The sequence below is a fragment of the Nycticebus coucang genome, chromosome 6, assembly GCF_027406575.1.
Source record: "Nycticebus coucang isolate mNycCou1 chromosome 6, mNycCou1.pri, whole genome shotgun sequence".
In the NCBI taxonomy this organism is placed as follows: domain Eukaryota; kingdom Metazoa; phylum Chordata; class Mammalia; order Primates; family Lorisidae; genus Nycticebus; species Nycticebus coucang.
The window spans coordinates 24,035,207-24,107,295 of record NC_069785.1 but is presented as its reverse complement, the minus strand read 5'-3'; the positions used below and the strand labels follow the sequence as shown (position 1 = coordinate 24,107,295).

The 72,089-nt window shown below is 36.6% G+C and overlaps 1 protein-coding gene across 2 annotated transcripts; it reads left to right on the top strand.

The window, feature by feature from the left end:
• The first annotated feature begins 15,634 nt into the window (after positions 1 to 15,634).
• Positions 15,635 to 71,648, top strand: G2E3 (G2/M-phase specific E3 ubiquitin protein ligase). Of its 2 annotated transcripts, none has more exons than XM_053594592.1 (15): positions 15,635 to 15,720; positions 29,106 to 29,146; positions 35,491 to 35,588; positions 38,368 to 38,469; positions 41,456 to 41,580; positions 42,773 to 42,890; positions 49,885 to 49,991; positions 50,778 to 50,894; positions 52,099 to 52,223; positions 52,324 to 52,453; positions 54,509 to 54,816; positions 57,781 to 57,962; positions 61,468 to 61,640; positions 70,426 to 70,616; positions 71,276 to 71,648. In XM_053594592.1, the coding sequence occupies exons 2-15, from the start codon at positions 29,110 to 29,112 to the stop codon at positions 71,530 to 71,532; spliced, it is 2,070 nt and encodes a 689-aa protein (XP_053450567.1). In that variant the 5' UTR covers positions 15,635 to 15,720; positions 29,106 to 29,109; the 3' UTR covers positions 71,533 to 71,648. The 2 variants fall into 2 exon arrangements, with proteins under 2 accessions (XP_053450567.1, XP_053450565.1); XM_053594590.1 differs by having other exon boundaries at positions 42,725 to 42,890.
• Positions 71,649 to 72,089: the final 441 nt, after the last annotated feature.

Below are 72,089 nucleotides of genomic sequence, written 5' to 3'. Positions count from 1 at the left end.
GACCGGCGCCCTACTCCTTGAGCCACAGGCACCGCCCCTGCACCATTTTTACATTCCCACCAGTGATTCATGCGGGTTCTGATTTCTTTTTTTCTTTTTTTCTTTTTTTTATTAAATCATAGCTGTGTACATCAATATGATCATGGGGCACCATACACTTGGTTCATAGAATATTTGACACATTTTCATGTCATTAGTTGACATAGCCCTCCTGGCATTCCCTACTGCCTAATTTTGAACTTTCTGAACATTTGTGTATACATTTTTGGAGAAATGTCCATTCAAATCCTTTGTCCACTTCTTGAATTAGGTTATTATTGCTATGAAGAAATATTTGAGTCTGGGTAACTTAAAAAGAAAAGAGGTTTATTTGGCTCATGATTCTACAGACTGTACAAGAAACATGTTGCGAGCATCTGCTTCTGGCGAAGACTTTAAACGGCTTCCAATTATAGCAGAAATACCTGGGGTGAAAGGGAGCAAGAGAGAGGAGCAGGCACGAGTGTCTTTTTAAGAATCCATTTTCACATAAACTGATAAAGTGAGAACTCACTCATTACCACGGAAAAAGCACCAAGCCATTTTTGAGGGTTCTGCTCCCATGACCTAAACACTTTCCACTAAGCCCTCCTCCAATAGTGGAGACTAAATCACTAGTCTTCTGACCTCTACATGTCCAAAGATATATCTGCTGTTAATCTTCTTGATAATTGCTTGAATGTGATAAATCACTTCTCTCTTGTAGCTTTCAGAATTTTCTTTAACATTTTGATTACAGTGTATCTTGGTATGGGTGTCTAAGTGCATCATAACCTGCACGGATGCAAAATTGCTTTAAAGTGTGGACTAGGTCCTCACATCAGTGCATAGCTTACCAAGGGGAGTACTTCAAAGGTGACTGTAGTGATACTTTGCAATGAGGAAGGTACCACTTTTCCTAGGATGAGTTTGTCAACTTAAATTGTCAGACCTTGTATTTTTCTGTTTCTTTGTATGCATGTGGTGTTTTGTTGTTGTAGCTATTATTGAAAACTATACATTTAAATCCAAAAATGTGGCAATTTGGAAATCACAGTCTCTCCCTCCCCCAAGGTTTGCTGATTTTTGTTTGTCTAGGGTTCTGTTTTTGTTTATTATTATTGTTGGCTATCTCTCTGTGCTAAGGATCAGCCTGAAATATAAACTTAAGGTTTTCTCAGCTCTTTGCTGAGCTTATATCTTCACCTGGATATTTGTGGAGACTTTCTAATTTCCCCCATATGTGCAATTGCTTTTTTCTTTTTTTTTTTAGACAGAGTCTCACTCTGTCACCCTCAGTAGAGTGTTGTGGCATCATAGCTCACAGAAATCTCAAACTCTTGGGCTCAAGTGATTCTCTTGCCTCAGACTCTGGAATAGCTGGGAGTACAGGCACCTACTACAGAGCCCAACTATTTGTAGAGAGCTTAAGCAATCCATGCTCCTCAGCCTGCCAGAGTGCTAGGAGTACAGGTACGAGCTGCTGCGCCAGGCTCTGCAATTGCTTTGGGATGTCCTAGTCTTCAATGTCTGGCTCCCAAAAAAAGGAAAAAGAGAAAAACAAAGGAAAAGAAAAGGCACCAGCTTTTTAAATCCCCTGGACATCACGTTAGCCATAGAGAGAGGGATTTGCAACAATGGTGTTCCGTGTACCCATATTGGCCACTACCTCACTATCTGTACCTCTGTGATCAGATGCAACAATCAATGATCAGAATACAGACCCCCCCAGTATTTGGAAGATATGGTCCTTTTAGCTCCCTCCTGGTTCCCACAAACTGGATGCAAGCTGCTCCAGGAGCACGTGTGTAGCTGCCCATCACTGGGCTGAGGGGTAGAGGATGGGTAGCTGTTCCTGTGCTAAAAGCTAACAAAATCGAAATTCACTGCACTATATTATCTAAGCCTTCCCCTGGAAAAAGCTGTCAACAGACTCTTGAGTTCCAAAATAATTCTATCAGATTCTGGCAGTGCAATTGCTGCCCAGGTGGAGAGACAGATTCCTGGTGCTTCCTACTCTGCCATCTTCTCAGAACCCTCTTCTCTAATGACAGTCGTTCTAGTAGGTAAGTAGGACCTCGTTTTCATTTGCAGTTTCCTCGTGACTAACGATTTTTACATGTGCTTATTTGCCATTTATGTCTCTTCTTTGGTGAACTGTTTTTTCAAATTGTTTGCTCATTTATTAATAGGGTTATTTTCCTACTACAGCTTTTTGAATTTTCTGTATATATTCTGTATGCAAGTCCTTGATTTGCAAAAAAATTTTTCCTGTCTATCTTTTCATCCACTTAACAGTGTCATTTGAAGAGCACATGCTTTAATTTTTATGAAGCCTAATTCATTAAGTGTTTCTATTATGGTTTATGCTTTTGGTACTGTGACAAAGAAATCTTTACTTGATCCCAGGTTACAAAGATTTCTCTCTCATGTTTTCATCTGGAAGTTTTATCATTTTATGTTTTGCATTAGGTTTGATCCATTTGAAGTCATGGATACAGTGCAGGGAATTCCAGTCATGTTAGCTCTTATCATAAATTTTGTATCTGGTGCAAAGTATGAGTTGAAGTTCATTTTCTTATAGATATTCAATTATTCCAGTACCATTTCCAGTACCATTTGCTGAAAATACTACTGAATTTTTCTCTACTGAATTGTCTTTCACCTTTGTCAAAAATCACTGTCCACACATAGGTAAGTCTAATCTAGATTTTTTTATTCTGTTTAATTGATCTATTTTTCTATTGCCAGTACCACACTCTTGATAATCGTTGCTTTGTGATAAATCTTGAATCATGTAGACTTGGTCCTCCATCTTGCACTTCTTTTTCACAGTAGTTTCAACTATTCTAGGTTCTTTGCATTTCCATATGAATTTTAGGACCACCTTGGCAACATCTATCAAAAACCTGCTGGGATTGTAATTGGGATCTTATTGAACCTATGGATTAAATTGGGGCGTGCTGACATCTTAACATTATTAAGTCTTCCAGCTATGAACATAATACATCCTTGTGTTCATTTAGCTCTTCTTCCATTTCTCTCAGCAATATTTTATAATTTTCAGTGTACAGTTATGGCATGATTTTGTCACACTTATCCCTAAGAATTTATATTTTTGTTGCAATTATAAATAGTATTTCATAAATTGCAATTTCTGGTTCATTGCTGGCACATAGAAATACAATTTATTTTGGGGTACTGATCTTATATCTAGAAACCTTGTTAAATTTATGTGTTAATTCTAGTTTCTTGTTTGTAATTGCTTCAAAATCTCTTTTTTTTTTTTCGTTTTATTTTGTTCTGTTTTGAGACAGAGTCTTACTCTGTTACACTGGCTAGAGTACAGTGGCGTTATCCTAGCTCACTGCAACCTCAAACTTCTGGGCTCAGGCGTCCTTCTGCCTCAGCCTCCCAAATAGCTGGGACTACAGGCACATTCCACCATGCCTGGTTAATTTTTCCAGTTTTTGTAGAGTTGGGGTCCCATTCTTGCTCAGACTGGTCTGGAACTCCTGAACTCAAGCAATCCTCTCACCTTGGCTTCTCAGAGTGCTGGGATCACAGGTCTGAGCCATAGTGCCTGGCAGTGATTCTTTGAGAATTTTTACATCAATAATCATGCTGTTCACAAATAGAATTTTATTTCCTCCTCTTCTATCTAAACATTTTTTATTTCTTTTTCTTCAAATCCCTTATCCTTAATTTTGGTTTTTGTACTTTTGATCATTTCTTGATATGAATTCAATACCTAACTGTGACTTACTGATGAATTAGCTAAAGTACACAACCTGACTCTTGTGTTTGCATTCATTTTCTTTTGAGAGACACCCACCTTTCCTTCTCACCAGTTTCCTGTAATGAATCCATTGGTTTCCCGGGTAATTGGATGCAATCTTTAGATGAATATATGGTAAACAACACAGCAGGACAGACAGCCGTAAATCTAATTACCCTATATTATAGTATCCTGTGATAGGAATGGAGTTTCTTGTTTTTGCTGAGACAACACTTCATTGAAGCTAGCTTTTATAACCAAATATTTATAGAAATAGAACTTGGAAGAGTTCTAGGGAGCATGGAGTGTGTATTTAGAGGCCATCTCACTACCACACATGCTACAGATAAGATACACTTCTTTTTTCCTTTAGATTTACTTAAGCCTCTCAGTACTACAAATGACATTACCAGTTGCCAGATCATGAATGAGGCCAAAATGCTCCCGCACCATTTGACAATTTGCAAGCGTTTCTTTTTAGCAGAAAACACATCATTGGGTTGCCCTGTTCCCCCCCCGCCATAACTGGTATGGGATTTATAGTACAAAAGCGGACTAGCTACTGAGTACAACCTGAACAAAGACTTGTTACTTAAGTAAAATGTCAGACTTCACCTGGGATTCATTTTAGAACATCACATGTTCCCTCCTGGAAAAAGAAATCTGTAGATAACTTAGTGAGCAGAAAAATTGGGAGCGTGACTTGCGATCTAAACCTTAGCTCATCAAGGACAATTCTGGACTGCTTTCTTTTATCCTCAATTCCCATTAATATATACTGTACGAAAGGCCCAGAAAGTTTGGGAGGATTTTACATGTTATGGTTCAGAGGATAACACAAGTGCTTGACAATGTCATTTGGGCTATTGAACTCATCTGAGAGGTCCCTAAAATTGGACAGGTAGTGTTTCAGGACAGAACCACATAGATACTGGCCCCGAGTAGAACCACATACACTTAATACTGGCCTTGCAAAAGAAAGCATAGCACAAGTAGAAAAAGCAAATAGTATTATTATAAAAATGGCTTGATTTCATGAGCCACTTTTTGAGAATCACTGATATTACTCAACCTTGAGGCTAGTAGAGGAGTCTTCCCTGTGTTAATATTAACCAAACCTCTACATGAAACTGAGATTCTTTAACAAATTAACATCCTACAATTCCAAAAGATGAGTAAACAGATTTCCCATAGAACCCAAATTTTACTTTTTGCTGCTTATCCTAGATTAATGGTAAGTTTCTTACAGCTGTTCATATCTCTCACAAGGTGTGAAAACTGAAAAGCTGTAATGAAAAAAAGGCAGGCTTTGTATCTAAACAAGCTGGAGATCAACACCACTTCTGCTTGCTGTGGCCTGGGGCAAATCATTTGATTGCATTAATCCCTGGTTTCATCGCCTATTTTATTTGTTAGGATTAAGTGAACTAACTTTTAAATATTTTTCACACAGTGTTTGGAATGCAGAAAGTATTGAATGAATGCTAGTTCCCTTTATATTTTCTAGTCTTGTGTTTTTCGTTAGTTAACCTCATCTACAGGAAACCTGATTGCTCCAGTTAATGACCACTGTCCAAATACTGAAGTTTAATTATCTGTTACTGTACAAATACTAAAAACATAACTCACCTCTGAGATACCAGAATTGCAAACCCAAACCATTAAAAAGAGGTGAAGGGGGTTGATAGAATCAGGGGTACCTGCCCAAATAAACTTGCCTTGCCCTGGAAGGGTCAGCTCATGTCCTTCCCAGGAAATAGGAATGCCACCAATCCTGGCTGCCCTAACCCTTTAAATCCCTGTCCACCGTAGCCCACATGTGGACTTCTCCCTAGTCAGGAATCTCACCCCACCTGCACTCCAGGTGGAATAAAAGCCACTTTAATTGCATGAATTGGATCTCCATTTTCCTTTCTTCTCGCAGCTCAGAACGATTTTATCCTTAGGTCCAGAACCTTTCAGGGGTTAGATAGGAAACAGTGCATTTCATAGCACCTAAATTCTCATTGTTCATTTCAGCTACAGATATAGCCTATTAGAGCTAATCCTTTCACTGTTTATGTTAACACAGATTAATTTTTCAGATTAGCTGCCAAGGTGGAGAGTAGAGAGCAGATCACCAAGTAATTTATTATATCATATGTTCCAAAGGGAAGAGAAAAGGAGCATGAGACTAAGATCTGCCCATGAGGACAGTCCCCATGTGACTCTCTGTGGACCACCGGGCCTAAGGATACTGGGCACAAAATGCCCCGAGCCACGAAAGGAGAAGGAAGGGAATGCTAACTTTGTGTTTCACCCATTTGCCTAATCATAATTACCATTATAATGTCCTTTCATTTAAAGTTCACATGAAACCTATGAGGTGGTTATTATTATTTACATCTTATGAATGAGTGATGAAGATCAAACGGTTGAGTGCTGCATATTTTGCTTATAAATAACAGAGCTGGTATTTAAATCTCAGTCTGGTTGGTTTCAAAATCCTTAACATTGTGCTTTTTTTTTTTTTTTTTTTTGCAGTTTTTGGCCAGGGCTGGGTTGGAACCCACCATCTCCGGTACATGGGGCCGGTGCCCTACTCCTTTGAGCCACAGGTGCCGCCCTTAACATTGTACTCTTGGAGAATGTTTCCCCACAGCCAAAAAAAGCCTGTGCCCTGGACCTATGTGAGAATTTGAAGGTTTCTTTTTCCCACATCAAAACACGCAGGTGAAAATCGGGCTTGTCATAACTTAGTCAATTTGTCAACTCAGTTTGAGAAGTCGTTTTTCTGGAGTATTCTGGAAGGGATTAAAAAATCAAAGTACACAAAGTAAAGTGAAAACTGTTTTGATTGCCAGCGATTGTATCCAAGAACATTTAAGACTCAGTTCAAGCATGTTGTTCATTACTTCCTGCGTTCTGGGTGGCATTAATGGAGAGTATGCTCCAGGATTTGCAGTTACTCCTTAACTGTAAAGCAGCTCTGATTTCTGTGTAAACACCCCAGGCCAAAGACAATGATTTTAAAAAGCAATTCTAACAAACATTTGCTTCAGACACCAACTTGGAGAGGAGTGATGTTACCATAAACATACCACATCTTTGACCCATATTAGAACACCATGTTTCACGTTGGCTGCAAGCAAACTCGGAGTCTTTCTTGCTAACACCACAGTTACCCAGCAGGAATGGTATCATTCCAAATTACCGCTGTTACCTTCTACCTACTTATTATCCAGACAGCCCTGGAACAAGACACCTGAAATTGGTTGGTTGGGGTGGTATTTCCTGCTGTCAGAAGGTGGTGTATTTGACATAAAAGATGCTGAACAAGTTAAAATTTTAGATCAACACTTTCACGTGAATGAGATAAGGAAAAAAGACTTCTGTTTGGTAGCAAACAATCTACTTTTCCTAAAATGTATTTTAAGTTCAAAAATTGCTATGAAAGACTGGCAACTAACATTTAGTAAATATCTAAATGAGAAACATTTTAGTAAATATCTAAAGTTTATTAGCACTGTTGAGAGCATAGTAAAAGCTTGACAAATACTTATCAGAGAGTCAGACACTAATAATGGTCATATACTTATTTGTGTGATATGCTCATTACGAGGTGTACACAAGAGGACATCAATGATATGGGATCTTTTTGGTTTTTTGGAACCATGGGATGAAAACTCTGTCACATCAATGTCATAATTAGGGATATTAAGTATATTGCAAAGTATTTCAATCACTGAGAATCATGGAAGAAGGACTACATAACAGACAAGGATAGTGAGCACAAAGAAGATTAAAAAAGAAAAAGACGGTTAAAGGAGGAAGTTAAAAAAAAAAGAAAAAAATATCCTTGAGGTAAATATGGAAGGAGTTACAAGATCATGAATAGAGTAGGAGAAGTTAAGAAATAAAGTTAATTGGGGAAAAGATAATTACCTCTGTCTCATGCGTTCAAATGTTGGTTAGAGATTAGTCAACTAAAGTTTTGGTAATAAGTTCCCACTGTAGCTGATATTCTGAGGAGGAACTAATTGTGATCTATTTTAAATCTGTGCTGACCAATATGGTAACCACTAGGCACATGTAGCTAATGAACATTTGAAATGTGGCTCGCACAAATTGAGATGTGCTATAAGTATAAAATAGGTGCTGATTTTAAAAACTTAATACCAAAAAATGAATGTAAAATGTCTCAATAATTAATTCTGTTGATTACACATAAAAATGATAATATTTTAGATATATTGTGTTAAATAAAATATTAAAGTTAATTAAAATTAATTTTACCTGTTTATATTCTTTTTTTTTTTTTTTTTTTTTTGGCCAGGGCTGGGTTTGAACTCGCCACCTCCGGCATATGGGACCGGCGCCCTACTCCTTGAAAATTGAAAGCTATACATGTGGCTAACATTTGTATCAATGTTGCTCTAAAGACTTGCTGAGGAAAGATTAAATGGGACCTACTCCAGAGTTCACAGAGGAGAAGCAGACAACTTACCTACCTGGTGGGTTTTCCCATCTTTTAGATGGAGCAGAGGGGAAGTAGCACTGAGAGCAGGGAGGGTTGGTCCCACCCCAGCATCATTTCCAAAAGCAATATATTGATGTTGAAATTTATAATAACATAGTAAAAGATGTTGAAGAAGGAAGTGCAAGGATGAGAAAGACAAAGTGAGTCTTTTTTATGTTTTTGCTCACTTCCCCATCAACCATAGCCCAGTGTCCTCCGCCAGTTCCCTCCCCACTACCTCAACACATGCCTATGCTGTTTCTAGGCCATATATCCCGTACAAGAACCTGACTAGGCCTCTGATTAGACTTTTTGTGCAATCCTTTCCAGATGAACACTTTTTTTTTTTTTTTCGTAGAGACAGAGTCTCACTTTATGGCTCTTGGTAGAGTGCCATGGTGTCACACAGCTCACAGCAACCTCTGACTCCTGGGCCTAGGCGATTCTCTTGCCTCAGCCTCCCGAGTAGCTGGGACTACAGGTGCCCACCACAACGCCCGGCTATTGGCCGGGCTGGTTTTGAACCCGCCACCCTCAGTATATGGGGCTGGCGCCCCACCCACTGAGCCACAGGCGCTGCCCCGAACACTTCTTATGGTATAACTCTACTAGGCTCTGAGTAGCAAAAATCTTAACATAATAAAAAAGTTTCATTCCCAGATCTCAGGGATGGTCTCCTAATCAGGGGAACAGATAAGTCAGGTGATATCAGATTCCGGGCAGAATACTGATAGGGATTGTGGGGAAGAGAGCCTGGGCAGAAAGATAGAAATTCATCCTCAAAATGGACGGATCCCCCCCCCAAAAAAAAAACGATGGATAGTAAATACATATATAGACTTTCAGAGACCTATCTGAATGTAAGAAATGGGGACCAGGATCTGACATAAGTACAGGTCAAATATTTGCTTCAAGTGAGGTAGAGGTCAAGAAAATCTGACCCAGTCTGGCAGGGAGGCTCACGCCTGTAATCTTAGCACTCTGGAAAGCGGAGGCAGGTGAATGAGCTCACAGGTTTGAGACCAGCCTAAGAAAGAGTGAGACCCCATCTCTAAAAATGGCCCAATGTTGTGGCAGGTGCCTATAGTCCCAGCCACTTGGGAGGCTGAGGCAAGAGAATCACTTGAGGCCAAGAGTTTGAGGCTGCTGTGAGCTACGATGTGAAGGCACTCCACAGAGGGCAACAAAGTGAGACTCTGTCGAAAGAAAGGAAGGAAGGAAGGAAAGGGAAGAAAGGAAAGGAAGAAAGAAAGAAAGAAAGGAAGGAAGGAAGGAAGGGAGGGAGGGAGGGAGGGAGGGAGGGAGGGAGGAAAAAAGGAAGGAAGGAGGAAAAGAAAGAGAGAGAGAGAAAGAAAGGAAGAAAGAGAGATAGAAAGAAAGGAAGGAAGGGAGGGAGGAAAGAAGGAAGGGAAGGAGGAAGGAAAGGGAAAAAAGGAAAGGAAGAAAAAGAGAGAGAGAAATAAAGGAAGGAAGGAAGGAAAGTAGGAAGGAAGGAAGGAGGGAAAGAAAAGAAGGAAGGAAGAAAGAATCTGACCCATTTGAAAGGCATAAATTCAAGGTGGCTAACCCAGGGGAAGGATGAGTTCCTGTAGAGGACAATTTTTTTTTTTTTTTTTTAGAGACAGAGTTTCACTTTGTCACCCTCCGTAGAGTGCTGGGGTGTCACAGCTCTTAGCAACCTCCAACTCCTGGGCTTAGGTGATTCTCTTGCTTCAGCCTCCCGAGTAGCCGCAACTACAGGCGCCTGCCACAATGCCTATCTTTTTGTTTTTTGTTGTAGCTTGGCCAGGGCCAGGTTCGAACCCACCACTCTCGGTATATGGGACCAGCGCCCTACCCACTGAGCCACAGGCGCTGCCCCGAACACTTCTTATGGTATAACTCTACTAGGCTCTGAGTAGCAAAAATCTTAACATAATAAAAAAGTTTCATTCCCAGATCTCAGGGATGGTCTCCTAATCAGGGGAACAGATAAGTCAGGTGATATCAGATTCCGGGCAGAATACTGATAGGGATTGTGGGGAAGAGAGCCTGGGCAGAAAGATAGAAATTCATCCTCAAAATGGACGGATCCCCCCCCAAAAAAAAAAAAACGATGGATAGTAAATACATATATAGACTTTCAGAGACCTATCTGAATGTAAGAAATGGGGACCAGGATCTGACATAAGTACAGGTCAAATATTTGCTTCAAGTGAGGTAGAGGTCAAGAAAATCTGACCCAGTCTGGCAGGGAGGCTCACGCCTGTAATCTTAGCACTCTGGAAAGCGGAGGCAGGTGAATGAGCTCACAGGTTTGAGACCAGCCTAAGAAAGAGTGAGACCTCATCTCTAAAAATGGCCCAATGTTGTGGCAGGTGCCTATAGTCCCAGCCACTTGGGAGGCTGAGGCAAGAGAATCACTTGAGGCCAAGAGTTTGAGGCTGCTGTGAGCTATGATGTGAAGGCACTCCACAGAGGGCAACAAAGTGAGACTCTGTCGAAAGAAAGGAAGGAAGGAAGGAAAGGGAAGAAAGGAAAGGAAGAAAGAAAGAAAGGAAGGAAGGAAGGAAGGAAGGGAGGGAGGGAGGGAGGGAGGGGGGAAAAAAGGAAGGAAGGAGGAAAAGAAAGAGAGAGAGAGAAAGAAAGGAAGAAAGAGAGATAGAAAGAAAGGAAGGGAGGGAGGGAGGAAAGAAGGAAGGGAAGGAGGAAGGAAAGGGAAAAAAAGGAAAGGAAGAAAAAGAGAGAGAGAAATAAAGGAAGGAAGGAAGGAAAGTAGGAAGGAAGGAAGGAGGGAAAGAAAAGAAGGAAGGAAGAAAGAATCTGACCCATTTGAAAGGCATAAATTCAAGGTGGCTAACCCAGGGGAAGGATGAGTTCCTGTAGAGGACAATTTTTTTTTTTTTTTTTTAGAGACAGAGTTTCACTTTGTCACCCTCCGTAGAGTGCTGGGGTGTCACAGCTCTTAGCAACCTCCAACTCCTGGGCTTAGGTGATTCTCTTGCTTCAGCCTCCCGAGTAGCTGCAACTACAGGCGCCTGCCACAATGCCTATCTTTTTGTTTTTTGTTGTAGCTTGGCCAGGGCCAGGTTCGAACCCACCACTCTTGGTATATGGGACCAGCGCCCTACCCACTGAGCCACAGGCACCACCCTAAAGGACAATTTAATCCAATAATGTGTATTGATTCTAGATGACTCTAATTTAAGACTGAGTGCCAAGTTAATCAGTATTCCTGGATAGCAGGGCATTTTTGCTTTTCTAACTAAAGAATACCATATTTCATTTTCATTTGTGTGTCTTTAAGGGTTTGATAGCCCTAACTTCAGAGGCAGCAGTTTAGGGGACAAAGCAACGCAGCTTTGAATAGCCTCCTAATAGTATGAACATACCCTAACTCATTCAATCATCTCCCTCTTGAGAGTCAAGTTCATTTAGGAGCCACATAAGAAATGCTTCAAAAAAATAATGACATGTTTTTTCTATAGGAGAAGAGAATCCCAAAGTTGAGAAAAATTGGACTGAGTAATTTTCCAAAAGAGATAGAGCAATGTATGTTCCCATGGCAAGAAGCGCACATCTACCACCACAGCCTCCCCATATTAGATGTTATGAATTGTCCTTGTTGCTAATCCAACAAAGGAAAATTGGGTTTTGGTTTTTTGATTTATATTCCCAAAAGTGAGGTGGTGAGGTTGACTACTTTTTTTTTGTGAGTCTTTTTCTTTACAATGAATTACTTTTCCATTTCTTCTGCCCATTTTTGTCCCTTTTTGAAAAAACAAAATTATAAAATGTTTTTGCATTAGAATTTTTAACCTAGTGTCTTGTTTGATATATTTTTTTCCACAATCTCTCATTCATCTTTTGATATGTTATGGTGACTTTTGCTGTACAAATATTTTAAATGTTTACATAATCATATGTATTCATCTTTTATTTTGTGGCTTGTAAGATTCCTGCCTGTTTAAGAAGTCTCTTCTAACCTAGAGTCACAGCTTTGTCTTTTTCTAATTTTTCTCCCAAATGTATTTTTGGGTTTTTAAAAAACATTCCAATCTTTAAACCTTCTAGAATTTAATTTGATATAGGGCAAAACGTAGAGACCTACCTTTGTATCTTCCATATAAATAGCTAGTTCTTGTTAATTTGTGACTTTAACCATCCTTTTCCCAAAACTGAAATGCCACTTTTATGACATTTTAATATACCCTATATAGTTGAATTTTTCTGGATTCTTTCTATATTTGTTTTTATAAGACTACTGTACCTCCCTCTTTCTCTCTTGCTTTTTCTTTCTTTCTTTTTGGGTTACTTTTCTTTGTAGTAACTTGGTGGTAAGTTTTACTATCCAGTAAGACAAATTGTCTACTCCCAATCACTCTTAATTTTCTTTTTCTAAAATGTCTCAACTACTCTTCTATATTAATCTTCCCATATGAACAAGTCTTGGTCCTGGGAGTGTTTTTGTCTTGTTTCTGCCACATATGGAGTAAATAGGAAGAGGAAGGCAAGGAAGAGAGGTGGTTACATTAGCCATGATTCACATTTTCTTATGAATTCAGTTCTCAGTTCAGATTACTGAGGGGTTTTCAGAAACTAAATAAAATTCTTTGCCTTTTTCTTGTTTAGTTTTTGCAGCTCTTATTAAGTAGAATACTTCCTACATTTCACTCAGTTAAAAATTTTTTACTAGTTGTCAGAATGCCCTGTCTGATGGTCAGATTTGTTACATTTAAATAGGTCCCAGAATATTTTCTTATAAAGTTCTTAAGTATTTTATTTACTCAGCCTTTTTAATTGTTGTTTAGTCAGTATTTATTGAAGATCTTTTCTACTTGTGAAATGCTATAGTATTACTTGAATATTGATTGTATTCAAAATCACCCATATTCGCTCTGGGGGTGGAAGGGGAAACAACTGTTCAAATAGTGCCAATATGCTACTCAGAGAACAGCAGCCCTAGACAATTTATACAATTAAGCCTCTCTTCTAGTGGAAAAAAAATATGAATGAGTTCATAGGGCTTTCCACTGCTGATGAGAAACGAATCTCATTGGCCTGACTGATGGGCAGGCTGCTGCGTGATGAAGACTTTGAAAACATTTTAGTAAAAGAAACGGAAGAATTCGTTAAGGGTCCTAGGGAAGGAGTGACCAAGGAGAACTCTGGAGATAAGCAAATTAAAACAAAACAAAACGAAACTTGCCTTTAGAGTTCTGTCCTAGCTGCTCAGGAGGCTGAGACAAGAGAATCCGCTAAGCCCAAAAGCTGGAGGTTGCTGTGAGCCGTGTGACCTCATGGCACTCTACCGAGGGCGGTACAATGAGTCTCTGTCTCTACAAAAAAAACATTGTACCTCAGAATCTTTTGGGAGGCTTTTCAAGAGCAATTTGAGTATACTTAACTTGTTTGTTGGTCAGCTTGGAAGGATGAAACATTTTTTTTCCTTTTTTTTTTTTTTGAGACAGAGTCCCAAGCTGTCACCCTTAGTAGAGTGACATTTCAGCTTACAGCAACCTCAAACTCTTGGACTTAAGCAAGTCTCTTGCCTCAGCCTCCCCAGTAGCTGGGACTACAGAGGACCGCTACAAGGCCCGGCTATTTTTGTTGTTGTTGTTGCAGTTGTCATTGTTGGTTAGCATGCCCAGGCTGGGTTTGAACCGGCCAGCCTCAGTGTATGCGGCCTGAAGGATGAAACTTAACAGTGCCAAGAATTATGAAAGACATAGTAAATACATAATATAGTTTCTGCCTTTGAGGAATTTCCAGGAGCAATACATTTAATAGGGACATATTAGGATACATAAAATAATGTTATGAATGACAAAATGTGTGGTCTAATCATTATGTATAATTGTTGAATGAATAGATGAATGGGCACAGACTATCCAAATGTTGCAAACTTATACATTTGTCAAACCTGATTCTGTATCCAGAATGTACTCAATTTTTAACAATCTTCCTTTAAAAACTAAATTACAAAAGTAAAATATGCTTATTATTGTAAAAATTCAACTAGTTCTGAAGTGAAATGTAAAAGTCCTCCATTTCTTCCCACCCCTTTGTTAATCCCACTGCAAAAGATAACTCTTTACAGTTTATGTATCCATCCAGAAACTTCGTCTGCCATATACACACATACATACTTTAAAAGAACACTATAGTTCTTCTAAAAGTGCCTTTTTTCAATATTTCATTTCAGTACCTGCTGATCCACTTCATTATATTTAGTGCAGTGCCAGTATATTAGATCCTAAAGTATCATAACCTACATGTATTTAACTATTTCCTTTTCTGTAGACACTTCGGTCACATTCTATTGTCCACTGTTAAAAAACAGTCCATCAGTTAACAGCTTTATACAACCCGTGTCAGATTATCTGTAAAATAGACGCCTAGCAATCTAAGGAATCTTTCAAACTGTATTTTTGATAGAGACTAAAGATGTGCTGTCATGTCTTGGTGTGAACTGATCAGTTTAGGTAAATCGATGGTATTAGAATGTGAGGATGACCTGGTGGCAACATCGATCACAGTTCAGAGATTAGTTTTCTCTCCCTCGCATCCCCCCAAGAGCTTATCTAGCTTCTGAAAGCTCCCGGAGGTGTCTCTTCTTAGAAGCGCAAGACATTTTGGAGTAGGTAGATATATTGTGGTCCTCGATAAAGGAAAACGACACTATAGTCCAAGAATTTCACAGGGCAATACCTAATAATCTTAAAAAATGATCCCTTATCACAGAGGGGGAAAAGATATATTGCTTTACCAACACTTAGCCTCCAGTGTTTTACTTGGGGCCCAGAACTGCCCTACACTTAGGACGTTGTGGCTGGGATATGATCGTGCACTTGGCTTTCTGTCTTCCTCCCACAGGGGACACAACGATGTGAAAAGTCTTGACTGAGCCTGGAGAGGACTAAGGAGGCTCAGGAAAACCTGTGCTAAGGGTGTGGGAGGTTTGGTTTTTTTTCCTTCTGGCTGCGGCCGTCGGTTGGGAGAGGGAACAACCTCCCGGCCCTGCCAACGCTTTTATTTTCCCCAGTTCTTGCAGGTGACGAAAAGTCGTCACGTCTCTGTCTACGTCAGAAACAGGATTCTCTCAAGAACAATCAGACGGAAAGAACCATCCAGCAGCGCCCACAGTTCTTCTGAGGTCGTACGTAGGAGAGCGGACGGAAGCGACGACAGCGATGGAGACACAGCCAGGTTAGCGGCGAGCAGACGAGCCCAGCGCGCGGAGCCTCTCCCCGCCGCCAGCGCCGCCGCGGGTCCCGCCCCAGAGGGCGGGACCGACCTCTTCTTCCGGGTTGCGGACGGAAGTGGGCGAATTTGAATCCTACGGGCCGTTGGATGGGGTCGCTCCGGGTTGGTGTGCAGCGGCGCCGCGCGAGAAGGGAAAAGTGACACGGACTCTGTAGAACTCCTTTCCGCCCAGAGCGCTTTGGTGAGTACGTGGGGAATGGGAAGAAATAGAGTATTCTAGGCAGGGAAGCGGGATCGCCGGATGGGACTGCGTCAGGAGGCCGGACGCGTACTGGGGGCCTCAGAGGCAGCTCTGGGGGTGTCTGGTGCAGGGCCCGGCGCGGAGACCGTGGGGACGCGGGCGCTGAGCAGCCTCCCCGGCCCGCGCTCCCGACGTCTGCGCCGGCCGTCCGACCCTGAGACCGGTGGTGCGGGGGCCCTGCCGGCCCCGGGGGTGAGTTAAGCCTGTCTGTACGCTGTCTCGGTGGGGTTTTCCGTAATCAAAATGTAGTCTCTCCACCCATTCGGCTCAAATGCTGAAGCTTCAACAGTAGTTACATCTCAGAAGCGTCACCACAGCTCTAAGAAGAATCTTCCTTTATTAAAGATGGAAGGTTGGAGGCAGCTTTAGGATGAAAAGATGTTCAGCGTGACTCCAAATTCCTCAAAAGAGGGACCCTCGGAGCAGTCTTCATTACGTAACTTGGACTGCCGGGAAGTGACAGTCTGTGAATTGCCTGGTGGGGATTTAAACTGAAATCTGAGTATCCTTTGTATTTAAAACCCGGATATTTTTCTTTCACGGTTGACATTTTTCCTGTACCGCAAAAATCCGAGACTCGTGCTCATTTTCACTGGGTGTAGTAACCACGGTGATTCTCAGGGGTCTTAGTTTGCAAACAATGGGGATAAGGTTTAGTTTCACCGCCCTGCCTTTTTACTCCCCTCATTCATTGGCCCGCTGGGTTATTATCAAGTCGTTTTCGAATTACTCTAATACTGCTTTGAGAATCGGAGTTTCTTCAGTTTTGTTGTCATTTGGGTTTTCTTTCTTTTTCGTTTATTTTTACTGTTGAACTGTCTCAAGTACCAAACTCCATCTAACCCCATCTAGAAAGGCCGTGCCTTTTGGAATAGTTTAAATGTGTTCAGTTTTATTTCTTACCATACTGAAAACGGTCGTACTAATTTTGTTTTGCTTTATAAGAAAAGATACTTCGAATTCCTTCCAAGTTTTTGACACCAGCATAGTGTACTGTATAAATGCAGAAGTAGTTTTTAAATAATATTTTTAAATAATAATTTTGATACTATTTCAGATAAAGACATTCCTTTATCCACTGCTGGCTGCTCATATTCCTCCATTCCTGCTAATAAACCCTTGTTTTCAGTATTATCCAGGAAGAATAGATTTAAGTAGTGCTTATGACTGTTGAAATAAAAACATTTTTAATACAAAGTCTTTGTTGTAACAGTTTTTTACTTTGCTTATACTTCCCTAGGGATTGCAGACCGGATTCTATTCTGTTCATTTTATATGTGCTACCAGCAAAGGGTAAATTCTTTAAATTGATCTCTACATCCTAATCTGTTCCTCCGTGGATTCTTTTCATTGAGTTCTTACTTTACCTAAATCAAGGAGTTTCAAACGTTGTTGTGTGTACATTACCTTGAAGGATTTGTTTATTGCTGATTCTTGCTTCCGTAGGTCTGGAGGATGGAGTTAAAGATTCTGCATATTTGACTTAAAGGTTAGAAAATTCTACCAGAGTGAGTTTTAAAAACACTTAGTTGATCTTTCTTAGAGAAGAATTATAATGTATTATTTAAAGACATAGGGCTGGGGCCAGATTGCCTTGCTTTGTATCCCATCTCTACCACTTGATAACTGAGTGGCCCTGGGCAAGCTGTGTAATCTTTGTGCTTCCAGTCTCAACTGTATAATAGGGGTAATACTACTTTGTAGCATTATTATGAGAATTAAATGTCTTAATACATATAAAGACCTTAAAGTAGTGTGTGGCACATAGCAAGTGATATTTTATTTATATATATATATATATATATATATACACACACATATATATATACATACACACATACACATATATATCCTATATTAAGCATTGTATAAACTATATTAATCTTCACAGTATTGAATAGATAACTGTTATTTTCAGATATGATAGCAGGCTAAGAGAGTTTCAATAATTTGTTCTCACACAACTAATAAAATGTTTGAGCTAAGAAACAAAGTTATACCTTTTTAAAAAAAAAAATTATACTTTCTTCCTCTCTTGCAGTCTCCCTCCAAATGTTGCTCTTGATGGCTTTCCATTGTCTACTCTCTCTCTCTCTCTCTATATATATATTTTGTTGTTTTGTTGTTGTTGTTAAAACCCTTTGTAGTTTGGTTCTAAACCTTTGTTTCCAATTATCATCTTTATAATATTTCCTCACTTCTCCAACCTGCTAATGTTCTATAAATACTACTACAATTTTCCAAGTCTGTCTCTCAAATTTTTATGCATATTTTACCACTGGCTTTTTGCTTCCCCTTAAGATTTTACTCAAAAACAAACTATAGCCCAGGATGAAGGAGGGAAATGGAGGGGGAAGGGAAGGGAGGTTTGATGGAGGTAAATGATGGGACCACACCTATGGAGCATATTGCAAGGGTACAAGTCAAATCTATCAAGTATAGAACATAAATGTCTTAACACAATAATCAAGTAAATGAGGTGAAAGCGATATTAATTAGTTTGATGTAAGCACTCCAAATTGTATAAAAAATCAACACATTTTAGCCCGCAAATGCATACATGTATTCATGATCTATGTGTATATAACTTAATAAAAGGAAAAAAAATATTTACTCACATGGGTTTCAAGACTTTCCCAGGCAAAGTACTTCTTTCTCAGTACAATTTAATTGTAAACATACTATCGCACTAGACTGGTAGCCCTTATCCTCTTTATCCTTACATTTGCAATGCTTCATGCAGAAGAGTGAATGTCCTTATACTCTGAAGCTGTGTGTGTTCAGTGAGTAATATAACACATTATGTCTTACGGTAACAACTGAAAAAGTTTCAAAAGTTTTGTTTTTTTCCTGAGGTGATAGTATACATGTATGATTCTGTGTAGTTCAGTAGAGATTTTAGCAATAGCATATGGTTTATAAACTTCATATGAAAAAATAAGTATTGAAATCATAGGCTTAGGAAGACATTTCAAGTGAGAAAATTGAGCAAAACTTGTTATTCATGGAATTCTAAATGTTTTATACGTGTTTTCTAACTTAATCCTCACAATCAATTTATGATATATTTATTTCTATGTTAAGATGAAGAAACTAAGACACCAAGAGATTTAATAACTTTAAAAAGTCTATTTTTTAAGTTTAATTGCCTATTAATAAAATATATTGCCTATTATGAAGTAATAACTCAGCCATTTTAAAAAAATGGTGAATTAATACCTTTTAGAACAGCCTGGATAGAACTGGAGACCATTATTTTAAGTGAAGTTTTGCAAAAATGGAAAAACAAACACCACATGTGAGAACTTCTTAAACTGGAAGTAATCGATCAACACCCATGTGCACATTTGGTAGTAAAAATAAGAAACAAGCAAGTGGCAAGGGCTAGGGAGGGAAGAGGTAAATTTACACCTCAGAGTACAATGCACATTATTCAGGTGAGGAGAACACTTACAACTTTGACTCAAACTGTACAAAAGCAATTTGTGTCACCAAAACATTTGTATCCCTGTAATCTAAAATTTTTTTAAAAAGAAAAAAAGTGTAAGCTTTTTCTCTACAGGTATTTCATGGAATTTACAATTATTATTTTCTTTTTTTTAATACATCCTCAAATGAACTTTCAAAGAGGGGCTCCGAGAAACTTTTAAAAGTGTTTTTGGTCTGAAAATATCTTTTGATAGATTTTCATGTGTTGAACCACCTTTGCATTTCTGGGATAAATTCCACTTGGTCATGGTATAAACTTCTCTCTCTTTTTAACAACAAAAGTCTTGCTCTGTAGCCTAGTAATGGAGTAGCACATTCATAGCTCACCATAGCCTCAAACTACCTGGCTTAAGCGGTTCTCCCCAATAGCTAGAAGTGCAAGGCAACACCACCAGGCCCAGCTAATTTTTAAGTATTCTATAGAGACAGAATCTCACTATGTTCCCCAGGCTGTTGAACTCCTGGCTTCAGGCTATCCTCCTGCCTTGGTCTTTCAACTGCTAAGATAATAGGTGTGAGCCAGGATACCTGGCCATATATTTAACTTGTTTAACCTATTAATTATTTAACTTCTTAGCATATAATTGTTTGTAATAGTCCCATATAATCCTTTTTATTTCTATTAGGTGTGAAGCGATGTTCTTCTTTCTTTTGCCTGCTCAGATGCCTTGTTAAACCCCTGTAGTGAATTTTCCATTTTAGTGTACTTTTTAGGTGGAGAATTTTCCATTCACTTCCTTTTTATCCTTTCTATCTCTTTATTGGTATCCTCTGTTTGTTGTGATATTGTTGGTTTTAAGTATTCCTTATATTTTCTTAGTATAAATCCTTTGTCAGATATGCGTCTTATAAATGTTCTTTTGCAATCTGTGTCCTGCCTTTTTATTTTCTTAACAGTGTCTTTTGATTTGAAACCTTTTACTTTGATGTTTAGTTCAGCAATTTCTTTTTGAAGTCTTTGCCAAACCCTAGGTCATGAACATTTTTCCCTGTGATTTCTTCAAGAAGTGTGTGTGTGTGTGTGTGTGTGTGTGTGTGTGTGTGAGAGAGAGAGAGAGAGATCTATTTTGAATTTAGTTTTGTGTATAAAGTTAATATTCTTTTTTTCCCAACAAGTATTCAGTTATTTCAGCACTATTTATTGAATATAGACTGTCATTTCTCTCATTGAAACATGTTGGTGTCTTTGTTTAAGAAGCAATTGTCTGGGTCTGTTTCTGGCCTTTCTATTATGTTCTGTCATGCAGTATGTCCTATCATTACTGTCTTGAGTGATGGAACTCCATAGGAAGTCATGAAATCACTTAGTCCAAAACCATGTTCTTTTTAAAATTGATTTTTGCTATTACAGGGCCTTTACATTTTTAATATGTTTTAAAATCAGCATGCCAATATCTGTGTTTAAAAAAAGCCCTCTGGGAGTTTTGATTGGGATTGTTACATTGGCATTTTAACAATATTGAATAAGTGTTGTCTATCTTTTCATTTATTTAGGTATTCTTTAAATTACCTCAGCAGTATTCTGCAGCTTTTCAGACCATAGTCTTTTTGCCTATCTTTTCCTGAAATTTTGCCTATTGTGTATAGAGTTGTTCTTTAGTTCCATTTACTGATTATTTGTTATTATTACATGATTTACAATTAAGTTTGCAAACCTATCCTAGAAGAAGTATTACATACCTCATTCTAATGAAATGAGGTAAATATACAAAGCAAATTATATTTCTGTATGCCAGGGTCTGATGAGTTTGCAAACTCTTCCTAGAAAAAGTGCTACATTATTGCTGAATATCAGTACGGTCGCCTTTGCAGTTTTTTTTTTTTTTTTTTTGGCCAGGGCCAGGTTTGAACCCGCCACCTCCCGTATAAGGGGCCAGCACCCTACTTCTTGAGCCACAGGCGCCGCCCAGTACGGTCACCTTTCAAGTGCTTTCCTCGGGGAAGCTATACACCGAAGCCAGGTCTAGTCCACCCTTCATAGAAATTTTGGAACTCTTTTTCTGGAATGACCATTGGAGCTGTGGTTGTATGATATCTGACAAGTTCACAAACTGCCATGGTCACATAACACTGGCAGCACTGTACAAGCAACACGGTAAGGTTTCATAATCTTGGTTCATCAGTGTCTCACAGCTGTGTTCATGTGAACTTGCAGTGGTGTCTTGCTGAGTGGCATTCATTATTGTGCTGTTTTGGGGTGCCATACAGTGACAGCACTGATGGTCATTCCAAAAAAAAGAGTTCCAAAATTGCTGTGAAGGGTGGACTGGGCACTGGTGTTGGTGCATAGCTTCCCAAGGGGAGTACTTTGAAGTTGCCTTTAGTGATACTCAGCAATGAGGTATATAACACTTTTTTTAGGATGGGTTCACAAACTTGTCATACCCTGGTAGTGGAAATACAGTTAGTTGTATATTTGCTTTGTTTCAGAAAACAAATTCATCCTTCTTCCACACTTTGGTTTCATCCAGGCCCTCAGTGGACTGCATGATACCCACCCATATGGGGTAGAGCCATCTGCTTTACTCTTTTTACCAGTTCAAAGGTTGATCTCTTTCAGAAACACACCCACAAGTAATGTTCAACCAGCTATCTGGGCATCCTGTGGTCCTGTAAATTAGACACATAAAATTAACTATCACACTGGGTTACTTAGTCTTCATCCTGAATTTTTTTGGAATCTGTTTTATTTTACATTTAATTCAATTATTTTTAAACCTTTTTATTTTGAAATAATTCTACAGTTACAGGAAAATTGCAAGCAAAGTACAAAGAATTGCACATACTGTTTCCCAGATTAACCAATTTTTAATATTTGCCATATATTGTGGTGTTAGACATCTGTATATGTAAGTGTAGATTGCATATGAACCATGTAAGTGTAGATTGCATATATCTGGTCCCCTTAATACTTCAATCTGTGTTTCCTAAGAACAATGATTTTTTTTACTTAACCGAAGTATAGACATCACAGTATAGTTTAGTATAGACTCAGTACTTTCAACTACCCTATACTGTTTTTGTGAATTGTCTCAATGATGTCCTCTAGAGCAATTTTATTCTCCAGTACCTGATGCAATCCAGGATATTTCTTACACTTTTAGGAAAAAAAATAACTCGTGTTTTATTATATAATGCTGAATCAGAAAAATTAATGCTTTAATATGTATAGGACATCCAAAAATAAGCAATATTTCTGAGTTGTAAAGAAAGAATTTAGAGTACGTCAAATAATGTACTTTGTATAGGATAATTAAGTTGAACTTTTCTGATAAGTGATTTAAAGCAAATTATTCCTGGAGCAAGAATACTTATTTTTTAAATGATAGATTTAAAACATTGATCTATTTCTCTTTCAAGTGTTTGATCTCAGCATATTTTCTGTGTATTCAATATCTTTTATTTCAGCTTTGCTTTTATCAGTAAGATTAGGAGCTTTAGGAAGGACCTTCTCTTTGTTTATTCAAATGATAGCCACCAGCTGGAATAAGAGGGTATTTGGCCTACTTTTTTGTATCTAGCTTTAAAAACAGATCACCCCAAAACTTGGTGGTTTGAAACAATAAACATTTACTGACAGTTTCTGAGGGTCAGGAATTTGTGAGGGAACAGCTAGCTTAGCTGTGTAGTTATGGCTTAGGATCTCCTTTGAAATCATTTTCAGACTGTTAGCCAGATTGCAGCCATGTGAAGGCTTGATTGGCGTGGAGGATCCACTTTTTAAAGTAGCTTGCTCCTAATACTGAGAGTAGAAGGCTTCAGTTCCTTGTCAAGTGGGCCTCTACTTGGAGTATCTTCAAAGTCCTCAAAGCAAGTAGATTCCTCCAGGTCCATGATGCTGAGGAGCAAGTCACAATGCCCTTTATGACATAATAACGTGTCATCATTTCTGCAGTCTTTGGCAGAAGCATGTCACCAGGCACTAAGCACATCCACAGTCAAGGAGAGGAGTAGGTTCTGCTTTATGGAAGGAGGATTATTAAACTGTATCACTGACCACGCAGAGGTAGGCAGTGGAAGAAACTCAGGATACCTCTTGACAGTGGCTTCCTAGAATGTCATTAAATTGTTGATTTTCTTGGGAAGGGAATAGTTCAATATTTATTTGTAAGACTAAGTATGTTAAGATTTTAGATGCCATTGTTTTCCTTATTCCTCTTAGGAAATCTTAAAGCTCACATTTTGGAGGAAACATCTAAAACAAATTATAAAATCCAACTCAAAAGTATGTGAATAATCCTTATTTCTTTGCTAAGTTTTTGTTTTGGAAACTTGTTTTAAATAAAGTAACTCTCAATCAAGACTTAAAAATAGAAGTGTTATTTTAGGTGTTAGGAAGAAGGCTTATGTGAACTGGTCAAAAGTATGAATTATGGAACGTGTTTAGAACATTCAACTATTAGGTAACTTAATAGCCTTTAGGTACAATTTAAAGAAAGTGATTTTAATAGGGTCAAAATCGTAATTGGAGAAAAGTTGTAAGAATAGCATAAGGAATGTTTATATATCCTTTATCTTGATTCATTGTTTTGTGCCATTTGCCTTATTCTTTTGTCTTATGCTAGCCCAACTAGCCTAACACCACCAGGGATAAACCTGTAGTGTGATTAAGTTGGGTTTATTGACTCATTGCAGTGAGAGAGACTGGTAGCAGAGAAACCATGGAGCTTCTTGCCAAAGGATTCAATAAGAATTCTTACAGGATTGTAAGTCAGATAGTATTTTGGTGCAATTTAAAGAAAGCAGTGATTTGATAGGCTTTCAGAGCTAAGCCAGGACTTTGTAAAGGAGTTAACATCATCTGATTCTGACTACAAAGTAGACCTAGAGTCTTGTTTCCTTGGTATCTACAACATTAAGAGAGATGGCAGATACTTGTGTTCAGAATGCTCTCATTTGAAGCTACATTTGTTAAAGAAGTCAAGATTTCTTCTCTGTATCAAAGTGGCTTAACAACTCCCACCAAAAGGAGGATAATCTGGGCGGCGACTGTGGCCGGCCCCATATGCCGGAGGTGGCAGGTTCAAACCCAGCCCTGGCTAAAACGCAAAAAAAAAAAAAAAAAGGGATATTCTGGGTCTCTTCATGTCTCTTTCTAGTCTTTTCTTCAGATGAGCATTTTTCTGATATTTTTCATGATCGTTTTCCCTGTTCTTAAACTTTGTATGAATGGAATCATATGTATTTGAGTAGTGTAGTTTCTTTTTTTCCCTCCCAATCTGTAACATGCATATTTACTTTCTTAATGGGGTATCCTTTGATGGGTGGAAAGTTTTAATTTTGAAAGTTAATTTTAAGTGTTTTCTTAACCTGCCTTTCTCAAAGGCACAGTTACGTGCCTCCTGTGCCCTGAGAAACTTCTACCTATCTTTAAGTAATAAAGATATTTTATGTTTTCTTTTAAAACTTTTGTGGTTTTTAGCCTTTACATTTGTAACTATGACTCATCTGAGATTTAATTCTGTTTATGGTATGAAGTTATGGGTCAAGGTACACATTTCCATAGGATATATAGTTTTTCTAGCACCATCTGTTGAAGATTTTATTTTCCACCTTTAAATGGCTTTGATATCTTTGTTGAAAATCAAATGACTGGGGTATCTGATTAACCTAGTGTTGATCTATTTCTAGGATTCATTGATCTATGTGGAATAGTGCATGTGTGCATTAATGAACTTTGAAAAACTATGTAAAATGCTTATTAGATATTGACATACCCATGTATAATGTATACCCATATTTGTGGCCAAAACTTTCAGGGAAAAAAGTCTTTTAATTTAAAACTGTATTTGTCTATATTTAGGTACTTGTTTTTTATATTATAAATGAATTTCAGGCTGGGCACAATGGCTCACACCTGTAATCCTAGCACTCTGGAAGGCCAAAGTGGGAGGATCACTTGAGCTCAGGAATTTGAGACCAACCTCAGGAAAGTAACACCCCGTCTCTACTAAAAACAGAAAAATTAGGTGGGTGTGGTGGCACATGCCTGTAGTCCCAGCCACTCTGGGAAGCTGAGGTAGGAATATTGCTTGAGCCTAGCTAAGTTTGAGGTTGCTGTGAGCTAGGCTGAGGCGTGGAACTCTAGTCCTGGGCAACAGAGTGAGACTCTGTCTCCAAATAAATAAGGGATCACAGCATTTATTTTTTAACATATTATGGTACAAGAAATTTATGTAACAAATAATTACAATATACACAATAACAGATACAAGGTACAAGACATTTTAAATATTGATAACAGACTTAGAATATTTATCCATCATAGAAGGCCAAGAAGGCCAGTATCAGAAATACCATCTTCTTCAATTCTTGTGTTACCAGTATCTTCTGAAGAGTAACTGTCCTCATCTTGGTAAATTTTGTTGTCTTCATTTTCCATCCATAGTATTGCTAATGCCACATTTTTTAAAGCATTTCACAACGACAACTTTCTTTTTGACACAGTTACCACAACCTCAGGATCCAGTCACTAACATGAGCAATGGATGCTTTCTTTCTTCTCTCTGTACGTGTTAAATGGTTACTGGCTAACTACATTCACGACATCCACTCTTTCTTCATTAGGGCTACATGTTGGTCTTCGTTAGCCAAAAATGCTTTTGTTGCAAGTTTGTTGTAAGTTCAACAAAACCAATTACTATATTCCAGGGTATTATTTTGCATATAGATACCGTTAACTGCTTTCTAGAGTTGCCCTTTTAACACATAAGCATAAATTAAAGAATTAAAAACATTTATATAGATAATTAATACTACCCATGTATAATGTGCATCCTTATTTTTCCCTTACAAAGTTGGCCAAGATAGTGTACATTATACGTGAGAATATATGGGAACCATCTTTCCCATTCGTGTGTTGATTAATTGCACTGTGGGATCTTCTGTGGGATCAGCTTGTAACCAATGATATTTGGTGGCTTTTTAATATGGTCCTCTGTGTATGCCTGTGCTACTTTTTGTGTCATGTGAGTCTGAAGTTCACATTTTTTCTTTTATATTTATCTGTAAAGAGGGGAAGGTGCTTGTTTAGTATATAGTTCTGGGGCTAGCAATTAGCAAGAAACTTCAGAACCTTTTTTTAAGTTTCATAGTTGTCTCTACTTACATTTATATTATAAAGCTCTAGACACAGGCCCTTTGTCAAATATCCACCAAGAGAGATGCCTTGCAATGGGAAAGTGAAGGAGAGGAGAATATGTAACAACATAGAAATTGGAATTTCTTTATAAAGAAAACTTATTCTGGAACTGTTGTCCAGTCACACCAATATCTCTAGCATATGTATAAATTTCATTGAGCAAATATATTTGCACTTTGCTGAATGATATGGGGATTTTAGCATCAGAGAGTTTACTAAAGTGGCCTATATTGTAACCCTCAGTCATTATTCTGAATTACAGTAAATCTAAAATTATTAGACAGCTGTAATTCACTTCTAGAGGGGAGAGGATAAGGAATTATGAGCCAGAGAGATAGAATCTCAAATCTGTGTGGTTGAATACTAAAACTGTCATTTATAAATTAAAATGATGTTTATCATATATAGAATTTCATGAAATAAATTCTTGTATTTGAATGATTTGCTGAATTTTTCATCAGAAGGTGAATTATAGAGAATTCCTTTAAAAAGAGGTATTTGTCTTCCTATTTATTGTACTTTATAAATTTTAAGATGAACACCCCCCCACACATGTTTAAAATCAGGTTGTATGTTGTTCACAGTCAGTTACAGATTGAACTTGTTCTACTCTTTTCCCCTTTCTCACTACTGCACTTGACTAGTCTTTAAAAAAAAAAAATCAGGTTGTATGGGTTGTGATCCTCAATCAATTTTGACCAGTTAAAGCAGTTCTTAATCATTGTATGAGTATGTATAAACATTGAAGGTGACATCTATAGAGAAAAAAAATCCAGGAGACAATAAAGATAATAACACTACATTAATAGTTTTGGTGATAGAGCTAGGGAAAGTCAGCTAGATCTACTTAATTACAAAGCCTACTTAAAACTGGGCTCTTTAGTTCTTTTATGGATTCTTTTAAGAATGCCAGTCTCAGCAGAGAAGATGATTTTGTAAGGAAATACCAGAAAATACTGAAGACTTAAGAGTCAAAGTGATTTTAGGAAAGCACCAAGATGTTATGAGAAAAATCTGTTTAAAACCAGTTCTTATAGTCAATATGAAATTATTACTAAAAGACAAATTCTAAATTATAAAAATTGTATTGATTCAATTGACTTAATCTGTCTTATAATAATCTGTACCCTATCTTTTGTTGTGTCTTAGGTTGGCTAAATTTGATAGCAATCTTTATTTGTGGTTTTTGTCCTGCTTTTGATATTTCGTATTCTGTATTTTTTTTTGCTCTTTCATTATTTTCATGTGAAGATGTTATAACCCTGTAGTCACTCTATCCCCACTCATTAGCTCTGTGACTTGGACAGATGTTTAATCTTTCTGATTGGTTTTTGTGACTATAAAATGAGATTACATTTACTTAGTGGCAATATTATGTTTATTCTTAACCACTTAAATTCCAAGAGATTGCACGTATCATTTATACTTACTTGACTCTCATAACAACATTTCAAGTAGGCTACTCATATACTCTTGGTAAAGTGAAACTTTGATGTTGGTAAGGTGTCAGTCTTCCTCTTTTTGGTCTTGTAGAAAAGAGTTCTATGATTTTTCTAAATCATAAAAACTAAGATTTATTTAAATAGAAGAGAGTGAGGAGGTGGGGACAAATCAGTATCTTTCAAGTGTGTAAATGGTTGAGCACTATTGTGCTAGAATATGTAGTGAGGTATCAGGGTGGGAACCTGTGGCCTTAGGAGCACATGCGACCTTAAGTGTGGTCTTTTGACTGAATCCAAATTTTTTTTTTTTGTAGAGACAGAGTCTCACTGTACCGCGCTCGGTAGAGTGCCGTGGTGTCACACGGCTCACAGCAACCTCTAACTCTTGGGCTTACGCGATTCTCTTGCCTCAGCCTCCTGAGCAGCTGGGACTACAAGCGCCCGCCACAACGCCCGGCTATTTTTTTGTTGCAGTTTGGCCGGGGCTGGGTTTGAACCCGCCACCCTCGGCATATGGGGCCGGCGCCCTACTCACTGAGCCACAGGTGCCGCCTGACTGAATCCAAATTTTATAGAACAAAACCTTTTATTAAAAGGGATGCAGTAGAGAAAGATGAAGCTTTTCTTTCTTCCTTTTGTGATTAAAAAAGAACAATGTTGAAATCAGAAGACTGCAGATTCCCTACCTGTGTTACAGGCTGTGAGTGACATTGCTATTGATGGGTTTTTTTTCCTACATGACGAAAAATCTTGGTAAAGTTTTGAACAAAATTAAATTTCTTTTATTTACATAGGAGTTGTCATTCTTAAAATATTTAGTTCTAAAATAGCAAAAATTTTAAAAAGACTTGATGTTTATATGTAAAATGGGCTCAAGTTCTATATTAATGTAATTATAAGTAGTTTGTTTTTTTTTTAATATACTAGAAGGTCCAGTGGAAATTTGAAAATCTTGACTATTTGATATATAGAACAGTTTGGTGCATTGCATATCCTGCAATCCTAGACTAAACACTAGTAGTCATCTTAATTGTTTTGACAGCCAATAAACATTCTCTCCAATTTAAAAAATGTCATCAGACTCTATTACCCTTGCTGGTCTGAGATAGGTTAAAGGTGAAGAAATTAAGTACTAGAGCATAAGAAATGATTGTACGACTTATTCGTCATCATGCTTTGACTAAATTTAATAAAAACATAATGAGACTTTTAAAACTGACATGGCTATATTAACATATTCTTATTTTTCCTAGTAAAATGAATGAAAATAAACCTAGTGACTCACAGGACCTTGGTAAGTAAATGTATTTAAAATGTTTTTACAATAGTACGTCTTTCAGAATAGTACCTAAACAATAGGAATGAATTCTCTGGTGCATGCTTAGTTTATATGTCCATGTACTAAAGTACAATATATGTATTGTGTGTATTCGTTTCAAAAAAAGTGTGTTAGAGGACAATTTACTTGCCAAATTTTATATGTATTCTGTATGTATTTTTATCAGGCATGGTTTCTATCTGAATAAAACAGTATCATTTATTTAATAAATAGAATTTTTTGTAAGACTTTTTCTTACAAAAGAGAAAATAAAGGTGAGAACAATTTCAATACACAAAAGTTTAGTACGAAAAGGAAAACACATCTCCAAGTGCTTATAACAATCTCCCCAAATAGATGCAGTCTCTTTTGACCTTTGCTTTTAGTTATTGTTTTCTTCCTTTATTATAAACAATATCTCTTGACTTACTACCATGAAAGATGAGGAATTTGTTTTTATATTCTTCTGAAACTACTCCCTCATCTATTGTTTTTAGATCTTTTTGATTCCCTCTAAAACTATAATTTCATATGTAAGACTCTATAGCTTGACCATCACTTTTAGAGATTTTCTGTTGATACCACATTATGTTGGGTAAGGGAATCTGGATTCCCAAACCTCCTTCTGCTTGCTTTCTTTGCTTCTACCACCAAATTTCTATCAGATATCTATTTTCTATCACAAAATATCAGCTATACTAGTAGTTCTGAAACTTTACTAATTAATGACTGTCTTTATGCATTTTGCCAAAGACAAATATGCCCCCACAATTGATATTTCTCCTCAGATTGACTGTTTTTACTTTCATGAATATGTTTAAGGAGGAGACTTTATTTCGTAATTACAATAGAAACCAATATCATTTTCTATAGTAGAAGGTGATCTGAACAATAAATATAAGGAAGTCAGAACAATTTTACTAGATTTTAAACATTATGATTAAAAAGCAGTCAAGTACAAACAAATACAAAAGCAGTCTACTTATAAAAAAGCATACCTGAAACCTAGGCTATTCTGTGGCCAGGGTCCTCCCCTCTACTGGGCAAAGGAAGACAAGGGAAAAGGGGAATAAATGCAAAACCACAGGTCTACAGCATGTTGCAGGTGCACATCTACCCGGATTCATCATGAGGATTTCCTTTCTATAATTTCAGCTAATTCACAAGGACTCCTCCTCTTTTGTAATCTCAGCTAATTCCTTGGATTCCTCTTTCCCTTGATAGTTGTATGCACACCTGTGGCTAAAAGTGTACATACTAAGAATGAAGGAGTTAAGGTGGGAGCTGCTGGTATAAGCTATCCAATATAAACAAGTGGCAGTTTGCTGGAGTTAATGTGGACATCTCCTTTGTATGGGGAAGGAAGAGGAGCTGGAATCTTTTAAAGGGTTAGGGAGTTTCTTTGAGTTATGACATTTCATTAAATTGGAGTGACGAAGGGCTATATACTTAGGTTATTTCACAGTATTAAATAATAGCTCATGCTCTTTGTTTCTGGAATCTGTTTTGTGAATAACCTGTTAACAAGTATAGCACTTTTCAACACATAGTGTCCATTCTTGATTACGTAAATTAAGGTAAATAATATGAGCTGCTATAATAGGTAGACCCTGAAGTCTTAATGGTTTAACGCAATAAAAGCTTGGTCAGGTTACAGTCCAGTGGGGATGTGTTAGGGAAGATGGGGCAGAGAGGGAGTTTCTGCTTCATGTAGCCATTTCGAGAATCAAGCTCCCTCCATCTCTAATGGGTCTATTGTCTTGAGGTCCTAGCAATCTTCACTAATGATTTTCTACTTATTTCATTACCATATTAATAAAAAACTTTCTATACAAATAAGCAGAAGACAAAAGATTAGTAGTTATAATACTAACATTTATTCAGTTCTATCTGTCATACCCTATTAATTTTTTAAATATGTATACTATCTTATTAGGTCCTCATTAAGGCATAGTTTGAGCTAGATACTATTGTCCTTATTTTTATGATAGGGAAATGGAATTATAAAGCATTAGTGAAATAAGTCAGGCACAGAAGGACAGTACTGCATGATCTCACTCACATGCGGAATCTAAAAAAGTCAAACTCATGGAAGCATCAACTTGTATGGTGGTTACCAGGATTGAGGTGGGGGGGTAGGAGGGTCCAGGGATTGGGAGAATGTTGGTTAAAGGATACAGATTTTCAGTCAGAAATGAGAATAAACTAGAAAGGTCTATTATATAACATAGGAACTATAGTTAATAGTGTATTTATACTTGAAAACTGGTAAGAGAGGTTTTAAGTGCTCTCATCACAAATAAATGGTAAGTACGTAAAGTAATACATATGATAATGAAACCCATTTAAGCATTTACAGTGTGTGCATATTTCCAAACATTTACACACACACACACACACACGCACATATAATTATTATTTTTCAAGTATGGATCTGTATTTTAACTCTGATCTCCTGACTCCACAAGTTGTATGGGGGCGCGGATAAAATACATATAAAATTCACCATTTGAACTATTTTAAGGTACTGGCGTTTAGCCCCTGTACCCATCAGGCAGTCATTCCTCATTTTGCCTCTTCTCAGCCTCTGGCAACCACCACTAATCTGTTTTTTGTCTATCTCTGTGGATTTATCTATTCTGGATGACATAGCCCATTATGTAAGTGGAATCATATGTGGCCTTTTGTGCTTGACAATTCTTTCACATATAGCATAATATTTCTAGGCTTTCCATGTTGTAGCATGTAGTACTTTATTCCTTTTTATTGGTGACTGATAATCCACTGTATTGATACACCATATTTTGTTCATTCATTCATCCCTCCATTGATGGACGTTGGTTTGTCTCCGCTTTGGCTATTGTTGAGCAGTGCTGCTATGGACATTGGTGTACAGTATTTGTTTGAATTAGTTCTTTGGTATACGTACCCAGAAATGGAATTGCTGTGTTATATAGTAACTCTTATGTTTAACTGCTGGACTATTTTCCAAAGTGCTATACCATTTTATATTTCCACCAGCAGTATATAAGAGTTTCAGTTTCTCTAGATCTCTGCTGACACTTGTTTTTTCCTGACATTTTGGTTATAACTGGCCTATGTGAGTATAAAGTGGTATCTCATTGTGATTTTGATTTGCATTTCCCTGTTAACCAATGACTGATGATATTAAACATCTTTTAATGTGGTTCTTTGGAGAACTGTCTATTAAGATCCTTTGTTGTTGTTTTGTTTTTCGTTGTTGTTGTTGTTGTTGTTGCAGTTTGGCCAGGTCCAAGTTTGAACTTGCCACCCAGTGTATGGGGCTGGCACACTACCCACTGAGCCATAGGTGCCTCCCCCTTTGCTTATTTTTACATTGGGTTGTTTGTGATTTTTGTTGCTGGGCCAAGGAGTCCATTTGCCTATCACCCAAGCCAATCAATGGAGAAGTGAATAAGAGATCAGTTTTCACTTTTATTTACAGAAAATGGGGATATCTCCCAAAAGAACTGCTCTCCCACCTTTTTCCTTTTGTTACTTTTTATTCTCAAAGTAATCATCAGCAATGTTATTCCTCCTCATAGTATACATTAAACAGATTCCTCCTCATAGGTTACAAAGTTAACAATAGGTTTCTATCTTAAAATGGTTACATCTTTAAAGCATTTTTATTCTAGACTAAATTTTTAGTTAGATGACACTTCACTGAGTACACAGAGCTCCCTGAGTCCTCGACTGGTACCATGGAGTCTAGTTTCCCCACTTATCTAGGACAGTAGGTCTTGGAAGTGAATAAACCATCCCAGATGTTGGCATGTAGGCTCATCTGGCTTGTCAGGCCTGACTAGCAGCACCTTGCATGAAATGGACATTCCAGTTAACAGTGGCTGGTAACAATTTTTGTTATTGAGTTCTAAGGGTTTCTTAACATACTGGTTACTAGACCCTTTTCAGATTTTCTCCCATTCTCTAGTGTCTTTTCACTCCTCTTGATAGTGTCCTTTAGGGCATAAAAGTTTAAAATTTTGTTGAGGTCCAGTTTGTCTATTTTTGCTTTTTTTTCTTGTGCTTTTGCTGTCATGTGAACTGAGAAACAATTGCCAAATCCAAAGTCTTGCAGATTTGCCTGTGTGTTTTCTTCTGAGAATTTTATCAGGGCTGGACACCGTGGCTCATACCTATAATCCTAGTACTCTGGGAGGCTGAGGCAATTGGATCCCTTGAGCTCAGGAGTTGAAGACCAGCCTGAGCAAGAGTTAGGCCCCATCTCACTTATTAGTATTTTAAAAATGGAAAATTAGCCAGGCATTGTGGTGGGCTTCTATAGTCCTAGCTACTTGGGAGGCTGAGGCGAGAGGATCACTTGAGCCCAAGAGTTTGAGGTTCCTGTGAGCTATGATGCCACGGCACTCTACCCATGGTGACAGAGTGAGACTCTGTCTCTAAAAATAAATATATATTTATAATTGTGGCTTTTGAATTTAGCTCCTTGATCTGTCATTTGGGGGGTGGGGGGTGTTTCATGATTTCTTTTTTTTTTCTTTTTTGAGACAGGGTCCTTGCTCTGTTTCCCAGGCTAGAGTACAGTGGCCCTATAACTCAATGTAGCCTCCAATCGCTGGGCTCAAGCCAGTCCTCCTATCTCAGTCCCAAAGTAGCTGGAGCTATAGGCACACACCACATGCCCAACTAATTTATTTTATTTTTTGTAGAGACAGATATTGCTATTGCCCAAACCAGTCTCAAACTCATAGGCTCAAGCAGTCCTCCCACCTCGACTTTCCAAAGTGCTGGGATTACAGGTGTAAGACACCACACTCAGCCATCTTGATCTGTTTTGAATTAATTTTTGTGTGTGATGTGAGATATGCGTTTAACTACAGTAGAACCTTTGTAAGTTGACCACCCAAGAGATTGTAACAAATGGTTAATATACAGAGTGGTCAACATAAGGAACTAGACCTACAGTACATGTGGTACATTTCTAGTTAGGTCAACATCAGGAAGTGGTCAATGTAGGGAAGTGGTAAACTGTGGAGGTTCTACTGTTACGTGTAGTTATCCATTTGCCCCAATACCATTTGTTGAAGAGACTGTTCTTCCCTACTGAATGGGGAAATCAATTGACCATAGTTGTATATATCTAAACTCTTCTTTTCTGTTGATCTGTATGTCTAGCCAAGTACCACACTGTTTTGATTACTATGAAAGTTTTTAATCTGTTTTTTCCTCACATCTTTTTCTTTAGCTAAAGGTCTGTCAACTTTGTTGATCTTTTCAAAGAATCAACTTTTATTTTTATATTTCATTCTTGTTCCATTCTTGTTTTGATTATGTCTGCTCTGATCTTTAATTTTTCCCCCTTCTACTAGCTTTGGGTTTAGTTTTCTGTTTTCTAGTTCTTTAAGGTATAAGATTAGATTTTCAATTTGAGATTTTCTTTTTTAGTGTAGGCTTGCATAAACCTAAAGATCAGCCAGATGTACTAGCTTACGATTTCTCAGACCCTTTCTGAGCGTGTGTACATCCCTGTGTATGCACATGACCTTCTAGATTCTCCAGTATCTATGGGAGTTTTTCAGAACCCTTATTCCCCACTGTATCCCCCTTTCCCAGTGTCTTTCCTAGACACTCTGGTCTGTCACCTACTTGCCTGTCTATCCCATTCCCTAGGGTGCTGCAGCTTCTATATTTGCTTTAAATACTGTTTGACAAATAGTAGAGGTTCCAGCGCTGAGAAGGGTCTGAGGAAGGCAAAAGAAAGGCAAGCATTTGAGCTCATCCCTCAGGAAACCACTGCACAAGTCCAAATGCACAATCACATTTCTTTGAAAACAAGGTCCATATTACCTGCTGTTGGACCAATAATCTGCACCAGGAACATGGACCGCTCCAATGCCACTGCCTAGCTGAGGAGTGGGAAATGGTAGGTGGGTCAGTTAAAATGCTCTCATCAAAATTTAGCAGCTTGTTTCTTCATTAAACATTCTCAAAATTTTGTCCTTTTTTTTATTAGATTCTCAAAATTTTGTCCTTTTTTTTATTAGATTCCAGAACTTCTAAAAATTTGATTCTGACAGTTTTGGGCAGTTTCATCATTGCTTTCGTAGAACCAATGGAGTTTTATAGTTTCTCTGTCTGTCATTTTTACTGATACTACTCTATAAGTTGCCATTTTAACACTAGAATTTATCATTAAAGACTACTGAAAATGTAAAGTCACACTTATATTTTGGAAATAGGTGTTGAAAATTTTAAATTACTGATAGCAGTATAATGTGATTTGTTCTCAGAAAGAATTTTTAATTTTTTTACGTCAATTTCTTTTTCACCATTAGCTTGTGTTTTTTGTCGAAAAAGTGATGATTGCCCTAATAAATATGGAGAAAAGAAAACTAATGAGAAATGGAATCTCACTGTACATTACTATTGTTTGGTAAGTATAATTTATAATTAAATTCTAGAAATCTGGCGTTTTAAAGAAGAGAATTGTATCTTGACGCTGATTAATGAGAGTTGGATAAGTTACTTAACTTCTCTGGATCTCATTTTATCTATATGTAAAAAATTGAATTTTTTAAATATTAAATTCCTAAATTCTGAAAGTACTTTGTACATATAAAGACCTGTCATCATTACCTGTTTTTGCCTGTTTAGGGCCTACATTAACAAAAGGAGAAAATGGGAGGAGGTAGGATTTTTTTTTTTTTTACCACTTTCTAATTTCCTTTGTTGCTAGTGATAAATCTCAGAAAAGACTGGTTTAAAGATTCAGAGAATATAAGAAAAGAATTTTATTTTATTTGACAGAAAACCTGGAAAGAGATATTCTGGCTAAAGGTAATATTTGTGGAAAATTATAGAGGTTAATTTATGGGTGATTCAAAAGAAAAGTGATTTCATACTGACAGTTGTCTCTCATTTGTTACCACTTCCTCCACCATCTTCTCACCTCATTGAATCTTTATCTTAAGATATTAATGGCACATTACTACCTTAGCATACCAAGATTGCTTCCCTCTCAATTTCCCTCTCAATGTTTCATGACACAGTATCTGTTGCCACGTAAGAAATTATTCTGAAATTTAGCAGATAAAACCTTTATTATCTCACACAATTTTGAGGGTCAGGAATCTGATATTGGCTGAGCTGAATAATTCTAGCCCAGAATCTCATGAAATTACCATCAAGGGATGTCAGTCGGATTACATCTGAAGACTTCCCAGGGCTGGAGGATTCACTTCTAATGGCTCACTCATGTGGCTTTTGGGCTCAGTTCCTCTTAGTTGGTCTCAGCTTCTTATCCCTGGCCCTTTCACTAGGCTGCTCACTCAGGCAACAGGACATCTGCTTCTCCTACAGCAAGTGACGCTAGAGAGAGAGAGAGACAGAGAGATATACACTAAGATAGAACCATATAAGCTAGTCATCACAGTCATATACCATTGTCACTTTTGCTTTATACTATTAGGAGTTAGTAAATCTAGCCCACACTCAAGAAGAAGGGAATTAAGCTCTACCTTCTGAAGGAAGAAGTACTGACAAATTTGTGGGCATATTTTTAAATGCATCATCTATGTTAAAAATCCCTTTTGGTGCCTGTTTCAGAAACCACCTGGCTCTCTAAGACTACACTTTTTGTGCCCCAGCTACCCTGTGGATTATTAATTGGACTTGTAGACTAGCCTAGGAATCTAATCACTTTTATACCATGCCTTAAGAGAAAATAAAGTTGGCATTCCAAATAAATTTGTAAGTTAGAGTCTATTATATTTTGCAGTGCAGAAGAAAATCTTTTCATTTTTTTCAAGAGTTTATTTTACTTTATGTTTGTTTGGTTTTGAGGCACAGGTCTCACTCTATTGCCCAGGCTAGGGCATAGTAGCATCATTATAGCTCACTGCAACTTCTAGCTCCTGGGTTCAAGTGATCCTCCTGCCTCTGTCTTCTGAAGAGCTGGGACTTCAGGGATGTGGCACCACAACTAATCCTCCTTTCTTTCTTCCTTCCCTTTCTTTCTTTTTTTCGTAGAGATGGGGTCTGGCTCTTGCGTAGGCTAGTTCTAAACTCCTTACCTCAAGCAGTCCTCCCACCTCAACCTGCCAAAGTGCTAGGACTACAAGTGTGAGCCACCACACCTGGCATATTTTACTTTTTAGACAGTGGAATTAGGAGAGCTGTTTTATTAGTCAGCAGGTTGTTTTTCATAGCTAATTCTTAAGTAATATGTATCATTTTTGTTTTTCTTTAGGATATATTATAAACTTTTAATCACAAATTTATTCTATGAAGTATTTTTGTATTCTGTAATACATTTAAGTTGATGGTATCAGAATTTCCCTTATATTCTGTTTTATTTTATTAAATGAGTATAATACTTTTTAAAAAGTATTGACCCTAAACTCAACTCTTTTAATATTCTATTTTATTATGAATAAGAAAGGGTAATAATGCTAACAAGTGGCAATACAATGCTAGAGCTGAGAAGGACTTAAGTACAACCTAACGTTCTTTGGCATTTAAGGTCAGAGACATTATTTGCCTAGGGTTCCAGAAGGCTAGGCACAGAGCCTAACTTGCAAGTTAAATCCTTATAAATAAGGATTTCTTTTTTTTTTTTTTTGGCCAGGGCTAGGTTTGAACCCGCCACCTCCGGCATATCATGTTCCATGCTTTTTCTTGATTTAAGCTTAACTTTATTTAACTATGAAGTTTAAATCAAATTTTCTAAAAAGCAAACATTTATGTTAACTAGAATTCAGTAGATTTCCCTGTAAATATGCCTTTTATGTTCACAGTTCAGCTAGATTTAAAGTTAGCCTGAAATGTGGTAGATAATCTAATTGTCTCCATCTGATTTACTAATCCTTGTATCTAAAACTTAATTGTAAGTATTCTCTTTTTCTTCCCCCTCCAACCCCCCTATCCAGTCACTCTTTTCCTTCCTACCTGCTTTTTTTTCTCTTTCTTTTTTTTACTTTCTGGAATACTTTCAGAAACCAGTTTGGGTATACAAACTATTAATATACAGTGTTCTCCAAATCAAACAATGTGAGTATCTTCTTTCATACTTTGACTATGAAAAATAACTTATAGATAGGTTCTTGAAATTTGAATCATTCTATGTCTGTTTTTATTGGAATGTATATTAAGGATATTTTTAATTCCAGACTAGTTTCTTAGAGTTTATTTTCTAACTGAGAATATGTTCACAGTTAATGTCAAGTGGAATTTGGCAGAGAGGTAAAGAAGAAGAAGGAGTTTATGGTTTTCTAATAGAAGACATCAGGAAGGAAGTGAATAGAGCTTCTAAACTGGTGAGTAAATTATTTTACTCATAACACTAAATGCCGTAAGTATCGTCAATACTTGGGAGGTCTTTTCCATCAGTTTTCTGAACTAGAAATTTATGACTTTGATTTTATATTCCAATGCATATGTTTGTCAAATGTGATAAGTTGTAGAAGAACATTTTACATTTGGGCAAGTGAAAGAGTGTCCCTGGCCCTGGATACAATATATATGAGAATACTGACTTTACTCCTTATCTTATTCCAGTCTGTTCATCATTTCACCTATTCTTAATCAGAATTAATGACCATCGTTCCATACTGCTATTCTGCAAACTTTTGATCCTGAATCAATTCAACCATTTGCTCTTTTATTCTTATGCCTCAGGTGCTGAGATTGGAATGGTAGGATGAGGTAGATATTACACAGCTATGCAAACTGGTAATTTATGATCTTCAGAACTGTGTGGCCCTTCTGTGACATTATGTGCTTATGTTCAGTGCCCTCTCCTATTCTCCAAGTTGGGTATTCTAAACTTTTATCTTCTTATTCATTTAATCATGCTTTGTGAATCTTCTATGTGTCAGCTACTCTGCTATTTTCAAGGAGGATTTCCTTATGGTCTGAGTAGAATAATAAGAATCAAAAAGTTGGAAGTATAGGGAGTTTCATTTAGAGAATGTGTTGAAGATGAAGCAATTTGGAGGATGAGGAGATTCATAATTACATTGGAATAGAAATAATGAAATGTGAAAGGTTGTCCCATAAATGCTGAAGTTATTTAGAATGGTAGCAAGAATTAAAATACAGAGAAAGCCTATAGTCTGGGTGTGAAGTCTTCAGGTAGAGGAGTGACTAGGAAGTTAGGTAACAGGAAGGGTAGATGTTAATAAGGCTCAAACACCCATGTTTTAAGAGATAGACGAGTGTCCTACATCTGTAACAGAGAACTGAAATAATCTGTTTGTTCCCCTTCCTGCCCCATCTCACTCCTACCCTGTGCCAAGTCTGGAAATTAGAAGGATGGGAAGATAAGCAGCTTCATTCAAGAAGGTCTACAAGGGAAGCAGATAGAAACATTTATTTTAATTGAGGCAAAGAAGTAGAGGCAGTTATTTTTGAAGATGTTGAAGAGACAAGGGAGTTGATGGTAAAGGAAAGGCTGTAGGGCACAAGGGAAAACATTGGGAGAAAGATTAATATTAATCTAAGGATATGTGAGGATATTGGTATTAAAATGTCTCAACTTCTTGATGATTAGTGAGCTTTTAAAGTGTAGTCTCTAAAGGTGCCTTAGAATTTGGAACTAAAGATTGAATATATCTCATCTGAAATGTTTGAGGGGGCCAGGTGTGGTGGCTCACACCTGTAATTACAGCACTGTGGGAGTTCAAGGCAGGAGGATTGCTTGAGCTCAGGAGTTTGAGACCAACCTGAGCAAGAGCAAGACCCGTCTCTAAAAACCAGCCAGGCATTGTGTCATGGGCCTATAGTCCCAGGTGCTTGGGAGGCTGAGGCAAGAGGATCGCTTGAGCCCAAGAGTCTGAGGTTGCTGTGAGCTATGATGCTACAGCACTCTACCCTGTGTGACAGAGTGAGACTCTCTCAGAAAATAATTAATTAAAATTCTAAACATTAAAAAAATGAAGTGTTTGAGGCCAGAAGTATTATGGATTTTAAATGTTTTTGGATTTGGGAATATTTGCATACCAGTTGAGCACCCCTCATGTGATTGAATATCCCTAGTCTGAATATCCAAAATGCTTCAATGAGTATTTCCTTTGAGTGTCATGTTGGCACTCAAAAAGTTTCAGACTTTGGAGCTATTTCAGATTTTACCTTCAACTAAATCCTCCCAAGTACATTTGTGAACCTTGAAGAGAAGTCCCTATTTGTGAACTCAAACTAGAATTCCTTGTGTCAGTTCATAATGTTGGCGAGCTATTCTCTAGTGACCCAGGTGGTGCTTAAAGAAGTCAGCAACAACTCTGTAATTCCTGAATCAGTGAGCAATATAATGACCCTCTTAAGGGTTTCAGGATGTTTTAGGTACTGCTCTGTATTTTACTAATCATTGATTCCTTTAATTGTCTTTCTGTTTACATACCACTGTTAAATTTCACTGGTACTGTATTTGTATCCTAGGGCTATTATAACAAATTGACTGCTTAAAACAGGAATCTATTCTTTCATCATTTTGGAGGCCAGGGTTCTCAATCAAGGGATCAGAAAGGTTGGTTCCTTCTGGAGACTCTGAGTCCATTCCATGACTCTTTTCTAGCTTCTAGTGGCTGCTGGCAACCTTTGACGTTCTTTGACTTGTGGCAGCTAACTCTTAATTTCTTTTTCCATCTTCACAAGCCTTCTCTGTATGTCTGTATCTTAAATCTCCTTCTCTTTCCTCTTATAAAGACACCAGTCATTTGATCCTAAATCCAGGATGATTTCCCTTCCTGGAGATCCTTAATCTGCAAAGATTCTATTTCCAAGTAAGTTCACATTCAAAGGTACTAGAAGTTAAGACTTGAATATGTCTTTCGGAGGGCCACTATTCAATCCACTATGGGTATCTAACACTTTTTCGTTTGATTAGGATAGAGCGAGTTTTGCCATTATTTTACAAATTCATTTATGGAATTGTGTTTCTGTTCTTGGTATTTCCTAACTTACATGCTTTCTCTTGAGATTTCAATTAAGACTTTCATGTATAACTATTATGTTTACAAACCTTTCAGCTTAAAATATTTTAGCAGGTAGAAAGGAAAAGGAGATTGTCTTATCTATGTTAAATTATCTTTTATCAAAAATTGTTTTGAGACAATGGGTCTCAAATTGGGTCTTTAGATTGTTTCTGAGTAGAACTTTTTTATGGAAATTTCTTTAATAATCTGTTATCACATGGTAAAAAATAATTTTCAGACTCTCCACAGGAATATTCATTTATACTTGGTCATATTATAGTACTCAAAGTTTATATGTTGCAACCCATATTTTCACTGGTTTTTTTCCTAGAAATGCTGTATTTGCAAGAAAACTGGCGCTTCAATTGGATGTGTTGCCCCCCGATGTAAACGAAGTTATCATTTTCCTTGTGGACTTGAGAAAGAATGTATTTTCCAGTTCACTGGCAATTTTGCGTGAGTTATTTAACTATTAAATTTGAAAGATGAATGTTAAAAAACAGTGGGAAATGGATAACCCAATGATATAATTTGCTTGTAAAGTTTCTTTTAAAAGCTGCACTGTGTGTATATATATATATATATACACACACACACAGACACATATGTATATAAATAAATGTATACGTACACATAGACTTATTTCCCCCTCCCTGGGGAATACACACACACACACACACACACACACACGTGTATATAAATAAATACATAACATACACAGAGACTTATTTCCCCAACCCCTATGGGTCATTTTCTCACTGCCATGTCTAGAATGGACCTAATGATTAATACTCGCCTTTGGCTCTCAGCTCTAAGATGCGATATGGAACTGTTAATTTATTCATATTCAGAGAAAATTTCTACCTTACTTTAATTCTAGATTTTTATGTCACTCTTCAGAATTATTGTCCACTTTTCTTTTGCAAGTCTTGTTGTATGTATTTCTTACTGTGTACATTGAAAACATGTAAATTTGGTTGGGTTCCAAAAATAAATATTATGCCCTGGGATGCCCCTAAAAATAATAGCTTCCTGAGTACAACTTTAAACATCAAGATTTTATGAATTTTGGCATTTGATGTCATGAGTATTTTCTTTCTTTTAGTCTTTGTATTCTTGACCTCTTTCATAGATTGTTGCCATGTAAGAAAACTGCAGTTTAGAAAATAAAGGGAATTAAGAATAGGTTATTATTTTCATTTTCTGTGTTATAGGATTAAAATATTTTTAAAATGTAATTTCTTGGCCTCCTTTAATTTCATACAGTGCTGAGTATAATAGTATGTACTCAATTGTTGAATACAAAAGTATGTGTACTCCCTTGCTAACAGTGTTACAGAGAATTCTCAACATAATGGTAGTCACTGAACTTCCTTCTGTATGAGTTACCTGTCACCACCAAAAATACATATTTTGAAGGTCCAGCTCTCTTTGGTCATAGATTATGAGAGTAATTTATAGTGCCAAGGCTGTAGTCTGTTGTAAGTTAATTATCAGACAGGTACAAATGAATTTTCTCTTAAATATGTGAATTATAATGATAGTATAGTTTTGCTTTGTGATTTATTAAGTATTGTTTTTAAATAATTTACATTTTTAGATCATTTTGTTGGCACCATCGACCTGTTCAAATGATTACATCTAATAGTTACAGAGACTCCATACCGTGCACCATTTGCTTGGAATTTGTTGAGCCTATTCCGACTTACAGCATATTACGAAGTCCTTGTTGTAAGAATGCTTGGTTTCATAGAGACTGTTTGCAGGTAAGATATGTTTTATAAACTCTGTCTGATACAAAATTTGTGGCTTGATGATTTTATTTTTTTATTATTATTATCATTTTTTTGAGACAGAGTCTTACTCTGTCACCCTTGGTAGAGTGCTGTGGTGTCACAGCTCACAGCAACCTCCAACTCTTGGGCTTAAGTGATTCTCTTGCCTCAGCCTAGCTGAGTCTACAGGCGCCTGCCGCAATGCCTGGCTATTTTTTGTTGCCATTGTCATTGTTGTTTAGCTGGCCTGGGCCAGTTTTGAACCCGCCATCCTCAGTGTATGTGGCTGGCGATGTAACCACTATGCTACGGGCGCTGAGCCTGGCTTGATGATTTAAATTAAATTATTAGCTCTTCTTTAACTTTTATAAACAGTTTTAAAGCATTTAACTTGAAGCATATTTTACATATGAAATTTATCCTAAGTGTCAATTAACATTTTAATAAGTAATTTAGATGCAACCTTTTAAAATATATATTTGTACTTTAAAATTTTTGTTTTTAACCTAAATACTTTGTTTGTATTTCACAACGAGTAAAACATAGAATTTAATTCCTAAATTCCATTTGAATGTTTCATCTGGGAAACCAGGATATGTGCAATAATAAGTGTGGCAGCAAGCTAAGCTATATAAATGTTAAGAGCTGCTTTTTATTTTAAAATACAAGAAACACTTTCTTCTTGACACAGAGTTCATTACTGTCAATGAATTAAAAGTATTGTTTCTTTGAGTATCATCTTACATATTAAACCTGATGGATTCTTTTCAAAGAAATAGAATATGACTTTAAAACACCCACAACAGTAAACAATTTAGTATTTTTTAAATTTAGAAAATACTTGTCAAAAAATTTAAATAGTTTTTAATAACATCAAATACGTAACATGCATATGTGAAACTTTGAGCTGATATACATAATAGAATGCCAAATAACAGAAGATTTACTTAAGTTTAATACTGTTTTTTAAAACTCATATTATTCCTCAGTAAAAAAAGTTGCTGGTCCCGGTGGCTGGTGCCTGTAATCTAAGCACTCTAAGAAGCTGAGGCAGGTGACTGCTTGAGCTCAAGAATTCAGCCTGAGCCAGAGCAAGACCTTGTCTCTAAAAATAGCTGGGCATTGTGTCAGGTACCTATAGTCCCAGCTACTTGGGAGGCTGAGGCGGGAGGATCACTTGAGCCCAAGAATTTGAGATTGCTATGAGCTAGGACGCCGCAGTACTGCACCTAGGGCAACAAAGTAAGATTCTTTCTCAAAAAAAAAAGGTAAAATGATGATATGAAAAGTTAATGATTACAAATTATCCACAAACAAGTTTTTTAAAGTTAGGAGGTGTATATTCTCATATTTCAATAAAGTCTTTTTTTTTCTTTTTTCAAATGAGACAGAGTCTCACTTTGTTGTCCTCTGTAGATTTCTGGGGCCACAGGTGCCCACTACAACACACGGCTATTTTTTGTTATTATTGTTCAGCAGTCACAGGCCGAATTCAAACCCACTACCACCAGTGTTAAACCACTGAGCAATGGGCACCCTCCCTTCAATAAAGTCTTAAAAGTGCTACCCTCAGTAAAGTTGGACTGATCACTTTGTTTTTGTGTGGGCCTTGAACTTACATACTTAGGATTATTTGGTTAAAATTGGCACCTTATTTAGGTGGAGAAGTGTTAGAAATTCTGTTAATTCTTACAAAGAAATGTTTATAAGAGAATTCCAGAGAATGAAGTTAATAAACACTGTCATGAGATGTTGTCCTTACGTAATGAGGAAGAAATTCACTTATAGGAAAATCTTTAAAAAGGAATTTGTCTTAATTAAGAGTTTGTATTTGAATGAATATAATTGCTGCCAAATATGTCATCTTACTAATCTTGTAACACAGTGTGCTGTTTTTCAAGGCAAATAAGTTTTGCCTCATTTATATGTTAATATTTAAGGAGCAAGAAGTTCTAAACTTGACCTAGTTATTATTAGGGCTTTTTGTGAATAAATGAAACTACTGAGTTTTTAATTCTCTCATTTAAAAAGTAGACATAATATTACTAACCAAAAAGTTGGTCTACTTTATGCAAATATAATTTAAAATCACAGCCATATGGACACCTATCTATGATACAAATATCAGTAAGCAGTTGCAACTTGATTAGAGCATACTAAGACAGGGCTAGTATTGTCTTGATTGTTGTTTTGTTCCAAAAATTTGGTGATTTCCTTCTTAATCTCGTCTATAACCCATCTATCCTTCAGCATAAGGTTTTTTAGCTTCCATATTTTTGTATGGGTATGCAGGTTCCTGTTGTTATTTACTTCAACTTTTATTCCATGATGGTCTGAGAAGATGCAAGGAATAATTTCTATTTTTTTAAATATGCTGAGGTTAGATTTGTGGCCTAGGATGTGGTCGATTTTGGAGTATGTTCCGTGGGCTGATGAGAAGAATGTGTATTCAGTTTCGTTGGGATGAAATGTTCTGTAGATGTCTGTTAAGTCCAGATGTTGAACGGTTGAGTTTAAATCTAAAATTTCTTTGCTTAGCTTCTTTTGGGAGGATCTATCCAGCACTGCTAAAGGGGTGTTAAAATCTCAAACTACTATGGAACTGGAGGAAATCAAGTTGCTCATGTCTGTTAGAGTTTCTCTTATAAATTGAGGTGCGTTCTGGTTGGGTGCATAAATATTAATAATTGAGATCTCATCATATTGAGTATTACCTTTAACAAATATGAAGTATTCATCTTTTCCTTCCTTATTTTGGTTGGTTTAAAGCCTGTGGCAAATAGGATTGCAATGCCTGCTATTTTTCTGCTTTCCATTTGCCTGGAATATAGATGACCATCCCTTCACCTTGAATCTATATTTGTCTTTTAATGTAAGATGCGATTATTGTATGCAGCAGATATCTGGCTTGAGTTTTTATATCCAGTCAGCCAACCTGTGCCTCTTTAGAGGACAGTTTAAACCATTCACATTAATTGATAATATTGATAAGCCTTTCGAGAGTCCGGTGGACATTTTTAATCCTCTTGTGACTGTGGAAGTGGAAATTGATGAAAATTTTCTGGGTGGGTTTACTTTTGTGGTGGAGGATTACGCTGGTCTTTATGGAGGATAGGTCTGAGAATGTCCTGCAGAGGTGGTTTAGTTATGGCAAATTTCTTCAACATGTGAATGTCATTGAAGTATTTAATTTTTCCATAAATGAAACTCAGTTTAGCTGGGTAGAGGATCCTGGGTTGAAAGTTATTTTGTTTCAGGAGATTAATTAAAAGTCGATGACCATCCTCTTCTAGCTTGAAAGGTTTCAGCAGAGAGATCTGCAGTTATTCTAACATTCTTGCCCTTGTAGGTGATGGTTTTCTTTCATCTGGCTGCTTTCAGAATTTTCTCCTTCATATAGTGAAATTAATTATGATGTGTCTGGGAGATGTCTTATTTGGGTTGAGTCGTGCTGGAGTTCTGAAACTGTCTGCTATCTGAATTTTAGAATCTCTTGGCATGTCTGGAAAGTCCTCCTTCATAATCTCATGGAGAAGAGACTCTGTGCCTTGTGAAGCCACTTCATCACTTTCAGGGATCCCCATAAGACGAATATTAGTTTTCTTCGAATTATCCCAGAGCTCTGTGAGAGAGTGATCTGTTTTTGCCCTCCATTTTCTTCCTCTTTGAGAGTTTGGGAGCATCCGAAAGCTTTGTCTTCAATGTCAGAAATCCTTTCTTCTGCTTACTCCATTCTTTTTTTTTTTTTTTTTTTTTATTGTTGGGGATTCATTGAGGGTACAATAAGCCAGGTTACATGGATTGCAATTGTTAGGCAAAGTCTCTCTTGCAATCATGTCTTGCCCCCACAAAGTGTGACACACACCAAGGCCCCACCCCCTCCCTCCTTCTCTTTCTCTGCTTTTTCTCCCCCCCACCCATGACCTTAATTGTCCTTAATTGTCCTCATATCAAAATTGAGTACATAGGATTCATGCTTCTCCATTCTTGTGATGCTTTACTAAGAATAATGTCTTCCACTTCCATCAGGGTTAATACGAAGGATATAAAATCTCCATTTTTTTTAATGGCTGAATAGTATTCCATGGTATACATATACCACAGTTTGTTAATCCATTCCTGGGTTGGTGGACATTTAGGCTGTTTCCACATTTTGGCGATTGTAAATTGAGCTGCAATAAACAGTCTAGTACAAGTGTCCTTATGATAAAAGGATTTTTTTCCTTCTGGGTAGATGCCCAGTAATGGGATTGCAGGATCAAATGGGAGGTCTAGCTTGAGTGCCTTGAGGTTTCTCCATACTTCCTTCCAGAAAGGTTGTACTAGTTTGCAGTCCCACCAGCAGTGTAAAAGTGTTCCCTTCTCTCCACATCCACGCCAGCATCTGCAGTTTTGAGATTTTGTGATGTGGGCCATTCTCACTGGGGTTAGACGATATCTCAGGGTTGTTTTGATTTGCATTTCTCTAATATATACAGATGATGAACATTTTTTCATGTGTTTGTTAGCCATTTGTCTGTCATCTTTAAAGAAGGTTCTATTCATGTCTCTTGCCCATTGATCTATGGGATTGTTGGCTTTTTTCATGTGGATTAATTTGAGTTCTCTATAGATCCTAGTTATCAAGCTTTTGTCTGATTGAAAATATGCAAATATCCTTTCCCATTGTGTAGGTTATCTCTTTGCTTTGGTTATTGTCTCCTTAGCTGTACAGAAGCTTTTCAATTTAATGAAATCCCATTTGTTTATTTTTGTTGTTATTGTAATTGCCATGGCAGTCTTCTTCATGAAGTCTTTCCCCAGGCCAATATCTTCCAGTGTTTTTCTATGCTTTCTTTGAGGATTTTTATTGTTTCATGCCTTAATTTTAAGTCCTTTATCCATCTTGAATCAATTTTTGTGAGTGGGGAAAGGTGTGGGTCCAGTTTCAGTCTTTTACATGTAGACATCCAGTTCTCCCAACACCATTTATTGAATAGGGAGTCTTTCCCCCAAGGTATGTTCTTGTTTGGTTTATCGAAGTTGAGGTGGCTGTAAGATGTTAGTTTCAGTTGTTGGTTTTCAATTCGATTCCAAGTGTCTGTGTCTCTGCTTTTGTGCCAGTACCATGCTATCTTGACCACTATGGCTTTGTAGTACAGACTAAAATCTGATATGCTGATGCCCCCAGCTTTATTTTTATTACTAAGAACTGCATTAGCTATACGGGTTTTTTTCCGGTTCCATACAAAACGCAGAATCATTTTTTCCAAATCTTAAAAGTACGATGTTGGTATTTTGATAGGAATGGCATTGAATAGGTAGATTGCTTTGGGAAATATAGACATTTTAACAATGTTGATTATTCCCATCCATGAGCATGGTATGTTCTTCCATTTGTTAATATCCTCTGCTATTTCCTTTCTGAGGATTTCATAGTTTTCTTTATAGAGGTCCTTCACCTCCTTCGTTAGGTATATTCCTAGGTATTTCATTTTCTTTGAGACTATGGTGAAAGGAGTTGTGTCCTTAATTAGCTTCTCCTCTTGACTGTTATTGGTGTATACAAAGGCTACTGACTTGTGGACATTGATTTTATATCCTGAAACATTACTGTATTTTTTGATGACTTCTAGGAGTCTTGTGGTTGAGTCTTTGGGGTTCTCTAAGTATAAGATCATGTCGTCAGCAAAGAGGGAGAGTTTGACTTCCTCTGCTCCCATTTGGATTCCCTTTATTTCCTTGTCTTCCCTAATTGTATTGGCTAGAACTTCCAGCACTATGTTGAATAGTGAAGGTGACAGAGGACAAGGTTGACAGAGGACAACCTTGTCTGGTTCCAGTTCTAAGAGGAAAAGCTTTCAGTTTAACTCCATTCAGTAAAATATTAGCTGTGGGTTTGTCATAGATAGCTTCAATCAGTTTTAGAAATGTGCCACCTATGCCTATACTCTTCAGTGTTCTAATTAGAAAAGGATGCTGGATTTTATCAAATGCTTTTTCTGCATCTATTGAGAGGATCATGTGATCTTTATTTTTGCCTCTGTTAATATGGTGGATAACGTTTATGGACTTGCGTATGTTAAACCAGCCTTGCATCCCTGGGATGAAGCCTACTTGATCATGATGAATGACTTTTTTGATGATAAGCTGTAATCTATTGGCTAGGATTTTGTTGAGAATTTTTGCATCTATATTCATGAGTGAGATTGGTCTGAAATTCTCCTTTTCGTTTGGGTCTTTTCCTGGTTTTGGTATCAATTTGATATTTGCTTCATAGAATGTGTTGGGGAAGATTCCTTCTTCCTCAATTTTTTGGAATAATTTCTGCAGTACAGGAATAGCTCTTCCTTGAAGGTTTGATAGAATTCTGGTGTGAAGCCATCTGGACCAGGGCATTTTTTGGTTGGAAGATTTTTTATTGTTTCTTTGATCTCAGTGCTTGTAATTGGTCTGTTCAGGAGCTGTATTTCTTCCTGGCTGAGTCTAGGGAGAGGGTGTGATTCCAAATATTGATCCATTTCCTTCACATTGTCAAATTTCTGGGCATAGAGTTTCTGGTAGTATTCAGAGATGATCTCTTGTATCTCTGTGGGATACAAGTTGTTATTTTCCCTTTATCATTTTTGATTGAGGTTACTAGAGATTTTACTTTTCTATTTCTCGTTAGTCTGGCCAATGGTTTATCTATTTTATTTATTTTTTCAAAAAGCCAACTCCTTGTTTCATTAATTTTCTGAATGATTCTTTTGTTTTCAATTTCATTGATCTCTGATTTGATTTAGGATATTTCTTTTCTTCTACTGAGTTTAGGGTTCGATTGTTCTCCTTTTTCCAATTCCATAAGATGGCTTGTGAGATTTTTGATGCGCTCTCTTTCACTAGCATAGAAAAGGTTTTCATCATATGTTAAGTGACATATATATAACACATTATCTTTTATATAATTCATAACCTGATGACAGACTTAAATTGTTAACAATAGATTTTTTATTGTCCACCATAGGTTCAAGCAATAAATGCGGGAGTGTTTTTCTTTAGGTGTACAATATGCAATAATAGTGACATATTTCAGAAAGAGATGTTGAGAATGGGGATTCATATTCCTGAAAAGTGAGTAACATTTAGCCTATTGCAAAAAAGTTAAATGTCAGATTTAATAGCAGTAGAAATAATCATTTATGTCTTCATCAAGTGATCATGGAAGGTGGCCATTTCAAGTGTTAAAATGTGAAGTATCCTTCTCCTACCTGTATTGCCAGTTCTTGGGCTGCAGGGACTGTGATGTAAATGTCTCATTAGTTAGTTTAGAGTCCTTAATAAGTACCTCAGCTGTGACCAATTTTAGTTGGTTGGTATAGACACAATTATAATAGGCTTCAAAATAATATGTATAAATTATCTAGGAGAATCAAGATGTGGCTTTTCCTCCACCCCACCCTCATGCTTCCAGACTCACGCCCCCCAGCATGGTAGAGCAGCTGCTGCCATGGGGGTGGAAGGGGTGAGGGGAAGCCTGAGTATTCTGGGGGTTGGGGAAGGAGAAAAAGAGAATTTTAAAAAAAGGAAAAGGAAGATGTGGTTTTTAAATGCATGAGAAGAATTTTCTTAAGCTTAAAGATGAGGAATTCAGAAATAATGATACTAAACTTTAAATTAAAAATTGGAAGTAAAATATTAAAGAAAAATGGGTTTTAGAAAATTTGTGGTTAATTTTTCATTTAGCATTTGAAAATTTACTGTGAGAATAATTAACTGTAGGATAAAATGACACTAATGGCTTTATATCTTGATGAGAATGATTGACTATAAAAAGGATTAGTTTTATTCTTGTTGCTGAGATTCACTGCTGATTCTTTTGTGTAACATAGGTAAAAGTATGTTTTGCTTCTTTTATAGAGATGCATCTTGGGAATTAGAGGAAAATGCCTATCAAGAGCTTCTGCAGCCCTATGAGCATTGTGATGTCCGAAGATGTCGCTGCAAGGAAGGGCGAGACTATAATGTACCTGACAGGTATTTCTGGAAATTCAATTGTGCTTAGTTCCTTATTTAAAACTTCAGCTGAGAAAGGAGGTTTTGTAGTTAGTAAAATATAGTTTGCTCTTAGGATGTTTTTAAGTTTTAACTTTTCTACCTTCTAAAATTATGAGGCTTAATTTTTTTTTGAAGAGACAGAGTCTCACTCTATCGCTCTCAGTAGAGTGCTGTGGTGTCAAAGCTCACAGCAACCTCCAACTCCTGGGCTTAGGTGATTCTCTTGCCTCAGCCTTCTGAGTAGCTGGGACTACAGGTGCCCGCCACAATGCCTGGCTATTTTTTTGTTGCAGTTTGGCTGGGGCCGGGTTTGTACCCGCCACCCTCAGTATATGGGGTCGGTGCCCTATTCACTGAGCCACAGGCACCACCCGAGGTTTAAATTTTTAATATAAAGAGTGAGAGCTGGGCCTGGTATGCAATAAGCACTCATATTAGCTGTCTTCTTCCTCATCATCATCAGTGGGCAGAACTGTCTGGGGAAATAGAGGAAACACACACATAAGAGACATACACCAGCACACCCATACCCACATAGAGGGGTGATACACCCACACCCCTGGGTTGAGCAGGGTATCTGGATACCTCTCCTGCCACCCACACTTCCACACACTTAGGGAGCTATAACCATTTCTATATAAAGAGGATACGCTCATAACCACACAAAGATGACAGGGCCCCATACCCAAAATGAAGATGAACTGTCATACATCCCATAACACAGTAGGGAAACATGGATGGGGGAACAGGTAATAGAGAATGAATATAAAGACTTCCATGTGGAAGGTCTGAATCCTGTTGAACTACACAGTACCTCAGGTGTCTGAACAAGTTTATTTTAGTGAATATTCCTAATGTTGAAATTTACTATGGAATGCTTCCGTATCAGACACAGCAGTCTCCTTGCAAACACTGTCATCTCCTAGTAGAAAGGAAAAAATTTTCCTCTCTTTTATCATTCTTTCCAATGTTTTGTATACTTTGTGTATGTGCATATGGGTATGTGGTATTGTTCACTGTTCGTATTGTTTTTACATCAAGTTAGAGGATATTTAGAGGAGCAGATAATCTGATTTTTTTCCTTTGGGTAAAAGGATTAATTGTGTATATATGGCATAGAGGGTGGTGTTTGAAACAGACTAATACCAAAAATGTAAGCATCTACTTTTCTATATGTCCTCAGCAAATGGGAAATAAAGCGCTGTCAGTGTTGTGGGTCCAGGGGAACACATTTAGCCTGTTCCTCACTACGATCATGGGAACAAAACTGGGAGTGTTTGGAATGCAGAAGTATTATCTACAATTCAGGTAATACTTTATGGTTTTGAATAAAGTGTTTATTCAAATGCATATTATTACATTTTTACTTATATTTCCATTATGTTAACATTGGTATTTAAATCTGTAGGAGATTTCCAAAAAGCAAAAAAACATGCATTACCCAACTCTAATATGGGAATTGCTGATTGTTTGTTGGAAGAGTCATCACCCAAATTACCAAGACAGTCACCTGGAGTCCAGAGTAAAGAGCTACTAAGGTGTGTATTTTGAATTGGAGAAAAATGTAAACATCTGGAGAAAATTATGACAAGAAATGCTGTATACACTTAGAATACTAACGCAGTAGTCTAAAAGAGTGTTTTAAACTGTAGCACCCAACATTTGATCGTGAAGTCATTGCAGCCAGCATTAAAAAAAAAGTGAAATTGAATAGAATAGAATACAAAATATCATATTAATTGCATGTAGGATTATATTGAGTGTAAAAGAATGTATATGAAATCTGTCTTAGTGTTTCCTGATTCATGATGTAAAATTTGTTACTACAGATAATTTTCAAGATAGTTTGAAAAAATTTTATCTAAAAAATGTGCTCAAAATTCTACTTGATTCTAGAGTAAGACAGGAAATTAAAATATCAATCATACCATATCACATTGTTATAAGAATGGAATCCTATTTAGTATATAGATGGTTTCTTTATTGATATAATCATTATTTGTTCAATATATTTGTTGTTGCTGTCAGTTCTTTCCTTTAGAAAGTTTATAAGTATTATCACATTAGTTCTTAACTATCTCCATAAGTTAAAGAAATGAATAGATTTCAAAATCATAAACATTTAAATAAGACTGGAGTTACATCCTTATAATGTGCCAGATATTCTGTTATAGTTAGGATTTTAAATTTATTCAGTTTTATAAAAGCATTTTTACAGCCTTGCTTTACCCAATAGGGCAAAATAAGAAACATAGAATTAGTAGCTAAGCATGTTGAAATATTTTCTTATTCAAAATAGTTTCAAATTTTAAAACTTTGTTAATGGAAAAGAGAATTTTTATGAAAATATTTGATAACTGAATTTGCAGACAGGTAGACTATTAAGTACTCCTCAAAAAGTAAAGAATTACTGTTTTAAAGTGCCATTCATGTTAACTGAAATTATCTGTTGTAAATATTGTGATAATATAGTGTCAAAAAAGATGTTTGCATCATTTTTAAATAATTTTAATAGGGTTTCAATAATGTTACACCAGGGAAGCCTGAATCCTTGCTTCTGCTTTACTATGCAGTCATATTTTAGAAGAATAGCATCAGCATTTCCACTGGTCCAGGCAGGAGCAAGGAATCAACCTCCTATAAAAAGTATAATCTTACCTTCAAAGGACTTTGGTTTTTATTTGACTTGAGTTAATGAAGAGGGGATTGTATAAGTAAAGAAAGATTATAAGCTTGGCGCGAGCTGTGGCATTGTAATGTCTTGGGATATGACAAACCATACTTGGTATAGAAAGATGATCCGTAAGTGTTACTTAAAGCAAGATTATTTTTAGTACATTAATTCCAATTACAGATGGAGAAACTGAGGCAGAGAGTCATTGTACAACAATAAGCTAGATTGTTAAAACATACATTGCTGGGCCTTATGCCCAGAGATTACGATTCTGTAGATGTTCTGTGGGGCTTAATAATTTGTATCTCTAACAAGTTCCCAGATGCTGCTGCTGCTGGTCCATTTCCATACTTTGAGACTTACTAGTCTAGACTAAAAGGTACTGTTGGGATTGTGAATTTGTTTAAAACATTACCTCTACTAAATATAATTTAATTATAATATTTATTAAATATAATTTAATTATAATTTTATGATTAACAGTACATTGTGTAATCTCTCTTACTATGGTTTACTCAGATAGTAAGCAGCGATTACATTTGCTTTTTTAAAAAAGGGTATAATGAGTATGGAGCTACAAGTAAGCAAGTTCATGTTTTAGTGATGGGCCAGGAAGGTGAGAGGTTGAGCTTCTTATTCTTAAACCCGAATCCATTGATTGGACAAATTTGACATAATCATCCTTCAACATTCTTGTAAATTGATTCTAATTTGGCAGAAGATTGGGTTAAAGAATCAAGAATTTAAGGTTGTCAAATAAAAGGTTTTGGTCTGGTAGCAGCCACTGTTGTGGTTTGGGGTGGGAGTTGGGGAAGAATGTCCTTTTAATCTTTTTTATCCTTTTCTATTGGCTGTCTAATTGCTGTTTCACATAAAGTACCTTGAAGTACTTACCTATGTTTAAATTCATGTTTTATAGGCAAGGCAGCAAGTATAAAAGAGATATTTCGACTATACTGATAGAGTTAGGATTCCAAATTAAAAAAATAACTAAAAGATTGTATATCAACAAAACCAATATCTGGAATAGTGCCTTAGATGAATTCAGAAAGCAAAGCTTTAATCCTTCATATGCAATTGAAGTAGCATATGTTAATGAAAATGATAACTTTGGAAGAGAGCGTCCTGGATCAAAGCATGAATTTCTAAGTCTCTTATTGCAACATCTTGAGAACTCACCATTGTTTGAAGGGTCCTTGTCAAAGAATTTATCTCTAAATACTCAAGGTAATCATTTAATTTATTCTTATGTGTACTGAATATCACCGTTTAAAAGAATAGATAGCTGGTTAGAATTGATATTCAAATCTGTGGTCTAAATGTATAATTCATTTTGTTTATAAACTACTGATAGAATCACAGGAAAACAGGGCAGGGAGTAAGTATTTTAAAAAGTAAATTTTGTAGTCAAACAGTTTTTAAGAATACTATGCTTTCTTTATAGCAGCATCTCCCTTAAAGTCATTACATGACTTCATTCGTATTTACTCTAATTTCATTTGAATAAAGTGGCCAAACGTAGGGGATTATTTGAATTCTTTCTTAACATATTTGGAATTTGCAGCTGACCACTTTGCCTTTTTTTTTTTTTTAACAACATAGGATTTTTACAACGTAGTTTTCTAATCCACATGTAACGGATTTTCCAATGTGCTTTTCTTTGTCAGATTTTTTTCTTACACAACTATGTATATAATACTTTTCTGTCTTTACTATTGGTAAAGACTTAATGTCTATAATTAAAACAGACATCACAAAACAGCATTCTCCTTTAGGAGGTTTTTCTTTGTGATTATATTTGCTATTTAATTTAAAATTTTTCTATTGTAATAAGATACATATAACATAAAATTCAAAATTTTAACCATTTAAAATATACCATTCAATGGTATTAAGTGCACTCATGTTATGCAACCATCCCCACCACCCATCTCCAGAACTCTTTTGATCTGGCAAAACTGAAACTCTGTACCCATTAAACATTAACTCCCCATTCTTCCCTTCCCCTAGTCCCTGCAACCACTGCCATTTAATTTCATACATGATTTTGAACATTTTCAAAGAAACATATTTTGGGGTTTTTTTTTGTTGTTTCCCTTTAGGAGTTTTATACCACTTTTGTTACAGTAAGAAATTTGAAAGAGAATGAGAAGACATTTCATTCTGTTTGAGTTTCTTCCTGTATTTTCTTCAGAGCTTCCTCACCATTGACAGCTTACAAACAAGATAGATTCTATAGATTTGTTCTTAAGCTGAATTTGTATGTAAGTTGGAACAGGTACATTTACTTATTACCCATAATAGCCTCTGTTTGCAAGTGCAAGTTGTACGTCAGTTAGATGTTTGTAACTAAGGGATTTACTGTAAAATCTTCTGTTCAAAAGTGTGAGTTGTACCTAAGTTAGGTAGTTGTAATGCGGCACTGCCTGTATACAGTTTACACTGTTTAATTCTAAACTCCCTTAAAGAAAAAAAGCCTTCCAAATAATCAGTATTGTTAACTCAAGGTAGCTTTGGTACAGTGTAAAGTATATGAATTTAATTCACAAAATCTGAATTTAAGTTTATACACATCTACTTCAGTAGCTTTACCTTCTTAATTACTGGTACTTATGCTCTCTGGTCTCAGTTTCTTCATCTGTAAAATGTGACTCCATATGGAGCTTATAAGATTATTATTGAAGAGGTTTTATTGTAAGTTCAAATATTGTTAATTTTAGTTACTGACAAATCACTTTCAACAAGTAATAGAAAACATGAAGGAAAAATGTATCATCTTTTTGGCATATCAAAGTTACTAAAACTTTTAAAATGATAATTTAAAAATATATAAAGCTTTGAGAGAATGGTAAAATAGCATATACTATTGTGAGTAAATTTGTGCCTTTTGGGAAGATGATTTAGCAATAGATCAAGAACCTTAAAAATAGGGCGGCGCCTGTGGCTGAGTCGGTAGGGCGCTGGCCCCATATACCGAGGGTGGCGGGTTCAAACCCGGCCCTGGCCAAACTGCAACCAAAAAATAGCTGGGCGTTGTGGCGGGCGCCTGTAGTCCCAGCTCCTAGGGAGGCTGAGGCAAGAGAATCGCTTAAGCTCCAGTTGCTGTGAGCTGTGTGAGGCCACGGCACTCTACCGAGGGCCATAAAGTGAGACTCTGTCTCTACGAAAAAAAAAAAAAAAGAACCTTAAAAATGTTGATTTCTTTGATCTGCTAAAAGTGTATGTAGGAGTGTGTTCTAATCAAATATATATATAAATGAGAATGTGCAAACAAATGTTGATTCTAACATTATGTCTCATGATGAAAATATCACTTAGCCAGGATAGCCAATAATAAGGGGATGGTTTGCATTGTAGTGTATCTCTAAGTTAGTCTATAAATGTAGCTTTGAATAATTTTGAATAGAATAAGAAAATGTTTACAATAGAATATGTGAAAAAAACCAGACGTCAAGAAATTTATATGTATATTTCTGTACACACTGATATAAATGCAATCACGCATCCTTAACAACAGGGATACATTCTGAAAAATGTGTCATGAGGCGATTTCATCATTGTGTAAAGATCATAGAGTGTACTTGCAAATACCAAAGTGGTTTATTCTTTTTTTTTCCAAAGTGGTTTATTCTAGTATACACCTAGGCTATATGGTATATATACCTATTGCTCATATGCTACAAATCTCTGTAGCATGTTGCTACACTGAATGCTACAGGCAGTTGTAACACAGTAAGAATTATTTGTGTATTTGAACGTAGGAAAAAGTAATGCATTGTACTGTGATATTAAGGTGGCTGTAACTTCACTAGGCTAGGTGATAGGAATTTTTCAGTTTTCTTATAATCTTAGGGACTGGTCCTTCTTTGACCAAAATGTCATTATATAGTACATGACTATATGTCAAAGTGTTTGCAATAGTTATTATGGTGATAGGGTTATAAATATTTTGTTTTAACATTTTCTGTATTTACATTTTTTTCTGTAATAGGCGATTACTTTATATTCAGAAAAAATATTCTCATATATTTTAGATGATGTCTGTATTTTTGACATGATAGCTGCTAAGAATTGTTATTTTATATTTAATGCTAGATTTTTAGATTAATTATATATATATTTGTTAAAAATGATAGTTATTTTATAATAGTAAAAGAACTGTATTTGATGTATTTTCATCTGTATTTACAGCTCTGAAAGAGAATCTTTACTATGAAGCTGGGAAAATGTTTGCCGTTTCTTTGGTTCATGGTGGTCCTTCACCTGGTTTCTTTTCTAAAACCTTGTTTAACTGCCTTGTTTATGGACCAGAAAATACCCAACCAGTTTTAGACGATGTTTCAGACTTTGATGTGGCACAAATTATAATCAGGGTAAGAAGTGTACCTGCCTACTGAAATGTAGAAAATGTTCTACGTATATTTTAATATAAGTGACTGATCTACAATGGAATACTCTGTGGAGTAAAGGTTGTCAACATGCAATATTTCTATTTATTAATAGAGTTCAGAACCAGATAAGAGACAGATAAGATGGAAAAGTCAGACTGTGCCAAGTTTAACTAGTTGGATAACGTGACTAGGTTCGTGGGAAAATGACTTAGATCTGTGGTCAAAATGGCTTGCTAACCTCAGGCCTAGATTGATTTATCTACCTTGCCAGAGGCAATATGAGATGGGTTCCTTACTGGATGTTAGAAAGTAGATCAAAGTTCACTTTCTTGCCAGCAGGTGGATCTGAAAGAGTGAAAAGATTTGTTTGGACTGTCAGTCAGAATATTTACCTTTCCTCCTATAGGGAGATATGAGTGATCAGTAGAGAGAAAGTCCAGACTGAATTTCTTTCATTGTGGAAACAAGGAGGGGGTGGGGGTAACGACTCCGTGCTTCCATCATTTATTGAGCACTTATAACTGGCCCTGTACTACACATGTGACATGAATATACATTTATCATAATGCCCTTGAAGATAAGTATTGCCTGAATGTTACTGATTCAGAAACTAGTTGAGGCAATGGAAGCTATTTAACTTTTCCTCCTTAACCTCCTTCTGTTTAAGCATATTCTATCCATTGTATCAATTAATAGACAGTGTGGTTTAATGATTAAAAGCATATGCTCAGAAGTCAGATTTTAGTTTAAATGCTGATCTAATAACTGCTATATGCTATGTGACTTTGGATATGCTAGGTAATCTTATTAGGCCTCCATTCCTAAAGCACAAAGTAAGCACTGTTACAATGTGAGTTGTTATATTCTATTTCCAAGACTGTTCCTTCTAAAATCATGTTTTAATTGACCCGACTCTTCATTTTCCTTTTGTCCTTTTTAAAGTACCAAAAAAGTACTTTAACCTTATTGTCTCCACTTCCAATTACCTGTTTACAGAAGAACCTCCATAGTTGACCACCTCCTTAGGTCAATCCAATTTCATAGTACATATCAGTACAGTAGGCCTTTTGTGTTGACCATCTGAGTATGTAGGTCATTTTCTTGCAGTCCCTTGAGTAGTCAACTTAAATAGGTTCTATTGTATTTCTTAAAATCTTCTGTTCCCAGCCACCTCTAAGGTTGGCTAGTCCAGAATTTATATGCAGGGATCTGAATCTGTATATCCAAAGGCCTTTCTTTTCTAATTTTTCATCTTCTCTGACTTCTGCAATTACTGCTTTCTCAGAATTCCTCTTGCTATTTTGTTTAATATTATACTCCCTCCTACTTTTGACTACTGTTTTTGTTTTAATATTTCTTCTTATCCTTGAAACTTAGGCATTTTCAGTATTAACGTAACAATTCTCATTCTATATTCTTTGGAAAGTCTCTGTCTCCCCTAGCCCTTCTTGAATCATTTGTAGACTTACATTTTCCAGTCCCCAGACTTTTATATGCAAATAAGATCTGAGTCTTCGTAGCACATTGAGACCAATATGTTTAAGACAAAAATAATTTTTTTCCTAGATTTTTTTTTTGCCTGTTTGCTTTTTCTTTCTAAGAGGTTTCTTATTTCCCTGCCATGCTAGAGAAAGAATCATTTCATTCTTACATTTTCCAGTTACATGTCAAGTCACCTTGCTCTTGAGAGTAGCTTAGCTTCAACCTTTCTTTCTTATATCCAGTGTGTTTACTGTTTCTAGGTTTAGGCAGTTAGGATGTTATTCTGATATTCTTATTGAAGAATATTCTTTCAAAAGTATGGTTTTGACCATATTGCTTTTTTGGGAATCCTCGATGGCTTCTCATCACATTGCCTACTAAACAAAGTTTAAGCTCTTCATTAGAGCATTTAGGACCTCCAGCTGTCTTCATGGCTTTATCTACTCCAGTTTCTATAATGATCCAGTGGGGGTTTTTTTGTTTTTTTTTTTGTAGAGACAGAGTCTCACTTTATGGCCCTCGGTAGAGTGCCATGGCATCACACAACTCACAGCAACCTCCAACTCCTGGGCTTAAGCGATTCTCTTGCCTCAGCCTCCCGAGTAGCTGGGACTACAGGCGCCCGCCACAACGCCCAGCTATTTTTTTTTTTTTTTTTTGGTTGCAGTTCAGCCAGGGCCGGGTTTGAACCCACCCCCTCGGTATATGGGGCCGGCGCCTTACCGACTGAGCCACAGGCGCCGCCCATGATCCAGTGTTTGTTCATTCATTTAGTCAGCAAGTACTATGTGCCCCATATGTTTTATTAATGAACCTAGTGAACCAAACGCTTATTTCTTGGAATTTACATTTTAGACATTTAACACGGAAGATAAATAAATGTAACCTATCATGGTAGTAAAATATATGATAAGGATAAATACAACTGAATAAAAGGAGATAAATAATGGTTAGGGTTCATATAAGTTAGGGTTTAAGCTATACCTGTGTATCAAATAGACCCAAAAGGCAGTGACTCAAAAAAGACATGTTTATTGCTCTCTAAAATCTGTTACATAGATTTTAGGGTAGGAGGTGGCAAGTTATGGCATAAGTCTAGCCCACTTCCTCTTTTAAAACCTTTTTTAAATACTTTTATTATAACATAGTCATGCCTACCTACTTATTTTGTGCTTCACTGCTTTCACACTACAGTGGAAGAGTTGAGTAGGTGTGAAAGAGACACTCAGATGGTTCAAAGAGCCTAGAATACTATCTGGCCCTTAAAAGAAATGGTCCCTGAAGAGAGTAGTCATTGCAGACTTTTGAGATTTTAGTAGAGATTTGAAATGAATGAGGGAATCATGTAAATCTCTGGGAGAAACATGTTTTGGGAAAAAAATAACAAATTTTCTGCAAATATCGATAGCCTCCTATTTCTATTTTTCTCCCTCTGGGCCTTTTTTTTTTTTTGCAGTTGTTGGCCGGTGCTGGGTTTGAACCCACCACCTCTGGCATATGGGGCCAGCGCCCTACTCCTTGGAGCCACAGGCGCCTCCCCTCTGTAGCTTTCTTTAGGGGCTAACCTATATGAAAGTATCTGGCATGTAAATGGTTCAGTATTTCTTTGTTTATGCTGACTATTTACTAAAATAGTCTTTGGATAAAATTCTATCTATCTTTTAAAATTCTCAGCTGATTTTCTTTCCTCTTCATGAAATCTTAGGTCATCAGTCTTGCCTCTTTAGTGCTATATACCTTTTCAGTGTCAGTTATTCCCTTTTATTTAAATTTCCTGTAGTACAGTGTGGCATTATACTCTAGATTTCTTGAAGGCAGAAATTTATTAATACAGTATTTGTTGAACTACATTGCCAGACATTTATTCTAGAAAAATATTTCTTGGTATATTTTCACTCCACCCTGATGTACTCAAAAAATTGAATATGAAATAATAAATGTCATGTGAAATGTAAATATCACTCACAAGTAAATGAGTAAAATGGGTATATTTTCTCCATTACAGATAAACACTGCAACAAATATGACTGACTTAAACTCAGTAATAAATGAATTTTATAACTACCTGGAGTTTACTGGATGTGTCAGACTTATCACAACATTAAATGACAAATATATGTTGGTAAAAGACTTACTTGTCTACCATGTAATTAAGAGAGTCCAAGCACCATTTGAGAGGTAAATTGTTTGTATGTGAAAGATTCTCTCAGTGCTTAATTTTTGTCTTAAAATGTGAGGTATATTTGGTAATAAATATGTTTCTCTCAAGAAAAAAATTGAAATGCTCCTTAAAATGAATACTTTAAAATAAGCCACTTTAGGATGGTTATTATTCTGAACATTCTACTGAATTCATAAATGTGTGATAGTTTCATAGAGGCAATCATTAGTTAAGTTTATAATTATTTTTCAAAAAAATTATTTACAAAACTCTTATCACATGAGCCAACTATTTTATCTCTGTGCTTTCATTTAATAACTACTGAACACTTGTCATCTGCTGACTATTGTAGATATTGACCATTTTTTGATTGATAAGGTAGATGTGATTCTTGATCTTCTTTAGTTTAGAATGCTAGTCTTCAAAATTTTTGTGCAAATAACCTTTAAGTTTGACACTTCACACTCTTCCTTTCTTTTTTTTGGAGACAGGATCTCACTCTGTTTCCTGGGCTAGACTGCAGTGATGTCATTATAGCTCATTGTAACCTCAGACTCCTGTTTGAGGCTCAAGCCATTCTCCCACCTATGTAATCATCACCCTGATTTAACTATTATTAACCTAACCCAGTCTAGTTTATCTTTGTTATTGATTTACCTTCGTTATTGACTTTGTTGTTGACTCCAATATTACTTTTAGCAAATATCATATCATCTCAGACATGATCAATTCGATAACATTCTTTTAGTAACCCACAAATTTAAATATTGCATACTTGATTTATATAAAACCATTATGGTTATAATTCTTATAAAAATTAATGTCTTTGGCTAATATAAGCCTCTTGTTTCTTTGGAGTGCTCTCATGTGAGGCTTAACGATTTTTGAGAGCTTTCTTGCAATATGTGATATGACAAGGTATTTCAGACTCATTTTGTGCATTCTGGCCTAAGGAACATCTTTTTTAATGGGAAGTAGTATCCACAGCATGGGTACTAGGGGTACTCATTTCTTGCCTTTTTGGTTGTTGTATACTATAATCCTTTTCAGTGGACCAAAACTAGAAAATATAGGTTCTTTTGTTTATTTTTTGCTGTAGGTTCTTTTGTTTTTTGCTTTCAATTTGATTTTTTTTGCAATAAAGTATATCATGAGTTTATATTGATAATTCAAATTCATTACTACATGATTTTTACTTTTTCTTTGTCTCATGTTGAGAAATCCAGTTCTCAAGTCACTGGAGAATTAGAGGATGAAGTAATTATTCACTTAATTTATTCCAGATTTTATAAACAATAGTTTCAGATTAGCAATATCAACATTATCATCAAGAACATATAATATTGCTCAAATCATTAACTTTATTTTTCTTTTTGTCCTAAGACTGTATGGTGAAATTACTTTTAAGTCATTTGGAATATTCTCTGTGTTGTTGTACTACTAAATGGGCATACTTTTATTGCTTTTAGTTATTAAGTTTTATTAAAATTTGATTTTAATAAAATGTCAAATCTATGACTATTTCAAAAGAATTTATTTAGCTCCGTGATATGAAGTATATTCAAAGAAAGATAGATTTCATTCTTACTGTCTACCTTCCATCCATCCCCTTATGAAGTCACCACTTTGACATCTTTTTGTGGTTTATCCTTCAATTACTTATTTTTCTTTTTAGTGGTAATGGATAAATTTATGTATGTTTGTTTTAGTCCATTTTGTTCTGCTATAACAGAAACCTGAGACTGGCTAACTTGAAAAGAAATGTATTTCTCACAGCTCTAGATGCTAGGAAGTCAGAGAGCAGGGTACCAGCATCTGCTTAGCATCTGGTGGGCCTTTCCGTTGTGTCATACATTGTGGATGAGCAAGCGAGCACACAAGACAGATTGGAAATGGCTGTATTCATCCTTGTTATCAGGAACCTACTTCTGCCATAACTAATCTACTCTGATACACTAATCCATTCATGAGGGCAGAGCCTCCAAGGCCTAATGATGTGTTAAAGTCTATCTCCCAAAACCATTACATTGAACATTTAATTTCAATATGAGTTTTAGAAGGGACATTCAAACCATACCATTCCACCCTTGCTTCTCCCCCCAAACCCATGTTCTTCTCACATACAAAATATATCCATTTTATATCAGTATCCCCAAAAGTCCAGAGTCTCATCTGAATCAGATATGCGTGAGACTCCAGGCAAATTCATCCTGAGGCAAATTCCCCCTAGTTGTGAGCCTGTGAGATCAAAACAGGTAGATACCTTCTATCTTTGAGGTATTTGCTATATCAACAACCCCACTTCTCATTGCCAATTTTCTGCTTCAGTCCATTTTATGCAGCTAAATATGATGAGATGGGCATAGGATAGACATTCCCATGCTAAAAAGGAAGCATAGACAAGTAGAAAAGGGTAACTGTTGTTAAGTAAAGTTCAAAACTCAACAGGGAAACAACATTAAATCTTCAAGCTCCAGCTTCAGAGCTCCCCTTTAACCCCATGTCCCACAATCAGGCACACTGAGGCAGGGGTTGAGCCTCTATGCCTTTGGTGGACTCAGTCCATACTTCAGCTCCTCAGGTTGGACATCTTATTCTGCAGCTCTCCCAGGCTGGAGTTGTACTTTGGTAGCCCTACAGTTCTGAGATTTTAGGGTCTGTCCCTCTCCCCTGGTTCCACTAGGCATAGTACTAGTGGGGACTCTCTGTGACAACTTGGCCCTTCTGTCATGTTCCTTCCTGAGCCGTCAATATGTCAGCTATCTCTGACAGACATCCTTAAAAATCTAGGTATAAGTAGTCATGGCCCTTTAGCTCTTACATTTTACATGCCTGCAGAATTAACACCACATGGAAACCTTCCAGGCATGAGATGGCCCATGGAGGCCACCCTGGTCCCTTCTCCCAAAACTATTCTGCCTTTCTAGAGCTCTGGGCCTGTGATGGAAGGGGCAGCCTCAAAGATCCCTGAAATGCCTTTGGGGGTCTTTTTCCCATTGTATTAATGTATATAGTACCTGGCTATCTGCCGTCCTGGCAGTCTCTAGCAAATGGTTAGTTACTTAGCCATACCCTTAGTGTTCTCTCTTGAACTTGCTTTTTCACTCTTTATATGGCCAGGCTGCACATTTTCCATATTTTTCCATACTGCTTCTCTTTTCATTATAAAGTTCATCTTTATATAAAGTCCATCCTCGAATCATTTCATTCCTCTTCCTTCTCATTATATGTGATTAAAAGTAGCCACCCAGCAGTCTGAATGCTTTCTTGCTTATATATTTATTCTGCCAGATACCCTCTCAGTCTTAAGTTCTGCCTTCCATAGAGTCCTAGGACATAGTTACAACTCCGCAAGGTGTTTGCTACCTTATAATAATGATGGCCTTTACTCTAGCTTTTAATACCTTGTTCCTTGTTTCTGTCTAAGGCCTTATCTGAATGGCTTTACTGTTCATATTTAACCAACCTCTTACCATGACCACTCAAGTGATCTCTACGAAGATTTAGATTCTCCCTTCTCCCATCAGCTTTCCTCTTCTTAGGCCTCACTAGAATCACCCTGAATATTTTATTAATGGCAACACAGGCTTTTTCTAGCCTGTACTTCCAATTTTTTTTCCAGCCTTTACCCATTACTCTATTCCAAAGTTGCTTCTATCTTTGAGGTATTTGCTATACCAACAACCCCACTTCTTATTGCCAATTTTCTGCTTCAGTCAATTTTATGCAGCTATAATAAAATATTTGAGATTGGGTAACTTATAAAGAAAATAAATTTATCACAGTTCGGAAGGCTGAGAAATCCAAGGGCATGGTGCTGGCATCTTGGGAAGGCCCCCTTGTTGTATTACAACATAACTGAAAGGCAAGCAAGCACACAGACAGAGAGAGAAGAAATTGAGTTGAATTTGTTCTTTTTATTCGGACCCCACTCTAGCAATAATGGCATTCATACTGTAATGAGGGACTAGTCCCCCGAAACTAATTGCTGCTTAAAGGACCTTCCTCCCAATACTATTACATTGGCAATTAAATTCAACGTGAGTTTTTTGTTTGGGGGGAGGTGGCATTTAAACCTCAGCCATAAATATTCATTTATTCTGTTAGTAGTAACATGTCATCCACTCCTTTTTTCTTTTTGTCTTTCACTTGGCAATATATTCTGTAGATCACTCCATGGTGGTAAATAGACATATCCCTTCATTCGGTTTTTTTTTTTTTATTAAATCATAGCTGTGTACATTGATATGATCATGGAGCATCATTCACTAGCTTCGCAGACTGTTTACCAAGTTTCACATATACCCTTGTAAGATGCACCACTGGTGTAATCCCACCAATCCCCTTCATTCATTTTTAGAGCTATACAGAACTCCATTATTTGGGTATATTATTATTTTTTCCAGCCAGTTCCCTATTGATAGACATTTAGGAGATCCCTAGCACTCTTCCAAATTAAAATATAACATAGCATTATAATTTTAAATAGTTACAAAGGATGTAATTATTAATATGTCAATATTGCAGTTTAACACATATAACTATTTTAAATGTATCCAAATATTCTTTGACTACAAGACTCTTTTAAAGTAGTAAAACATTGTCTGGTGTGGTTCCTGATGTATATAGAGGAAATAGGAGGTTGTATTATAAACAGAAAAGTTTAAAAGAACTTAAAGGGAGATGAGTATCTGCACTTGAGTTGGTAAAATGTTGACACCAGTAGACTTCTTTTTTTAAAATATCTATGCAGAGAGACATACCCAAAGCATGATAAATAAAATGGAATTCAAAAAAATATTCAAGTGACTCATGGGAAGACAGGACGGATACAGTAACAAAAATGATTGTCAAAATAAAAACGTGGTGGTTGTGTTAAATGCTAGGTGGCTGAAGAGAGAATCTGGAAGATTTAGTAATCTGGAAGAGGAATAAGATTTACTTACAAAGAGAGAAAGCATCAGTAAAGTTACAGTAAGGGCATTCACTTACATATTTAAAGAAGTTGGGGAAATACTTAATGTTAAAGAAAATGCTGCTCACAGTGTTTAATGAGCCAAAGTAGTGTACTTTGTGATGAAACTGCAGCCTGACCAAAGAAACATGATTGTAAGAATGAACATCTGTGCTTCTGAAAGCAGTTTTTCCAATCACCTGAACATTGGAAACAGCAGAAGTAATAATAGAATACATTTTTTTAAGAGTGAGGAGGAAATAAAGACATTTTTGGACAAAGTTTACTTTTTTCTTAAGAAGATTAATAAAATAGATAAGAAGAAAGAAATCGTACCTGGAAAGAAAAAGACAAAAGAAGCAACAGTGAGCAAAGAAATGAAAAAACCTGGGTAGATAAATAAGCAGCCCTTAAAAAACAATTAATTTGGGGCAAGAAGAGGTTGAAAGAACTAAAATATCAGAAAATGATGAGTATGTTAATATGGGAAGCAAGGTTAATGGATTTATTGTTTAAGGAAAGAGACTTGTATTGCTGAGGTAGTAGTGGCGACGCATCAGCTACCTTTAAACTGTATTAAATCAAATGTACATCTTTTAAGACAAAACCCTTAAATCTCGGCACCCGTAGCTCAGTGGTTAGGATCTTAGCCACATGTACCAGGGCTGGTGGAATCAAACCCGGCCTGGGCCTGCTAAACAAAAAAAATAGCTGAGCGTTATGACAGGCACCTGTAGTCCCAGCTTCTTGGGAGGCTGAGGTAAGAGAATCACTTGAGCCCAAGAGTTGGAGGTTGCTGTGACCTATGATACCACTGCACTCTACCAAGGGTGACAAAATAAGATTGTCTCAATGGGGCGACCCCGGTGGCTCCGTGAGTAGGGCGCTGGCCCGAGGATGACAGGTTCAAACCCAGCCCTGGCCAAACTGCAACAAAAAAATAGCTAGGCATTGTGGCGGGTGCTGGTAGTCCCAGCTACTCGGGAGGCTGAGGCAAGAGAATCACTTAAGGCCAAGATTTTGAGGTTGCTGTGAGCTGTGACAGCACGGCACTCTACCCAGGGTGACAGCTTGAGACTCTTGTCTAAAAAAAAAAAAAGGAAAGAAAAAACTCTAAAATAATAGAATAGAACATGTAACTTTCAAACAGTTTGGGGGACATTAGGGGATAAATTTTTTAAAAAACCATTTACTTATACTGGGCAGGAAAAAGGGGGTAAAAACGGGAAAGAAAAACATGCGAAGTAGAAAGCACAATTTAAGTTAGAAAAATTGTCTAAATAGATTAATAATTACAATAAAAATAAATGACAGATTCTACTGTTAAAAGATAGTATTTTTAATTGGATTTAAAAATGACTTTAAAGCAACAAATTTTTTTGAGATTTTAATAATCTTAAAAAGGCCTAATCTTAAAAGACTGAAGATTAAATAGTCTTGTTTAATCCGCGGTACCAATTAGAAGAAAGAAATAGTATCTGGAAAGAAAAAGATAAAAGAAGCAACAATGAGCAAAGAAATGAAGAAACCTGGGTAGATAAAAATAAGCAGCCCTTAAAAAACAATTTGGGGCAAGAAGAGGTTGAAATAATTAAAATACCAGAAAATGGTTTTTTTTTTTTTTTAAGCTTACATATATTTATTAACAGCATGCCTTCTAATTCTGTGGAAAGCATCTTGAACCCTGGTCATTCTGGTTCTCAGGAGCCATGTGTTCTGAGGACATCTACCTACAACTCTATCTCTTGAACTCTACCTGCTTATACACCTTAGTGATGTCACTGTACCCGCCTTCAGGGGCTGGTAGTTAGAGACTGTTGGTATGTAATCTGGCCCTTTCTTCTAAGCCAGGTGTTGTGACAAACACCTGTAGTCCCAGCTACTCAGGAGGCTGAAACAAGAGAATCACTTTAGCCCAAGAGTTTGAGGTTGCCATGAGCTGTGACACCATAGCACTCCACTGAGAGCAACAAATAAAACTCTGTCTAGGGTAAAAAAGGATTGGAAAAACTAAAAATGGCATTTGTAGTCTATATGATTGTCTACATAATGCAGTACAAAACATTCTGTGAACAGTTTTGCAAAGTTACTGTATACAAAGATGCTAGAGGGAGCTTTTCAATGAGGAGGAATGGTAACAAAATTAGTCAACGAGTTAAACCCAGATCGTACAAAAAGTAAATGTCTAATTGGAGGGGATATAATATAAGAAGGAACTAAAATAATTTTTAAGAATTGGCTGAATTTTCCTATTGGGTTATTGATCTTTTAGAAAAATTTGTATTCTTTGGGTGGCACCTGTGGCTCAGTGAGTAGGGTGCCGGCCCCATATACCGAGAGTGGCGGGTTCAAACTCGGCCCCGGCCAAACAGCAAAAAAATAGCTGGGTGTTGTGGCGGGCGCCTGTACTCCCAGCTACTTGGGAGGCTGAGGCAAGAGAAGCGCCTAAGCCCAAGAGCTGGAGGTTGCTGTGAGCTGTGATGCTACGGCACTCTACCGAGGGTGACAAAATGAGATTCTGTCTCTAAAAAAAAAAAAAAGGTATTCTTTTTAATATTAGAGAAATTCATTTTCTGTCATAAATATTAAAATATTTTCCTACTTTGTTTTGTCTTTGTTAATTTCTCTTTAGGAATACCTAAGTTTTTATTTTTTTATTTTTTTTGAGACAGACTATAAAGCTGTCGCCCTGGGTATTGTGCTGTGGTGTCACAGCTCACAGCAACCTCTAACTCTTGGGCTTAAGCAATTCTCTTGCCTCAGCCTCCCAAGTAGCTGGGACTACAGGTGCCTGCCACAACGCCCAGCCATCTTTTGTTGCAGTTGTCATTGTTGCTTAGCTGGCCCAGGCCAGGCTCGAACCAACCACCTTTGGTGTATGTGGCTGGCACCGTAACCACTGTGCTACAGGTGTCAAGCCAGTTTTAAATTTTTACCTGATTAAGATTTATCAGTTGATAATGTCTAAGAAATTTCATTTTTATTATAACTAGCTTCTAAGTGTAAAATTTCAGATGTCTACTTCTTTCCTCTTAATAAAAATTAGTTTTAAAACTATAAAGCTGGCTGGGTATATTGGCTCATACATGTAATCCTAGCACTCTCTGGGAGGCTGTGGCAGGAGGATCCCTTGAACTCAGGAGTTCAAGGCCAGCATGAGCAAGATGGATACCAGATCTCTAATAAAAACAGAAAAATTAGCTGGGCACAGTGGACATGCCTGTAGTCCCAGCTACTTGTGAGAGGATCCCTTGAGCCCAAGAGTTTGAGGTTTCTGTGAGCTGTGACACTTTAGCATTCTATCCAGGGCGATAGAGTGAGAAAAACACTATAAAGTTAAATAATGTAGGCATATAAAATATTCATTCATCCTAGCACTCTGGGAGGATGCTTGAGCTCAGGAATTTGAGACCAGCCTGAGCAAGAGCAAGACCCTCTCTAAAAATAGCCAGATGTTGTGATGCACCTGTAGTCCCAGCTACTTGGGAGGCTGAGGCAAGAGAATTGCTTGAGCCCAAGAGTTGGAGGTTGCTGTGAGCTATGACACCATGGCACTCTACCGAGTATGACAAAGTGAGACTGTCTCAAAAAAATAAATAAATAAAATATTCATTTTATATTAATGTATTTGCTTGTTATAGATTAGAAAGTATTGTATATTACATGTCGATGTTTTCTTTTTTCTTGTGTCTAAAAATACTGTATATTGGTTTTTTGTGGGTTTGTTTTTGTTTTAATCATTAGTTATTTTTAAAACTTCTAGGTAAATTACCTGGAAATGTTAATTCCCTAATATTATACCAAACACACATGTATGAATATTGGCTTATTATTTTTCTTCTCCTAAGTTTTAAGCAGGGTCTGAAAACTCTTGGTGTTTTGGAGAAAATTCAGACTTACCCAGAAGCATTTTGTAGCATCCTTTGTCATAAACCTGGGAATCTTTCTGCAAAAATCCTTAGTGATCTTTTCACAGTACATACATTACCTGACGTACAAACTTTGGGGTTTTGGAACAGTTACTTACAAGATGTTGAGGGTATGTGGATATTTTATTTTTATTTAACTATCTCAGAACATTTGTTTCAGCATATTTCTTTCTTTGAATTTTGCCTTATATTAATAATAAAAATTTTATCTGCTAACTACATATTTGCAAAAGAAACTTATTTCAAAGCAGGTTTTTATGACTGAGTTAGAAGTGATAGGAAATGTTATAGAGCATATTTTGTAACTTGGTTTTTAATTTGAGATAAAAGGCATTCTTCATGGAACTCTTTAAATATAGATGATTGCCAAAGTATAGCAGATTAGCTAACATTAGCTCTAAGAGTAAGGTTTAAAAGAAAACTTTAACTCTTATTTAAATTTTGTTTAGCTATGTTTTTTTGTTTTTTCATCATTCAGGTTTTTCCTTTGTATCTGTTGAACTATTTATCAGATAGTGATGACTTAGAAATGGTCAAATAGTCAATGAATAATTGAACTAAATGACTTTTTGAATCCTTTTGCTTTGAGATTCATTTATTGAATGAACTGTTTGCCTATTCTACATGTGGCTTGGTGATTTAGTTTGCCTACAATGAGTGTGGGAGTCTGTGCCTTTTATTTCAAGTCTAGTGGGGAAGAGTCTGTGGCAATAATTAATAGATGACATGTATTTATTTTCCTTTCTTTTTCTCTTTCTGAACTTCTCAGATGGTAAATCTGCAACCACAATGGAAGACATTCTTATTTTTGCAACTGGTTGTAGTTCCATTCCTCCAGCTGGATTTAAACCTACTCCTTCAATTGAGTGCCTGCATATGGATTTTCCTGTTGGAAACAAGTGTAATAACTGCTTAGCAATTCCAGTCACCAGTACATATAAAGAGTTTCAAGAAAACATGGACTTTGCCTTAAGAAACACTCTAAAACTAGAAAAGGAAGAAAGTTCTCACTACATTGAACATTAAGATATTTCATGGAGATCCTTCTTTAAAAAGCTGCTATTGAAAACTTTTTTTGTTTCAGAACTTTATCATCACTGTAACAAATTTGTTAGGTCCTTGACCCAATAAAATTTATGTTACTAACATAAAGGAATGTTTTGGCCATGTAAGCTAAAAATTTTTTTTATTAAGGCATACTAATCAAAATTGGTGATATTTTTCCATTTTGTTAATATACATGCTTCATAAACCTGAATATAAATACTTTCAGAATGGTTGTACGGACTTTATTAGGTTTAATGGCGTGGTGTATGTAACATAAAAACTATTTTGCTCACTATTTTTATAAATTAGGATAACCTATAAGATGCCTGATTTTTCTAGTTTTATGCAATTTCAAATTATTCCTTATTTTATTTTAAAGCATTAAGTAGAAAAGTTAATTGGGTAAATCTTGTTATATAAATCAGAGACATCTATTCTGGGGTATGTATTATTATGTATGATTTTCTAGATGGCACTAAATTAGTTATTAAATATGTTTTTAGATTACTGATTTATATTAAAAAGACTCATGTTGT

Excerpts from the sequence above, each read along its gene's own strand:
- G2E3 (XM_053594590.1), top strand. The coding sequence starts at position 29,110 with ATGAATGAAAATAAACCTAGTGACTCACAGGACCTTG. Across the intron at positions 41,581-42,724 it reads CAGTTCACTGGCAATTTTGC|ATCATTTTGTTGGCACCATC; the intron begins GTGAGTTATTTA and ends TTACATTTTTAG. Across the intron at positions 52,224-52,323 it reads AAGTATTATCTACAATTCAG|GAGATTTCCAAAAAGCAAAA; the intron begins GTAATACTTTAT and ends TTAAATCTGTAG.